This window comes from Heteronotia binoei, chromosome 5 (genome assembly GCF_032191835.1).
Source record: "Heteronotia binoei isolate CCM8104 ecotype False Entrance Well chromosome 5, APGP_CSIRO_Hbin_v1, whole genome shotgun sequence".
Lineage (NCBI taxonomy): Eukaryota > Metazoa > Chordata > Lepidosauria > Squamata > Gekkonidae > Heteronotia > Heteronotia binoei.
Window position 1 is genome coordinate 153,238,189 of NC_083227.1, and position 52,321 is coordinate 153,290,509.

A 52,321-nucleotide genomic window follows, 5' to 3' on the forward strand; every position below is an offset into this window, starting at 1 on the left:
CTGACATCAGTCTGTGGAGCTGTTTGCATAGTAGTCTTCTAAAATGACACTCTGCTTTTATTTATGACTGCAGCCAATCCAATTTCTTCAAGTTTTAAGAAAGGAAATAATTGGATATTTCTCAGAGTTGCTGTTTGATTGATTCTTTTGTTTTTTTTGGCACCAAAGATGCATTAGGACTTGGGGGATGAGGCTATGCTCCTGCAGTTTCCCCTCAATTGCTGTTTGCCAGATGGCTATTGCTGAAGGTCAAGGATGCTAGGCCCACTAGATTGAAGATGAGTTTTAGCCAATAGATAGGGGAGGGACGGTGGCTCAGTGGTAGAGCATCTGCTTGGGAAGCAGAAGGTCCCAGGTTCAATCCCCGGCATCTCCAAAAAAGGGTCCAGGCAAATAGGTGTGAAAAACCTCAGCTTGAGACCCTGGAGAGCCGCTGCCAGTCTGAGAAGACAATACTGACTTTGATGGGCCAAGTGTCTGATTCAGTATAAGGCAGCTTCATATGTTCATGTTCATAGATGTGTGTGGCCACATATGAGTCTCCAAGGGAATCAGCCCAGCCTCTATCTACAAAGGGCATTTGGGATACATTGCAGGACTCCAAGGATTGATTGTAGGAACTTGGATTATACTGCTTTCAGTAAGTGCCTTTCTTTGTAGATACAGAGATGGAAACCCTATATGAGCTGGGAGACAACCTTTCCTTGGAAAACCTTGATTGCTGCTGGGATAAAGGAGGCTCCTTTCTAAATCTCAGAATGGCGGAGGATGCTCTGTGGGCATCTTTATCCTTTATTACTGATCTTGTATCAAAATAGACTTTGATTTGACTTGACGGGAAATAATATTGAAGGACTTAAAACTTTCTTAATATGGTTCTCTCACTTTTGGTGATCTGTGTTGCAACTAGATTCAGACTTTAAACCTTTTCCTAACCTCGTCAAACAGAAAGAAACATGAAATTCTCATTTTATGGGGGAAAAAAAATTAGAGATTCATCGAATGGAAGGAAGGATGGGCTCATTAATGTGGAAGTACCTTGATTAAAGGATTGTGAATGTGATAGCCAGGTCCTGCCTGCCTGGCAGCAATGGGATCCTGGTGCTGCTCTAGGAGGCTTCTGGCATACACAAAGCTCATGGGGCATGATAACATCACCTGAAAGCACCCAGGGAGCCACAGACAGGATGCATGAGTGCTCTGGACACTCCTCTGGGGTGCCCGCGGCCCATCACCTGTGACATCATTGTGTTGCCAATGTCATGCATGACACTCAAGATTTTGGGCAAAAATGCTATGGTTTTTTACTACAAAACCATAGAGTTTGCCCAAATTCCTGAGCATTGTCATGCAACGTTGGCGACGTGATGCTGTCACTTCCAAGTTATGTCATCATGTCAGGGACATCATGCCACAACATCCCTTTTTGGAGGTGAGGTTTCCCCTGCTGGAGAGTGGCGGGTTGGTGCCCCCTAGACCAGGAGATCCTCTGGCCCGGGTGGGTGGGTCTAGCAACCCTAATTTTGAAGGAAGTGAAATAATGCTGATCTAGGCTCATGAGTTTATGGAGTTACTGGGTGGCAGAGAAGAGGCTGCAATATTCATAAGGTAAAAGGAATATGTACTCCATTTTCAAAGGACACTCATTTATTTCATTTATTTTATTTATCTACTCATTTATTTTATTTCATTTATTTTATTTATCTACTGGTGAATAGAGGACAATGGGGATACTATCTTGTGTATCTATTGGTTGGGAACTTCTCAGGAAAATTAGGGTGGTCAGTGTTGGAAATAGAAGTCTGCCCTAAATGGCTTATGGTCTGATCTAATAAACAAGTTTTTAAAGTTAGGGACAGTGCCATCCTAACCAAAGTTAAGCCCTCCTAGGTCCATTGACTTCACTCACTTGGAAGGCTGCTTAGGATTGCACTGTAAGCCTTCCATCTGTCCTCACAGGTCTCCAGCTTATAACTTCTGTTAGCATCTTTCCATGGTGGAACATATACCGACATATCATAAAAAGAAGAAAACCTAGTTACAAAAGAATTACCTTTTCCAAGGTTCTTCTGACGATTTTGATTTGATATGTCAGCCCAAAATAAGATACTGGAGTACTCCAGGTTTGGGGGGGTGTCCAAATCACCTGGTCGATGGATGTCCCATCTTTTCTTATTTCACACTTCGTAACATCAGGCTTTACTGCAAGGCAAAACTCGATCAGCATTAGTTTAAAATGCATATGTGCAGCTTTCTGAGGATCCATATTTAAGTTTGGGTTGTGATGCAAGTGCGCATTAGCTAATTGTACAGGGGAAATGATAACAGTACATTCACGAGAAATGAAAGCGTAAGAAGTTTTTCAAGTGAAACATTAGGTAAAAGAAGTTTTGATTTTGCTATAAGATATTTAAGAATCCACAGTAAGGCCTATTCCAGGGGGGCCTCTAATGAGGTGCCTGCCAATGCTGTTCCTTGCTCCCACCAAATGTTTTTAGAAACTGGGTGGAGCCAGCTGAGGGATTTTGCCCAGTATGGCTTCGGATTGCTTCAGCAGCAGCTGTCATCACAGGGCAAAGATCTTCACTCCGTGACTGAAGGTCATACATGAAAATATTTCAAACCAAGAGGTTCATTTAAAAAGTCGGTGGGCGCTTTCGCACTGACCTTACTCGGGATCGACGTCCCTCTTCACCGCGCAGCGTCTGCGCGGATTTCGCACGAATTGCTCCGCAGAACCCGGAAGGGCCGCAAAGTCCCGCGGCTTTTGCGTCGCAAATGTAAACTGGCCAAAAGCCAGTTTACATTTGCGACGCAAAAGCCGCGGGACTTTGCGGCTCTTCCGGGTTCTGCGGAGCAATTAGTGCGAAATCCGCGCAGACGCTGCGCGGTGAAGAGGGACGTCGATCCCGAGTAAGGTCAGTGCGAAAACGCCCATCCTGTTAAGCAGAACTTCTGCTTGAAATGTTACTGTTAGAGTTAAGAATAATCTCATTCCCTGATGTTTTTGTGATAGGCTCTGCCTCCCGTGGCAGTTGCTATATGAGAACTGTGTATCAGAACTCTGCGTCAGAATGATGAAAGAGCCTGCAGGCTCAAAAGGTTGGGGTCTCCTTTTCTGGGCTGCTTCGCCTCCTCCCACCCCATTCATTTCAAACACAGACTTTAACAGCTGGGCAGCATGTCATCACACAAGAGTTTCCACTGTTCCACCACTTCCTGGAAGATTGCGACCATGTAGCTAAATGCTAGTAAGGCTTGGGTGTCACAGTTGACATTTCCTCCCCTGCCAGTAGGGGCTTTTTATTTTTTAATCAGCAATAGTATAGCAATATGTCCATATAACAGTACAGACATATCAGTGCCAGGTTCTCCAAATTTCCAGCTTTCATTTTTTCTCTCTAGTTCATTCCATTGAAGAGGTATCTCTTCATATCTCTGCAAATGAATGAGCTAGAAACTATATGAGTAAAATGTGGTAAAAAATGTATATTAATCTCTATTAAATGAGCATGTAGCAGCTTTCCTGGATATAAAAATGATCCTTCAAATAACGTTACGTAATTTCTTTTGCTGAGGGATTCCCCCCAACCCTGCTAAATTGAGAAAAAGCCCCTTCAGCCTTACTCACAGATATCTTTGATGAAGAACCCAAGAGTGGCATTTTCATATATATGTTTATCAAAGACATCTAGACCAAGTTCAATTTGCTGATACTCTTCAGCAGATAGGCAGGGTTTCTCTTTCTTGCAGGAAACGGAGTATCTTCCCGGTTTAGCAAAATCTCTTATGGGCTCCTCACAAGTTACACTTCCTGAAGTGTTATCACTACACATGAGAGAAAGAGGCAGAGAGAGACAGAGAAAGAGAGAGCAAGCATGGTGAATTTCCCCCTCCAACAATTTAGCAAACTCATGCTGTTTCCACCTCAGCAGTAAGAAAACACAAAATTTTTAGTCATGAGCAGGGCTTTTTTTCTAGACAAAGTCCAGCAGGAACTCATTTGCATATTAGGTCACACACACACACACACACCCCGATGTCACCATTGTTTCACACAATGCATATTAGGCCACACCCCAATGCAAAGCCAGCTGGAGCTGCATTTCTGTGCATTCTTGCTCAAAAAAAAGCCCTGATCGTTGGCATCCAAAAAGTAGTTTTCAGAGGGGTAGTCTGTTGGATCTAAAGCAATGAAAGATCTTGTAGCATCTCAAAGACAAAGGCCTGGATTCTGTGAATGAGTTCCATGCAAGCTCAATAATCTCTGCCATGGAGCACAATGTTTTTCAATGAGCTGTTGTGTAAGCAGAAGTGCTAGAGGAAGGCTGTATAGCAGGAACCTCCAATGTGGTGTCTGGGCACGCCATTTCTGGTGTTTTCAGAAAACGGGCCTGGCCAGGTGGGGCTTTTGTTCAGCAATGGTTCTGATTAGCCACTGGGAATTTGGTTGGCTGTGCAGATTTTTTTAAACGTCACTTTCGCAGCTGTCGCCACCACAGCACGAGGATCTTCCCAGCGCCTGCACCCGCTTGTGCCTGCACACATCACTATGTGTGCGAATAACAAAAGGTACGCATATGTAAGCTGATGTCACAGTAGAAGTCTATGGTTCTAAAAGACTCTCTATCATTTCAGAAAATTCTTTTTTATTGCATCCACAGCTGTGGAAACAAGAAAAAATACCAGAGAAATGGGACTGGATTATGAAAGTTTTATCGTGGAGTGAGATGGACAAACTAACTAGAACTCTAAGAGACTATGATCTAGATATATTCAAAAAAGGAGTGGAAGAAATTTAAAGGATATATGGAGAAAGAGTGGAATGTAAAAAGACATTGGACTATTTTTTAGTATTGATGGGGAAAAAAAATTATTGAACTTTGATTAGTTACTGGTACCTTTAGTATTGAACTTAAATATATAACTTTGGGGAAGTCAAACAAGGGAGGGAGGGGGGATTGAAATATCATATGGGTTAGTACAGGAAATTTATAATTAAGTTTTGTAACCATATGTTATCAATAAATTGTTAAAACACAGAAAATTCTTTTTATTGCACAGTGGTTCTAGCTTTTCGTAGGCTGAGCAAATTCTTTTTCTCCAGTAATTTCCCCTTAAGTAATTCATAGGATCATTTCCCAGTTTACTCGTTGTCATGGAAACCTTCAGATAAGAGATTTTGAGGGAAAAAGGAAACAATGCAAGTTATCATGCATTGTTTCTCCCACAACAAACTGTTATAGTAGGGCCAGACATACATAGAAATGGACTGAGATAAAACAGTTTGTCATCAGTTTCTATAATGTGTACTGATATGGAATATAAGGACTTTAGCATTTGATTGCTACCCTCTTTACCCTGATGGTTCCCCACTCCCATCCCCAGTTTTGGTATGATGACCCACAAGTTCAAACTTACTTGGTATGGTGACCTACTTTAAAAACCCACCAAAAATAGAGCATGCACAAATCAATAAACTTGCAAAAGCATGGGGGCTACTGGTACAAGCGTCACAATGTACATTTGGGTTGGGACCCATGGGTTCGGAAATGTTGGTCTACCCTATGTGACAAAGAATGGCAGTGTGTGATAATGGTGGGTATCTCCTCCGGAAGCCTTAAGAATCAGGAAATTGCTTTGTCCAAGTTCCCCCATTTGGGTTTGGAAGAGGCAACCCCTCCACCTGAAGGAGGCCGAGTGACAAGAATGCTGTTCAGATGCTGAGAGAGACAGAGAAGGTCTCTGCTGGGTGTGGGATAAAGCACCTTGTGCAGTTCTCTCTCTCTCTGGGTTATTGATGTGGGAGTGCTTCTGTGCCTCCATTTTAGGCTTGCCAATCCCCAGGTCCCAGTGGGCCTGCTTTCCCAGGCTCCTTCCTGCTCCCAGTCAGCTGGCTGGTGGGGGGAAGCCCCGCCCCCACAGCCACCATGTGCCTTTCCACCTCCAGAGGCTTCAGACTCCACTTGGAAAGGCTTCCTCTTGGGATGGTGTGTCTGTGTCTTCAAGGCTGAATGGGGGCGGGGGGAGCAGGCAGAACAACATGGCTACTCCCAGTGGCTGTGAAAGCAGCCCAGACCCTCTGTTGGTTGCGCAATCTTTTCAGAGGTCCTTTGCATAGGAAAGGTAAACTTGAACCTTTGGTTGCTCTGTGTTACTTTGAAGAAGTTGGAAGTTCAGCAACTCGTGAGTAGAGATGCCAATCCCCAGATGGGAGCAGGCCCTCCCCCACTTCAGAGTCGTCAGAAATGAGGGAAAGAGGGAAATGCCTGCTGGGCACTTCATTATTCCCTATGGAGATTGATTTCCATAGGGTATAATGGAGAATTGATCTGTGGGTATCTGAGGGTCCGGAGAGGCTGTTTTTTGAGGTAGAGGCACCACATTTTCAGCATAGCATCTGATGACTCTCCTCAAAATGCTCTCCAAGTTTCAAAACAATTGGACCAGGGGGTCCAATTCTATGAGCCCCCAAAGAAGATGCCCTTATTCTTCATTATTTCTAATGTAGGGAAGGCATTTAAAAGGTGTGCGGTTCCTTTAAATGTGATGGCCTGAATTCCCTTTGGAGTTCAGTTGTGCTTGTCACAACTTTGCTTATGGCTCCACCCCAATGTCTCCTGGCTCCACCACCAAAGTCCCCAGATATTTCTTGAATTGGACTTGGCAACCTTACTCCATTTGTTCTCTACTTGCATAATTATAACTGTACAAGTGGGGACCAATAAGATTCATGGGGGGGGGAGTATCTCATTCTCCTTGCTGACCACTCATTGGCTAAGCTGCCTGCTTGCAGTTTCACCTCTTCTGCCTGCAGTGCATGTGATGGTGGAGACACCACTTCTCCCTCAGCTAGCTGATACAGTGGGGAGGGCAGCATTGGGTGGGGAGGGGACTGACAAACCACAGGCTGGCAAATGCCACGGGGAGACTGCTCTTCTCCGGCCACCCTCTTCTTTCTCTCCTAATGATGAGGATGGAGGAGGGGAGAACAGCAATGGCAACCCAAACGTCTCTAGTGCTCATACTTGACATTCTCTGTGTTTGCATAAATAATACTTCTCTGGTTTCAGTGGCCTTTTAATACTGTTTTTTTTTTTTTTTAAAGTTCATGATTTTTCTGCAAACCTGGGAGATCCCCTTGGCTTGCCTCGGAATCTGGCCCCATACTCTGCCTCAATCAATCCATACAAAGGTCAGGTTCAGAACTAGATAAATGTATGTACATTGGCATATTGACATTGGCCTGTACAGATCTTGAAGAAGATGAAGAAGAAGATATTGGATTTATATCCCGCCCTCAAATCCGAAGAGTCTCAGAGCGGCTCACAATCTCCTTTACCTTCCTCCCCCACAGCAGACACCCTGTGAGGTAGAAGAAGATATTGGATGTATATCCCGCCCTCCACTCCGAAGAGTCTCAGAGCGGCTCACAATCTCCTTTACTTTCCTCCCCCACAACAGACACCCTGTGAGGTAGATGAAGATATTGGATTTATATCCCGCCCTCCACTCTGAAGAGTCTCAGAGCGGCTCACAATCTCCTTTCCCTTCCTCCCCCACAACAGACACCCTGTGAGGTGGGTGGGGCTGGAGAGGGCTCTCACAGCAGCTGCCCTTTCAAGGACAACCTCTGCCAGAGCTATGGCTGACCCAAGGCCATGCTAGCAGCTGCAAGTGGAGGAGTGGGGAATCAAACCTGGTTCTCCCAGATAAGAGTCCGTGCACTTAACCACTACACAAGACTGGCTCTCAGTAGACAAACATTCTGTGAGGTGGGTGGGGCTGGAGAGGGCTCTCACAGCAGCTGCCCTTTCAAGGACAACCTCTGCCAGAGCTATGGCTGACCCAAGGCCATGCTAGCAGATGGAGGAGTGGGGAATCAAACCCGGTTCTCCCAGATAAGAGTCTGCACACTTAACCACTACACCAAACCGGCTCTCCAGTTTATACTTGAATGGGAGACTGCCAAGGAAATCCAGGGTCGATACACAGAGGCAGGCAATGGCAAACCGTTCCTTATTGCCTCGAAAACCCTATGGGGTCACCATAAGTCGTCTTGTGACTAGATGACACTTTCCTTCCCCACTGTGATTGCATGGCTGCTCCTGTTTTCATTATCTGCAATGGCTGCAAAATGTTATTTCCCACCATCAATACGGGGGTCGCTTCAATAACTTCTCTACAGATCTTCCATACATGCTGGATTCTATGCAGAATCACTGGTAACAATATATATATATAAAGAAGGGACTCACCTATTTAGACTTCTGACTGCAAACTTCAGATTCTGATTTTGGCTTTGGGGGGCTATCATCCAAGAACATGTGAAGTTCCCAGAATAATTATTTGCTGTACATTTGAAGTTGCTGTTGCTTGATCCTAGAAGAAAACAAGAGCGTTTTTCACTTTTACTTTTAAGAGTGTTTGCGTTAGAACATGGCATTAAGAGAGGTAATAAATGCTACTGCATCAAGACAATAAATCTACCTTTAGGTATCATGAGCTTTTATAGGCAATGTTCTGCTATATGAAACGCATTGTGAGCCAGTGTGCTGTTGTGATTAGAGCGTCAGACTAGCATCTGGAGATCAAGATTTGTTGGAGTAACAAAACACATTTATTCAGCCATAGTTGAACATATGAACATATGAAGCTGCCTTATACTGAATCAGACCCTTGGTCCATCAAAGTCAGTATTGTCTTCTCAGACTGGCAGCGGCTCTCCAGGGTCTCAAGCTGAGGTTTTTCACACCTATTTGCCTGGACCCTTTTTTGGAGATGCCGGGGATTGAACCTGGGACCTTCTGCTTCCCAAGCAGATGCTCTACCACTGAGCCACCGTCCCTCCCCAATGTACCACTAAATGTGGACATTCCTTCATTATTTGATTCAGATAATCAGATTTTTTTCCCCCAAAAAATACATTCTTTCCTCTCATCTCATCTTCTGATAACATGGCAATCAGGTGGCCTGAGATTAAAAAAAAAGCCTTAAAGCCTTTTTGAGGTAGAGGCGCCAAATTTTCAGTATAGCATCTAGTGCCTCTCCCCAAAATACCTCCCAAGTTTCAAAAGGATTGGACCAGGGGGTCCAATTCTATGAGCCCCAAAAGAAGGTGCCCCTATCCTTCATTATTTTCTATGGAAGGAAGGCATTTTAAAAGGTGTGCTGTCCCTTTAAATGTGATGGCCAGAACTCCCTTGGAGTTCAATTATGCTTGTCACACCCTTGCTCCTGGCTCCACCCCATGTCTCCTGGCCCCACCCCCAAAGTCTCCTGGCTCCACCCCCAAAGTCCCCAGATATTTCTTGAATTGGACTTGGCAACCCTACCCTGAATTCTACCCTTTCATATCCTTGCAGTGGTGCTAACTCTGTCTATCTACTCTAACAACATCAGCAATTTTATCAAGGGTGGGTTTTTTTTACATTTTTGCCCCATTTTTAAAGAAAGAACATTTATTTCAGATTTGTCCCACCCTCCACATTTTAAGAGTTAACATGTTATTTGCTTTTCCCCAGCGTTTTTCTCACACATGATGTATGGCAGCACATAAGAAACTATTTTTACAAAGTGACCGATTGGCCATCAGTCACATTTACATGCTGTGCATATATTCTACACAGAAAGGTCGAAACTGATGGCTGTTTATTTGCTTATTAAGGTTTATTTGGTTCTTAATGTTTATCATTTAACCATTTGCTTGATCATTCATGCTAGTCAGAAAACAACAAGTATAATAATATTTTTAAAAAATTCTTTTGTGCAGCCTGCTATTCACATGTATTTCAGTCAGTGACTATTCTCTGAATAGCAATGAAACCACATGGCCAGGATTACCTTCACTGTTGAGAATCTGATGCTTTATTCTCCCTTCTTGATTTATTTTAGCAATGTACAGAGTAGCGTAATTTAAAAGTTCATTGGTCGAACTGCTCCAACAGGTGAAATTGCCAGCATCTCGGGGCTCCTTCACTTTTATTTTCCAGCTTGCATCACGACTGCCAATCTTGTTGTCTTTCTTCCAGTAGACTGATGCGTTGTGCTTCCCAGACACATTGCAGTGGAGATGTACTTCCTCAGGTGGCGATTCAGAAGTCCACCAAGAGTCTATGATGTAGACTGAATATTGCAACAAACGAACAAACAAACGATAATAAAAAAAGAATAAGTAGATTTGGGCCAAATCAAGTAGCTTGACTTTCCAGTGTGGTATATGAAAATGTTGGCCAATTTGATCACTATTGCATCTCCACACCAATCTTGAATATAATGTCTTAAAGATTTAAAGAGGACAACAGACAATATCAGTACATGCATGTGTACCATAAGAACATAAGAGAAGCCATGTTGGATCAGGCCAGTGGCCCATCCAGTCCAACACTCCGTGTCACATAAGAACATAAGAGAAGCCATGTTGGATCAGGCCAATGGCCCATCCAGTCCAACACTCTGTGTCGCATAAGAACATAAGAGAAGCCATGTTGGATCAGGCCAATGGCCCATCCAGTCCAACACTCTGTGTCGCATAAGAACATAAGAGAAGCCATGTTGGATCAGGCCAGTGGCCCATCCAGTCCAACACTCCGTGTCACACAGTTGTCAAAAAACCAGGCACCATCAGGAGGTCCACCAGTGGGGCCAGGACACTAGAAGCCCTCCCACTGTGCCCCCCCTCCCCCAAGCACCAGGAAATGGCTCCTCTTTAGGAGTGTCCATGGCAAATGAATCAGTTTCAGGACAATTCTGGTGGCAACATGTGACACGGACTATTCAGACATATACTGGGATATCTGGATATCAAGACTGATTTAGACTAGACACAGATACACTTAATTATTTATTTTACCACACATTTTCACTTGATTTATGATATAATTTTCCATTCTACTTGGCAAGAGTATATATGGACATTTACCAAGCGGCCGCATGACATTTCTCAGTAAGTTTACTGAGTGATTCCATGCAATACGCCCCCCCCCCCCATGACAGCTTCACTAATCTCAGCAAAGCTTTCTGGAGCTGCTACCAAGCAGCTGTCTGTAGTTGAGCATTCATTCATTGTTGTGACTTCCGCTTTGTGGAATGACCTGCATGAGGAAGTCAGGAAGGTTCCCACGCTTTTCTCATCCTTCAGATTTGTTCAAAAACAATTGTTCAAAAGGCATTTTTATAAACGGAATACAGCTGAATTAAAATGGAATAGATCTAGGTGGGCAGCCGTGTTGGTCTGAAGCAGTAGAACAAAGCAGGAGTCAAGTTTCACCTTTAAGACCAACAAAGTTTTATTCCAAATGTAAGCTCACTTCATCAGACAATAGGATAGAAGCAGTCCTAAATATAGAGAAAGTGGGCAGTGAATTGGTATGCAAAATCATGGACATTTTTTAGCAGATTAAAAGAATTACAAGTTGGGGTCCAGTGATTGTTAGTTTGTGTTGACGGGGCTGAAACAACAATGAAGGCAATATAAATCGGAATAGCATCAGTCTGCTATTCCAACTTACATTGCCTTCATTGTTGTTTCAGCCCCGTCAACACAAACTAACAATCACCAGACAACAATGAAAGCAATATAAATCGGAATAGCATCAATCTGCTATTCCGACTTATATTGCCTTCGTTGTTGTTTCAGCCCAGTCAACACAAACTAACAATCACCAGACCCCAATTTGTGAGTCTTTTAATCTGCTAAAAACATTTCCATGATTTTGCATATTAATTCACTGCTCACTTTCTCTATATTTAGGTCTGCTTGCCATTCCATCCTATTATCGAATGAAGTATGCTTCTAGCACATGAAGGCTTACATTCTGAATAAAACTTTGTTGGTCTTAAAGGTGCAATTTGACTCCTGCTTTGTTAAAATGGAATCGTTCAGGAGGGTGCTTTTTTATAAAAAGAACATGATTGCAATCTATTCCAATGCATATGTCACACCCTTCCTGTTCCCTGGGCCTCAGAAAGAGAAGGGATGGGGTTTTTTTTTCAATTTCACCCTGCTTCTCCTCCTCTTAGCCATCTGGTCCCCTCTATGACTGGACTCAGTGTCTCTCTTCCTCCCTGGCCTGTCAGCAAGAGCCCCATTTTATTTCCTCACTCCACCTGTTGACCTTGCCCCCTTCTCTGGTGAATGGCCACTTCCTCTGTCCTTCCTCCATGGTCCAGTCTCTGCTGCTTGCTAACCCGGAACATTGCTGCTACCTAGTGACACCTGGGCCCCGCCGTCACCTGGGATGAGTTCCTTAGATGTTTCTGTTCCAGATGAAGTGGAGGAGGGCTCCTAGGAAGTCTGGGCATTGGGGCTATCTGGAGCTATCTGGGGTGAAACATGTGAACAGCTGCTGTAGCCACAATGGCTAATTTACAGGTACAGGGAGAATCTCAAGGTTGCCCCATGGTTGAGGGCCTGCAAAGGGTAATTTAAGAAATATCTGGGGACTTTGGGGGTGGAGCTAGGAGACATTAGGGGTGGAGCCAAGATCAAGACTGTGGCAAGCATAATTGAACTCCAAAGGGAGTTCTGGCCATCACATTTAAAGGGACGGCACACCTTTTCAATGCCTTCCTTCCATAGGAAATCATGAAGGATAGGGACACCTTCTTTTGGGGCTCATAGAATTGGACCCCCTGGTCCAATCTTTTTGAAACATGGTGGGTATTTTGAGGAGAGGCACTAGATGCTATACTGAAAATTTGGTGCTTCTACCTCAAAAAACAGCCCCCCCCCCAGAGTCCCAAATACCATTATTTTCTATGGGAATAAATCTCCATAGGGAATAATAGAGTTCCCAGCAGACATTCCCCTCCCCTCCCCCCGCTTTCTGATGACCCTAAAGCGGGGGGGGGGAGGGCTCCAAACTGGGGGATCCCCTGCCCCCACCTGGGGATTGGCAACCCTAGCAAGGGGCAGACACAACTTAACACCAGGCATCAGTCCCCATCTGGGTATCACAATAGGGTTTCCAGAGCACTAGCTGATATACGGATGTTGTCCAGGTTCTTACCTGGACATGACATTGATGCATCATGCATTGTCATTTTTGCCTCCCACTGTTTCATCTGCCAGCCTGGGTGTAAGAATGGGGGGGGGGGATTACCCACCCAAAGCAGACAAATTGTGAGCCTCAGTTTGGAAAATGTTAGCAAGAAGAGATGTTGCTGCAAGTAAAGGTATCTCAGATGTTCTTGGGTTGTTGTGTGCATAATGTTTCTCTTTTGAATGCCTGATAGAGGCAGCCGGGGCTTTTTTTTTTTTTGCATATCAGGCCACCCCCCCCCCCGATGCAGCCAGTCCTCCTGAAGCTTACAGTAGGCCCTGTACTAAGAGCCGTGTGAGCTCTTGGAGGAGTGGCTACATCAGGGGTGTGCGGCCTAATATGCAAAGGAGTTCCTGCTACAAAAAAAAGCCCTGCAGGCAACACATCTTCCAATCTCCTTTTGAGCTCGAAGGATCTACTTGGGATGAGCAGTAAATGCATTTGTTCATTCCTTGAGGTAAACAACTCCCTGCAGGAAGATACTTATAATTCCAAGCATCTCAAGTACTTAATTGTGGGATGTGTCGTGTGCAAATAAATTTGAGTCAATTACATTCCCTGCTGTGAATACCAGGACAGACACAACCTATGAGCCTTTGCAGACCATCATTTTACCATTAGTTGGCAGCTGATGTGTAATGAAATTACCTTGTAACTTAGCGGATTTAAGTAGACTGAAACTACATTTTGTACCATGTCCATACGGGCTCTCAGCCATGGGTTTATGGAATAATAAGTAGGAGGGGGTTGTTTACCCTTAATCACTTTCTTCTCTAATCCCTGCTCTCAGGTCACCCCACATATTGGCTCATTTTAAGCCTCAAAGGCTGCCTAGGATGAGGGGAGAGAGAGTGGCAAAATGGCTCAGGGGAGGAGTCACAAGAAGATATAGTAGGCACAGGATGGGTTAAGCTTCCTTTACCATCCACCGAATTCTCCTTGAAAAATGAATACTTCCCTTAACTTTGATGAGGAGAGAGTTAACAATGAAATAATTTGGTTGTCTTTACGAAAGAACGACAGAAACTGGAAGAAATGAAGCCCACCACAATGACTCATATTATCATAGAAGAAGATGGTGTGGGGAGACAGCCATCGCAGCGAGAAGCTTTTGTGCTTTCATTTCTCTCTTGAAAATCACCCGTTAACTTTGTTCCGAATACGCTTTCCTGCTGTGTATTAAATCTTAGATATTCTCTTCCTATTTGAGTGCTTGTTTTTCTTGTAGTATGACCTTTCACTGTAGGGTTGCCAAGTCCAATTCAAGAAATATCTGGGGACTTTGGGGGTGGAGCCAGGAGACTTTGGGGGTGGAGCCAGGAGACTTTGGGGGTGAAGCCAGGAGACATTAGGGGTGTAGCCAAGAGCAAGGCTGTGACAAGCATAATTGAACTCCAAAGGGAGTTCTGGCTGCCACATTTAAAGGGACAGCACACCTTTTCAATTCCTCCCTTCCATAGGAAATAATGAAGGATGGGGCACCTTCTTTTGGGGCTGATAGAATTGGACCCCCTGGTCCAATCTTTTTGAAACTTGGTGGATATTTTTGGCAGAGGCACTAGATGCTATGCTGAAAATTTGGTGCATCTATCCCAAAAAACAGCCTCCCCAGAGCCCCAGATACCCGCAGATCAATTCTCCATGATTTTCTATGGGAATAAATCTCCATAGGGAATAACAGAGTTCCCAGCAGACATTTCCCTCCCCTCCCCCCTCTTTCTGACGACCCTGAAGCGGGGGAAGGGCCTCCAAACCGGGGGATACTCTGCCCCCACCTGGGGATTGGCAACCCTATTTCACTGGGATGTTGTGTTGTGTGCATTACAGATTAAATCATTATTATCACATACATAGTGATGAAATTATATGTTGTTGAAAATCTCTCTCTCATTTTGTGCATATAATTTCTTTGATGCTTTGGCATTTGCATATTTTTTTTTCCTCACCATGTTCTGTTTTCTGGCAGAAGCAGACTGAAACGTATGAAATATGGAGACTGTGAACAGGGAAATGGATGGTTTCTGGTGTCAGCGAGAACATGAATGAGATGTTTGCAGAAGCTTTCAGGGCTCTTATGTCGATTCATAAAAAAACCCCACAATGCCCAGGTTGCCAACAATCTGATGAAAAAAATGTCCTGCCCCTTAATGGAGGTGACATTATTTATCTCCAGGCCTGATAAAAACTGGGTGCCAGTTCATTAAAAGGGCATGGCATTCCATCCCCACCCCTGCCCCAGTTGCTGACAGTCTTACCACATAGAACAGCTTAATTTTTGCCCTTAAATAAGAGCAAAACTTGCCCTGTCCTATTCCTCCAATATGCCCTCATATAGGCTTGGATCCAGGGATATAAAAGCCCAAAGTGCTTCCTGTCAATGCACAAGGTGATGGAGGCCAGTTTTCCCTACAGTGGCAGTCCCTTGTGATTACACAGAGTGCTGATGTGGAATCCCCAGGCACTGGAGGGCTATGAGAGAGGACAAGGTGTCTGCTGCAGGAAAGGGAAGATGAAACACTCCCATGCATGTATAGAAGGCCATGCTCAGCCCCTTGGATGCTGGAAATAATTGCAAACATTGAGCGACTATAATACCAATTACTTTACCATTGTCCCGTAGTTCCCTTTTTGCTTCTGAAGGAGCAGCAAAGCACAGTGCAGAAATTAGGATGAGCATCTGGAATGACATCTGTGAATGGAATTAACATTAAATATTTGTCACAGAAGGGTCAGAGTTACCGCAACTGGTAATACCTCTACTGAGCTCTGCTTAAGGTGCATAAAAACCCATAAATGGCCTTGCTTTTCCCCTTTGCTTATGTAGACAATGTTCCTTGCCTCAGTGGGTATCTTATCTGCATGCTTACTGACTGTTCATTAGATGAGGATGTTGAAGATATCGGATTTATATCCCGCCCTCCACTCCGAAGAGTCTCAGAGCGGCTCACAATCTCCTTTACCTTCCTCCCCCACAACAGACACCCTGTGAGGTGGGTGGGGCTGGAGAGGGCTCTCACAGCAGCTGCCCTTTCAAGGACAACCTCTGCCAGAGCTCTGGCTGACCCAAGGCCATGCTAGCAGGTGCAAGTGGAGGAGTGGGGGATCAAACCTGGTTCTCCCAGATAAAAGTCCGCACACTTAACCACTACACCATACCGGCTCTCCAGTAGATAGTAAAGCTGAAATTTCCTTTATCAAAAGCATCTGTGGGATAAGATTCAGAAGGTAGTGAAGTTTGCAAATGACAACACATTATTTTGAAGATAGAAAAGCTGAAGTTGACTGTGAAGTGCTTTTCTTTAAACCAATCATTTCCATCCTGATATTTGAATCCCTACAATGGCAATGGCAAACCACCTCTGAATATCTTTTGCCTTGAAAACCTATGGGGTCAACATATGTGGGTCAGAACTTGGCAAAAGCTTTACAGTCATAATCTTCATCCAACGGGATCACTTACATTCAAAAAAACATTCCAAGTCATCGACATAGGAATACATCTACCAGCTTCTTTACTAATAACTTAATGCCGACCCCCAGAACAACAGGTATCAATACTGAAGGCTGTTATTATTTCAACATTTGTAAATTCACTTTTAAAAAAATCTCATATGAACGATAAAAGTTTGAGCTGAACCAAGAAATGCGAGAAATTCAGTAGGAAGTCTACATCAAGGAAAACTTCCAGACTGTCATACTTGCTTCTTTAAGGGAAAATAATACCATAAAGATCAGGGAACACCCCAAAATCCAAATCCATCAAATTGCTTGACCTTCATTCTGTCTTGTCAAACATAGGGATGGGCATGAACTGACTACTGAACTAAAGTTCATAATTGATTTTGGCCAGTTCGTGGTATGTGAAGTGATGTTTGTGAACTGAAGAACCACCACAAATGTCCATGAATTTTGGTGCAGTTCATGGCAGGTTGTGGCATCTTATCATAGTTCATGAAGAGCAGACAGACAATAGAGATTCAAAGGTGGCTTGCCATAGGGATTCAGGCATCAGGATGGAAATTTTTTATTTAAAGAAAAGCACTTCACAGTCAGCTTCAGCTTTCTGTTCTTCATGAAATACAGCTCTTCATGAAAAATAGCTTTTTGTGGGGAGGGTTTAAATGGATCCAAGCCATTTACATGAAACAGCTGAGCGTGGACCTGCAACGCAGCTGTTTGGAAACCCTTCCTTTCTGCCCATGGGGAGTAAAAACTAGGGGTTTACATTTTACGTGGCTCACAAACCAATATGAACTGGGTTGGTTCATGAACCATCCTCCTGGGTTCATACGGGTCCATGGTTCGGTTTGCAGTTCAGCCACGAACCACAAATAATGAACCGAACTGCAAAAAATGAGGTTTGTGCCCATCCCTAGTCAGGATTTCACTTCAATTTATTAATCCCATCTAGCTCAAAGCAACATTCTGACATTAGCTGTATGTGAATTTGATGTTTTAAAAACAGCATGGTGCCATCAGAGTGTTGCTTGCAGTTGTGGTGGTATTATGTTATCAATAGCACCTACTGTCTATGTAAAACAATTCTGGAAACCAGATGGACACTTTCATTACTAAAGAAGACAAGTTCCATGAAGTAGAGCTCGAATTACTCAGTACTTCCTTCTGGGGGCGCTGACCTGGATACTCTAGGCTAGCTCAATCTCATCATATCTTGGAAGCTAAGGAGAGTTGGCCCTGGGATGCTAAGCAGGATTGACCCTGACTAGTATGGGAGACCCTGACTAGATGGGAGACCTGCAAGGAGGCGTCTGCAATAGCAAACCACCTCTAAACATCTCTTGCCTTGAAAATCCTATGGGGTTGCCATAAGTTGGCTGCAGCTTGATGGCCCTTTCCTCCACCCCCCTTCTAGGGCGTTTCGGTTCAATAGGAACAGTACCACTATAAATGGGGCTTCATCTTTCCACCATTTGAATTATTTGGAAACGATTTGCTAACCCGCCATGTCAGAAGTTTTATTGATTTAGAAATTGTATATGCCTTCTCTCCAGAGACCTGTTTGAGGCAGCTTACAAAGTAAAAATAGTACAGTAATAATACAAATAGTACAATAAGAGTAGAAAACCCACCAATGTAAAAATTTGTACTATTAAAACTAACAATAAAGCAAACTAGAGACATACAAAGAGCCTAGAAAGAATATTCGACAGCATAAAACAGTTTTCACAAAACTATGACGAGCAGGCAGGGCTGGATGGGGGGGGGGGGCAGAAGGGGGTGCTTGCCCCGAGCGCTGATGAAGGGGGGACACCAAATTGGGTATGGAGTCCATTGTATTCTATGGGACCATAAGATAGAATGACCCAAAAGGGGGTGTTGTTTTTTAATTCTGCCCCCAGCTAAAGACGGAAGCTTTCAGTATCTTAAAGATAGTAAAGTAGGCTATAGGTACACTTCAAAGGGGGCATTCTAAAGATGAAATGCAACCACTGAACAAGCCTTTTCTCTGGTTACCACTCACCTTACCTCTGCAGGCTGGGGCATACAGAGGAGGGTTTGGCAAGAGAAGCTTATCTGGTGAGCTGGACAGTATGGGAGGAAGTAGTCACTCAAATGATCCTGGAGGTGTATCTGTGTTAGTCTACTGTAGCAACATAAAACAAAATTCAAGAGGTACCGTAAACATTTAGTCCAGCATGAGCTTTCATGAATCAGAAGCGAACGAGACGTCACTTCTTTAGAGGCTACTGTTCAGGGCTTTAAAGGTACGGACGAGAATGTTAACTCGGAAACAAACAAGAGTTCATATGGCCCCCGTAAGACTGGATGGATGTTATGTTCTGCTATTGGTGGAGCTTTCGCCCAATGCAAAGAGCCTTCCTAGTGGTTCCATAATTTTGCTGTGTCAAGTGTTGTGTTCTTTCCAATGACCCACTGGGATCTTTTGTGAACAGGATGCATATACATACTTTTATACACAGTAATAAACTATGGTATCTAGCATTTGGTTATCTGGAATGCTCAGTTAACCAGCATCACCTAGACGGCAAGCTCCCCCTCCCTCCAGCTGACATATTTCCAAGTCCTCTAGCACACTGAGAGCCAGTTTGGTGTAGTGGTTAAGTGTGCGGACTCTTATCTGGGAGAACCGGGTTTGATTCCCCCTCTTCCACTTGCACCTGCTGGAATGGCCTTGGGTCAGCCATAGCTCTGGCAGAGTTTGTCCTTGAAAGGGCAGCTGCTGTGAGAGCCCTCTCCAGCCCCACCCACCTCACAGGGTGTCTGTTGTGGGGGAGGAAGGGAAAGGAGATTGTGAGCCGCTCTGAGACTCTTCGGAGTGGAGCGCGGGATATAAATCCAATATCTTCTTCTTCATCTTCATCTTCATCTTCTTCACATCCCATTCCTGCCTCTCCAGCCAGCTACATCATTCTCAGAAGCCTCCTTCCCCCTTAGCCTGACTCAAATTGTTGAGAACTTGCTCAGTCAGAGGACTTCAGGGCAGCTGGCCTTCTTGTCTGCCTGCTGCATCAGACAGTTCTATAGGAAGGGAAGGTTCCTGCTAGGCTTCGTGCTATCAGTACGGTGTACCAAAGAAGGTGCACTTTGGTCAAAGCAGTTTCCATCATGTACAGGGTTGTGGCAAAGCAATGAGCCTGAGAGTCTCTATCACATTTGATGAGCTGTTCTCTACAATAGCCAGAATTTTTTAGAAATTTGCCCGTACTATTTTGATGTATAGCACCATGATGTTTTTAAGGTTTTAATGACTGCACTTGTTTTTAGATACTGTTTTGGATTGTTAGCTGCCCTGACTCCACTCGTGGAAATGGTGAGATATAAATGTGACAAAATAAATACACAATAAATGAACAACAGTATTTAAGAAGAAGAAGATATTGGATTTATATTCCGCCCTCCACTCCAAAGAGTCTCAGAGCGGCTCACAATCTCCTTTACCTTCCTCCCCCACAACAGACGCCCTGTGAGGTAGATGAAGATATTGGATTTATATCCCTCCCTCCACTCCAAAGAGTCTCAGAGCGGCTCACAATCTCCTTTCCCTTCCTCCCCCACAACAGACGCCCTGTGAGGTAGATGAAGATATTGGATTTATATCCCTCCCTCCACTCCAAAGAGTCTCAGAGCGGCTCACAATCTCCTTTCCCTTCCTCCCCCACAACAGACACCCTGTGAGGTAGATGAAGATATTGGATTTATATCCCGCCCTCCACTCCGAAGAGTCTCAGAGCGGCTCACAATCTCCTTTCCCTTCCTCCCCCACAACAGATACCCTGTGAGGTAGATGAAGATATTGGATTTATATTCCGCCCTCCACTCCAAAGAGTCTCAGAGCGGCTCACAATCTCCTTTCCCTTCCTCCCCCACAACAGACACCCTGTGAGGTAGATGAAGATATTGGATTTCTATCCCGCCCTCCACTCCGAAGAGTCTCAGAGCGGCTCACAATCTCCTTTACCTTCCTCCCCCACAACAGACACCCTGTGAGGTGGGTGGGGCTGGAGAGGGCTCTCACAGCAGCTGCCCTTTCAGGGACAACCTCTGCCAGAGCGATGGCTGACCCAAGGCCATGCTAGCAGGTGCAAGTGGAGGAGTGGGGAATCAAACCCGGTTCTCCCAGATAAGAGTCCGCACACTTAACCACTACACCAAACTGGCTTTACTATGTTAGATGTGTGCTGCAGACCATACTTCCATAATGCTAATATGTATCCAAGCATGTTTTCAAATGAGTACTCTGCCAAAATCCTGGATATGCCAGTAGGGATGGCAGTCCCTGGGTGGTGGTGGTGGAGGGGGACCCCCCGATTTCAAAAGCTCCTGCCCACTGGTGACCAGCTGGCTGGTAGGGGGAGGTCCCACCCCAAACCCCACCCCCAACAGCAGCCATCCATGGCCACCCCACTCCTTCCCCTCCTGCAAGATTTAAAGGTTCCTCCATTATATCAGTGGGAGCATGTGGCCTGCTGATCAGTTGGAGGGCCCCTTTAAATCTTGCAGAAGGGGAGGGACAGGGCAGTCCCTGCTATCAAAAAGCATTTTAAGGGTCCCTTTAAATGCTTTTTGAGAAGTGACCCCTGCTTGCAAAATTTGCCCTTTGGAGTTCAGGCATGTGGGGTGCCAGTGCTTCCCCTTGCTGGGGCTGTAACAGAGACCTGTGGGGTGGACAGTAGCTCCTTGAGGCTTCACCTGCTGCTGTGGATGAACTTCGTTCAGAGGACTGCTTCCTGTACCCTCTGACATCTATTTTGGCTTAGAGACTGCTCCATTTAGCAAACAATCCGCTTGTTGGATACCCAGAGATCTAATTCTTTCCAGACTTGTGAATGTAAAATCTTTCCTTCAGCACTTTGCATCAATAGCACTTATACCATCTACCTCAGAGGGCCTGGGGTTGCCACTTGAATTTTTGCTATCGTATGCTGCTATAGTTCTAGTTGTAAGGACTGAATGATTGATTGGCTGAGTAAATTATTTACTTGACTCTAGGTCTGTCTTATTAAATTTGGGTTGAATCGATTGTTCTCTATGTTGATTATTGATAATTTTGACTGCTCAATTAACTGATGACTATTTGTATTGATTTGTTGATTGATTTATTAGACTCTAACTGTATTATTTAGTGATTATTAATATATTGAGTGACTGATTAGATTGATTGGTTATTGATTATTTATTGGGACTATCGGGAATATAGATTAATATTAGTAGATAGGGAATTAGTTTATTAGAGAACATTTGGTAATTTAGAAGACTTAAATAGGAGATTAGTGGATTGGTGGGCCAAAGAGGCAGACTAGGTTCTAGAGATTAGGTTATAGAGTTTGATAATTTATATGGTGACACTCTGGATTCCATCACCAGTTGTATTCCACTGATCGATCTGAGGCGAAGACCATCAGTGTTAACTCAACTGGCGAAGACCATCAGTGTTAACTGGCGAAGACCATCAGTGTTAACTCAAGGTGATAACTGGAATGCGGATTCTGATACTCCTAGGGAAGGGGAGAGTTTAGTGATGGGAACAGGTATTTAAGTAAAGGAAGGGGACTGATATGTCAGGAAGATCAGTCCCCTTCCAGCCTGCATCCCATCCCAAGGGTTGCAGACAGTGGGGCTAGGACAAGTAACTCACCTCCGACATTGGTACTGTGTAACATCAGGTCCATTAATAATAAGACCTCAGTCCTCTGGGACTTCCTGCTGGAGCAGGGCATGGACCTGGCTTTCATGACCAAGACCTGGGTGTGAGAGGGGGAGACAGTGGCTCTCTCCCAGATGGCCCCCTGGGTTCTCGGTTCTCTACCCATCACAGTTTAGTGGGTTGGGGGTGGAGTGGCATTATTCATTCAGCAGACTTATTCCTTCAGGGCACTCTCATCACCAAAGATCACCGGCATAGAGTGTTTCAGCCTTGTGTTGGAAGCTGAGGAGAGTTTGGTCATCTGACTGGTGTACTGACCACCTAATACAATGGCCAGTGTCCTGCTGACCCTGATTGAGGCCATAGCAGGCTGGGCATTGGAGCACCCTAGGCTATTGCTTTTGGGCAACTTCGACTTCCATGCTGATGATGCAACCTCCAGTGGACCTAGTGTCATCCATGGTGGCACTAGGGCTCTCCCAATCTGTAATGACTCTCCCTCACAGAGCTGCACACACACTGGATTTGATCTTCATGATGGGGGTTGCAGTGAACTGGATTACTGCTAATGCAGTGCTGTGGTTGGACCATTTAGTTCTGAAGTCCCACCTTGCCCCTATTTAGACAGCGAGTGTATTTTGGCTCGCCTGAAGAATCAAATCGACCCCATGTGGTTCCAGATGGTTTTTCGGGATCCTTTGCCCCTGAGTGGCCTATTAGATGAGCTAGTGGAGGACTGTCATAGCCGACTCTCCGTAGCCATTGATGAGATCACTCCCTGGTGCCCTCTGCACCTCCATTCAAAGCAGGCTCCATAGTACACCTTGGAGCTGTGGCTGATGAAACAGAGGCTCAGATGGTTAGAGAGATAGTGGCTGTGTGCTCATAATGAGGCAACAAGAACATCTTTATAGGTCATTTATGAGAACCTATGAGGTGGCAGTCAAGGCTGCTAAGAAAGTTCATTATATGGCCTTGATTGCATCCATGAACTTGTGTCTGGCAAAATTAGTTCAGTTTTTGACTACCCTGCCTTAGGGCAGACCAAATGCTAGGGAATTGGATATCGGCTGTGAGGCTTTTGCGAGCTTTTTTGTGGATAAAGTCCTATCACTCCACCATGACCTCCCCACCACAGTTGAGACAGTAAGCAAGCTTGAGACTTCATGCATGTCTTCCGCTCCAGTTCTGGAGCAGTTCTCTCAACTCAGTCTTGAGGAAGTTGACAGAGTTCCTACTACTGTTTGCCCAACCACGTGCAGTTTAGATCCTGCATACGTATGGGACTGCCTTTCCCCACATGTCTCCCAGACAGTACTATGATCTGGGTTTCAAAATCTTCTCTCGATCCCTGGCCCTAAAGAAACCGGGCTGGCTGCAACTAGAGCAAGAGCCTTTTTGGTTGCAGCCCCATGCTGGTGGAATGAGTTCCCTGAAGAGCTTAGGGTCCTGCAGGATCTATTACAGTTACACAGGGCCTGTAAGACGGAGCTCTTCCACCAAGCTTTTGACTGCTAAATCTGTTATTTTTGCCTGGTCAAACTGAGTTGGTATCTTTTCCGGACAAAATTGAAGTGATCACCATAGAGCCTGGTCTTTAGATTCAAACGGAGATTACCTGGAGATGGCTGTTACACTGCCATCATGAATATAGTATGAATATAGCACTTAAAGTCATTGCAATGGCTGTTTTTAAATAATTTTAATGCTGTAATTGTAACTGTGGTTTTAACTGGTATTAATGTATTCAATTTTGCCTTTTGGCTTTGTTTGCCGCCCTAAGCCTGCTTCAGTGGGGAGGGTGGGATATAAACAGAATTAATTACATAAATAAATGCAAATAATTTAAAGGGAAGGTTCCCTTCAAATGGCTCTTGACACACAGGGCAGCTTCCATATTTCTGCATGACCTCATCCCATTGAGGATATACCTACCCCCGCCATGAACACCCATGAAGTCTCCCACCGGAGAGGAGGCAGGACCTGGCAACCCTATATGCCAGTGGCATTTTGACAATACTCTTCCATAACTCGGACAATTTGGACCAGAATATCATATTGTAGGGAGAACTGATATCCGAGAGGAATTTGCAAGCATGCCTAAGGATCGATTTAGTTGTAACGGTTTGCTTATTTTTATTGTGATTTTAATTTCTTACAAAAATGTCAGGCATCAGTTCCAAAAATGGATGAAACTGAATCCATCTCAGGTACTGGTCATTTAGGTTTCTCAGTGAGTACTGATTAGGCACACTCCAGGTGCAACCGATTACCACTGTAGGGTGAGATGACATTGTCATGGGTGCTGGGGACCCTGTAGAGAAAGTTGAGCCTGCAGCAGAAACTGTGCCCCTGCCACCTGCACCAGTGCCCCTGCCTCCTGCTGGAGAAGATCCCAGCCCCCCTGCCTCGCCCTCTTGGGTGGCGCGTGTGCGTGACCGCCTCCGTCAGGACCTCAGGGATCGGAGGAGGGCGGCACGCTCACAAGCAAGACGCTCCCTGAGCCCTGAGTTTTGAGAGGATTCTGGCCCTTCTAAGAGCAAGGATGCTTGAGTTGCAACAGGATCCTGGCTGCCTCTCTGAGCCAGCAATTAGCCCAAATGGGCAACAGCCAGCAGAGGGCTATATAGCTGTAGGCTTTGGGAGGAGGCTTTGTGGAAGCAACTAGTCATCTACCTGACGTCCTAGCATCCACTTCGGCTTTTGACTTTGGACCTCCTGACCTTGGCTTGACTTCTGGACCCCCTGACTACGGCTTCTGAACCTCTGACCTACGATACCTGGACAACGATTTGGCTTTGGCACCTTGGACACTCTTGCTCACCGGTTACAGACCTTGGACTGCCCCTGGACTTCGCCTGGCCTGGCCCCAGCTCGTGACAGACATCACCTGTGCTTATGCACCGTGATGAGTCAGAGGCTGATGTAATCTCTGGCCAGGTTGCATGATTAACATGAGTATAAAGTGAGGGCAGCACGTTGCCTTATAGCCGGGTTAGGATTGTGAGTTCTGCGCAGCATGCTGTCCGTCTGTTTTGGTGAAAGCGTGCATCGACCTAAGAATTTGTATTTTGGACTACTCTCTGTAACTACTGCTATTTTACTGAACCATATGATTACCCCAGGATTGATTGAGTCTACAAATACTGGCTACTGTTACTGGTAAAATATATTTACTGTTATATACACCAGCGTTTGTCTCTATCAGCTGTGTGTGCTCTTCTATACAAGATATACATTTCCTCAGCAGCAGCATCCGACAACTGCACTCTGCTAAGTCATTAACAAAAAAAAAAACCACATTGGAAGCTTTGGTGAGGAGTTATGCAGTACAAATCTTTTATTAATCCAACAGTCACAGAGAGATTAAGAAGTTAGTGTTGAGTTAGTGTGAGCTAGCTCACAATTTCCCCCCCCCCCCCGGTATTACTTTGTCACGTGCCAATTTAGAAATTAAACTTCAAATAGCTGTGGACCAGTGAGCTTGAGCAATACTTCTTTGCTGACATACATACATAGGAAAAAGAAATATCTTAATGGAAAAAAGAACTGCTAGAATGAAGATATAGTATGTCAAGTGGGTGAATTCAGAATATAGTTCATTTGGTGACCTAGTTGTTCCTCCAAGCCTTTCTGACTCTAGTATTGTGGGAGATAAGAAGAGGAGAAGGAAGAGGAGACTGGATTTATACCCTGCCTTTCACTTGGGGGTCTCAGAGCAGCTTACACTCTCCTTTCCCTTCTCCTCCCCACAACGGACACCCTGTGAGGTAGGTGAGGCTGAGAGAGCTCTTTTGAGAACAGCTCTTGAGAGAAACAGCTCTGAGAGAACTGCGACTGACCCAAGATCACTCTGCAGGTGCATCTGAAGGAGTGGGAAACAAACCCAGTTCTCCCAGGTTAGAGTCCACACTTCTAACCACTACACTCAACCGGCTAACCCAGAGGGAGTTGACAACCCAGTTTTCTTTTGCATTCTGTTTAAACAATAGGTTATTTTCTTCAATCATTGGAACATTTTAACTGAGTAGATAGAAGTTAACTTGCTCCCTTTATCCTCCTTCCAATAATTTCTGAGGAGAATTTATGGGCTAAGCAGCTGGTTTGGGTATGATTACTTGACTTACTTTATTTTATTTATATCCCGCCCTCCCTGCCGAAGCAGGCTCAGGGCGGCTCACAACATAAAATCACAACAAACAATTAAAATTCTACAATTACAAACATTTAAAATCCCAAATTTAAAATTAAAACAATCCAAAAAGAGTCGTGCTAGTATCCTTCAAGATAGTTCCAATGGCTTCAGTATTTCTTAAGTTTTCCCTAGAGTAGCCACGGCTCAATGTCACTTAAATGCCAATCGGAAGAGTGTGGTCTTACAGGCCTTGTGGAATTGGGCAAGGTCCTGCAAGGCCCTCACTTCCTCCGGCAGTTGGTTCCACCAGTAGGGGGCTGCTATCGAGAAGACTCTGAGCGTTTTCGCACTTACCTTAATCGGCAGCGACGTCCCTCTTCACCGCGCAGCGTCTGCACGGATTTCTCACTAATTGCTCCGCAGAACCCGGAAGAGCCGCAAAGTCCTGCGGCTTCTGCGTCGCAAATGTAAACTGGTTTTTGGCGGTTTACATTTGCGACGCAAAAGCCGCGGGACTTTGCGGCTCTTCCAGGTTCTGCGGAGCAATTAGTGTGAAATCCGTGCAGACGCTGCGCGGTGAAGAGGGACGTCGCTCCGGCTTGTAGCAACCTGGCCGCTGTAGCCCCTGTAGCAACCTGGCCGCTGCGTTCTGCACTAGCTGAAGTTTCTGGATTTGAGACAGGGGCAGTCCCAAGTAGAGGGCATTACAGTAGTCCAATCTCGAGGTGACCATTGCATAGATCACAGTTGCCAGGTCGCTGCAGTCCAGGAAGGGGACCAACTGCCTCACCCGCCTGAGATGGAAAAAGGCGGATTTAGCAGTGGCTGCTATCTGGGCCTCCATTGTCAAGGCAGGCTCCAGCAGCACCCCCAAGCTTCTGACCTTGTGCACCATTGTCAGTGGTGCACCATCAAAAGCTGGTAGGGGGATTTCCCTGCCAAGGCCACCGTGACTCAAGCAAAGGACCTCTGTCTTCGTTGGATTCAGCTTCAATCGACTCAACCTAAGCCATCCTGCCGCAGCTTGCAGTGCGAGGTCCAAATTTTCTGGAACACAGCCAGAACAGCCGTCCATCAGCAGATAGCGCTGGGTGTCATATGAACATGAACATATGAAGCTGCCTTATACTGAATCAGACCTTTGGTCAGAGGCATCACTAGGGTGGGTTGCACCCTGGGGCCAAGTGCGTGGGTTTCACCCTGGGGCCAAGTGTGCCGGAGGGAAGCGACCTGAAAAAAGAGCTCGGCCAAATGGCGCTCTTTAAACTCTGCTTGCCTTAAAAGTGAAATCCGGGCTGTTTGTACCTTCTGGGCTCAGATGTCACCGCCTCCCTCCTTCCCCTGCCACCTCTCCCCGCCTCTGCACATTTGCCCTGCTTCATAAGCCGGCCCTCGGCTGCCCGCCTCGCACTCCACTTTGCGGGGAACCACATTCTCTCTGAGCGGCGGCCGCCACAGCACCGCCTCGCCTTAGGTGCCTCTCGGCGCGAGCCCCCCAAACCCGAGGAGGGCTCTTTTCAGAGACTTTCACCTGCCTGTGGAGAGCTGCGCTTTCCTCTTCCCTCCCGGCCTTCTCTCGCTTCTCCCAACCTTGTCCACGGTCGCCACTGCCTTGAAAGAGCCTCCCCACGTCTCCCGCCGATAAAGACCGTTTTCCTCCGCTGTGATTGCTTGCCGCCTGCCGCCTTCAAAGAGCCCTAGGGGGGCCAATGAGAATGCTCTGGGGGAGGGCCAATGGCCCCCTTGGCCCCGCCCTAGTGACGCCGCTGCCTTTGGTCCATCAAAGTCAGTATTGTCTTCTTAGACTGGCAGTGTCATCAGCATACTGATGGCAACCCGGGCCATACCTCTGGGCTATCTGGGCAAGGGGGCGCATATTGATTACTCAAACAGCACTCCTTGCTATCATATGGTATCTTCCCATGTGGACTGTGCCTCCTTTAACTCAGCAATAATTTGAATAGGTTTGTTTTTTTACTTTTTATTTCCTCCTTTTTGGTATCGTCTTTCCTGTGCTGCTTGACAATTCTTGGCCTTATTGGGCTATTCATCCAGAACCAGGCTTGAAAGCTCCCGAGGAGTACTTCTGACCTCATCAGCCACCTGCACAGAAGTCGCAGATACTCTCTGTATTTCTGGAAGCTATTTCCTCATATGCAGAAGTTTACCTGTCCACAGTTCCCATTTTGGGTAACTTTAAAAATATCATTCCTACCAGACTGTAAATTGGGAGCTTTCTATATTTCAAGGATTAAATCTTCAGAAATATGGTTCACATTTCCCAATCCTTTCCTCACTCCAGTTGAAGTTACAAAATATATATGGAGGGGCAGCTGCCAACAACGGTGTGATACAGGAAAATCCAGATGTGATCTCTCTAGGTATTGTGGCGATTCCCAGAGTGGGCCACAGTGTCTTCTGGGTTTTTTTCAGAAGTGATGTCATGCCATAGTTAACAATGTTCCCCCTATTTGGTGACTGGCATGCCAGTGGGAAACTTCTGCTGGGGATGGGAGATCTCCCACCCTCAGCAAGCATGTGGTAACCCTAGCTAATACATATCAAAGGGTATTAAGTCAACAATTTATATTCTGTTATCAAAATCTTGTACTGTTTTTGTTATCTTGTTACTGCTTTTGGAGAGCCAGTTTGGTGTAGTGGTGAAGTGTGCGGACTCTTATCTGGGAGAAACGGGTTTGATTCCCCACTCCTCCACTTGCACCTGCTAGCATGGCCTTGGGTCAGCCATAGCTCTGGCAGAGGTTGTCCTTGAAAGGGCAGCTGCTGTAAGAGCCCTCTGCAGCCCCACCAACCTCACAGGGTGTCTGTTGTGGGGGAGGAAGGTAAAGGAGATTGTGAGCCGCTCTGAGACTCTTCGGAGTGGGGGGCGGGATATAAATCCAATATCTTCATCTACCTCACAGGGTGTCTGTGGTGGGGGAGGAAGGTAAAGGAGATTGTGAGCTGCTCTGAGACTCTTCAGAGTGGAGGGCGGGATATAAATCCAATATCTTCATCTACCTCAAAGGATGTCTGTTGCGGGGGAGGAAGGGAAAGGAGATTGTGAGCCGCTCTGAGACTCTTCGGAGTGGAGGGCGGGATATAAATCCAATATCTTCATCTAGCTCACAGGGTGTCTGTAGTGGGGGAGGAAGGGAAAGGAGATTGTGAGCTGCTCTGAGACTCTTCAGAGTGGATGATACCCAGGAAGACACCCCTGTACTTATTCCCAAGCCATGCACCCCTGGAATGTGATATTGCAATGTAACCCTAGAATATTAATTGGATACAGCAATGCCCATTTGAATTGGAATGGTCTTTCTTGCACATAAGGGAGACAAATCCAGTTCCTTCTTGACCCAAAGCAGGTCTGTAATGTGATTCTGGTGCACAAGCCAGAACAACATGATGCCAGCTAAAAGGTTGAGAAGAGTCCATCTTTCTGCTCCTGGGAATGAAAAAGTTTCAGGCTCAGGGAGACTGGTGGGCAGTGCCATAAAAATTCCTTCACTTTTGGCAACCTTTAAAAGTCCTGTTATCAAAGCATAAGGAAATAAGAATGACCCAGGAAACCTCCAACAAAAATAAATGGCTTGTATCTGGTAATCCTCAGGACAAGATGGCAAAAGCACGAGGTTAGAGGCCAAGCACTCCTTTTGTTGTGAATGTGTGGCATAACCTGTAAACTGATCTCACAATTCTGACTTTTAACAAAGTTTCTATTTTTCTTTAATCAATTGCTAAGGCCATCAAAGTCAGCCAGTCCCCTGACCACTTGATGGATGCCCATCCATGTTTGACACTAAGAGAGAAATCTATCACTTTGGGGGAGCTTCAAAGGAACCAGTTTTGGGAAAAACAAGGCCATAAAGTCATTTGGCCAGTGTAATTAAAATGCCTATGTTGGGGTATGGATCTATGATACGAATGGTCTCTGATTGGATATTACACATATGACACCCCGACTTTCCATTGGTGTGACACTCTGCCCCCTCATTGGGTAGTGGAATTGAGTGATGTGACGTAATTTACCCTAGAAAACAGACAACCCAACCTGTCAGGTTAGGAAAAAGCACAGGAAAAAGGGCAGCGCAGCGAGAAGCGTGGGAAGAAAGGGAAAAAGGGAATCCCTTCATCCTCTCCTTCCTCCACCCCCTTCCTACCCTCACCCCCCCTTCCTCTCAAGAGAAATCTCCCTCCAGAATCCTTGCATTTCCTCTGACTGAGTCTACCCTGCAAAGATCTAGGTATTGTATCACCCTCCCCCATCCTGCTTATTCAGCTAACCTCTTGTATTCCTCTTGTATGCTTGAAATTGTTTGATTGGGATGTAACTATTTGAAACCTATGCTATAATAAAATCCATTATTAACCAAAGGATTTTCAGTGGTCTATCTCCGTAGACAAAGACATAGATCCCATACACCTCACCTCTCGTAGGCCTACCATTTTGAGCTAAGAAATATTAATATTCCCCAATAAAAAGTTGTTTGAGGTGTAACATGGAGGGCGGGATATAAATCCAATATCATCATCATCATCATGTTCCCTGTTGTAAATGATTGTAATTATTGCTTAAAAAATAAATAATACATTATCTCTTAGTCATTGAAATTATAGAATATATGTCTTGCGTGTTTTATGATGTGCATTATATACACCTGCACACCTGCATGGACAGACTTGCGTAATACACACATGACACTCCTGTGAGGGTCTCTGGAGAAGAGGGAAGTCAAATTATATTGAATCAAACTGAAAAGAAGTTGTTGTATGCGCTTAAGCACAATTGTAGGTCATTCCTTCCTGCCAAAGGCTGAGCATCTTTCAGAGGCTATATAAACTTTATCAAATTTTCCTGGCTTTTAGATTGAGATTACTAGTTAATATGTCCTATGTCTGTTTTAGCCATGTTAATTGGCCACTTTACACATATTCTTCGCTCATTGTTACATGCCCTGCCATTTTACAGGAAAATAAAACACAGAACATACAAGATAGACATGGTAGTGATAAAGATCTGTTCTGGTACCTGAGAATAATATGTATAGGAAGATTAAAACAAAAATATTATTACTTATACATATTAATGGCAGTCAAAGCACTATGAACTTTAGTTTTAGTAATCTTTCTATCTCAGAAGCAACGTCAAAAATAACTTTTTGAAGCCCCCCTCCGGTCATCCGATCTTTCAGTATGTGGAGCAGATTTAGCCTGTACATAAAAGCTGTTCCTCAGTATCCAATAATGTAGCTCTATTATATAGCTGCTGATACAATACCCTTAACAGTATAATCCTAAACTTAGACTGGAGTAACTGTGTTTAGAATTGGACTGTAAATTTCCTTGATAGTTTAAATCACAAAGTTTTGAGAATATTACTAACCATCATAGTACCAAACATTCATTAAATGTTTTGAACACTTTCATCCACCGTCTTAGCTTTAATAGTATTAGTCAGATATAGCAGCATTACTTTGAATGGACGTGTTGCTGTGTCTTTGTAATCAAAGGCTTTCTTACCTTCCCTGGTTGGTTGTGATCTGCTCTGGTTGCTGAGAATGTGGCTGTTATAAATCTGATCGCTGTTAACTGTTGGTTGCTTTTATATGCTTAAGTTCTGAAACCAAAGAGATACTTGACTTAACCACAGTGCCATAGAATTTCAACACAGAGAGCAAGTTCCCCCTTTTTTAAAAAACAAGCCATAAAATTTAAATACAAAAGAAACCACTCAGTAAAGGTTTGGGAGTTCCAAGTAATTTCTGAAGAGGAAATTGGATCAATAGATTGACATATATGCGATGCAATAGGAATTTCCTTTCCTACTTCATTCTCTTGCAAGCCACACACATACCATACAAAGCAAGAGGCTATACATGTTAAGATGACCTCACTGGGAAGCCAGAATACATTGTGCATAATAAAAAGGGAAAACAGTGAATCTGTTGCTGTGCAATAGATAATTAAGGAATTGTCTGATTCAGAACAGAAGCAGGAGGAAATAAAACTAAAAAGACTTAACAGCATGCAATTTGAAAACATGTTGCAATAATGTACAATGTATATTATCAACTATTTGATTTATTCAATTGATAAACTGCCCTCCCTCAGAGGGGTCAGGGCGATGCAGGATTTCTAATCCCCAGGTGGGGGCAGGGGATCCCCCAGTTTGGAGGCCTTCCCCCACTTCAGGGTCATCGGAAAGTGTGTGTGGGGGGGTGTTGAGGGAAACGTCTACTGGGGACTCCATTATTCCCTGTGGGGATTGATTCCCATAGGGTATAATGGAGCATTGATCTGCAGGTATCTGGGGCTCTGGGAGGGCTGTGTTTTTGAGGTAGAGACACCAAATTGGCAGCATAACATCACATGCCTCTCCTCAAAAGACACTCCAAGTTTCAAAAGGATTGGACCAGGGGGTCCAATTCTATGAGCCCCAAAAGAAGGTGCTCCTATCCTTCATTATTTCCAATGGAGGGAAGGCATTTAAAAGGTGTGCGGTCCCTTTAAATGTGATGGCCAGATCTCCCTTGGGAGTTCAATTGTGCTTGTCACAATCTTGCTTCTAGCTCCACCCACAAAGTTCCCAGATATTTCTTGAATTGGACCTGGCAACCCTAGGGCAATGTACAACATATAATGGTATCTGAGTAATATAACAATAGATTTAAGATGTAGGTAGGTAGGTAGGTAAGTTTCTTAGCTGCCTTTTCAAAATCCTGCTCAAGGTGGCTGAAAATTCAGTTCAGTTCAGTTCAGACCTTTATTGGCATAAGAGCAATAATGATTCACAATCAACAGTAGGTACAAAGGCCTGGGCTGAAAATTAAAACATTACATTAAAATCAATCCATTTGGACATCCTAAAAACTATTCATCAAACAAATGCAGATGATTAAAAGGATAAGCCTTCGAATTAAAAGCCTGGCTAAAGAGATGGGTCACAGGCTGTAACCTAAAGGAAAGTAACATAGGCACCAGGCAGACTTCAAGGGGAATGGTGTCCCAGAGGCCAGAATCTACCACAGAAAATTCCCTGTCTCTAATTGTCACTGACCTCTGAAGGCAGCAGCTTAAAGAGTGGGGCTTGAGAGACAGATCTTGTGGGCTGGATACTATGGGAAGAGACAATTTTTCAGGTATTCTGACCCCTAACTATTTAAGACCTTAGAGCTAAGAACAGGTAAGAATTAGATATATGTAGATACATTAAGTAAGAATTAATATATGTAGATACATTAAGTTGGGTCTTTAAAAAACTCAATGGAGTGAGTTTATGGAAAGGATTTTTTTTCCAGTTTTCCTTTTATACTTCAGTAATCTTTATATTAGGAGCCCCGTGGCACAGAGTGATATGCTGCAGTACTGCAGTCCAAGCTCTGCTCATGACCTGAGTTCTATCCTGGTAGAAGCTGGGTTCAGGTAGCCGGCTCCAGGTAAGAATTAGATATATGTAGATACATTAAGTTGGGTCTTTAAGAAACTCAATGGAGTGAGTTTATGGAAAGGATTTTTTTTCCAGTTTTCCTTTTATACTTCAGTAATCTTTATATTAGGAGCCCCGTGGCACAGAGTGCTATGCTGCAGTACTGCAGTCCAAGCTCTGCTCATGACCTGAGTTCTATCCTGGTAGAAGCTGGGTTCAGGTAGCCGGCTCCAGGTTGACTCCGCCTTCCATCCTTCCGAGGTTGGTAAAATGAGGACCCAGCTTTGCTGGGGATAAAGGGTAGATGACTGGGGAAGGCAATGATAAACCACCCTGTAAAAAGTCTGCTGTGAAAATGTTGTGATGCAACATCACCCCAGAGTCGGAAACGACTGGTGCTTGCAGAGGCAACTACCTTTACCTCTTTTTAAAAATAAATCTTTATATTGCTCCCCCCCCCTTCCCTATTGAAAAGTAACTCTGGAAAGCAATTGAACTGACGTCCTCCCTCTCAACCTGTTCTCTTCCCGGAGAGAAAAAAAAAACTTTTAAAAGTTTTGAAGATTTTGCTCATTTCAAATATCCGAAGGGAAAAAATGCACTTAAAAAGAAGAAGAAAATGCACTTCTTCTCAGGGACCAACAGTGCAGTTCTGCTTCTTTTTACATTAATGATTGTGCATATCTTTTAATGATTCCATAGTGCTTTCCTCCTACTGAATCAATGCCAAAAGCATTGTACATTTTCAGAGGAAGTGCTTCCATTTCAAATCATCACGTGTCGGCATCAAATAAGAGGCAGTTTTCTCATCAGTCTATATGTCACATAAAAATCCTGATAATGAAATATGTATTGTTGACTTCTGGAGCATTGTAGCATCATAAAACCTTATATCATGCTGGCAATGCAGGGAAATTATTTCCTAATGGAAAGGTTCAGGACCTGAATGAAGGAGTTTCCATATCCTAGCTGGGCTGCCGAAGTCAAACATCTGGTCCTTTAAACATTCATATTGATAGAAAACAAAATTGAATCTACCCTGCAAAGATTTTTCTACTCGTCTCTCCAGCTGTATCAGACCCCTCCCCCCCCCTATTCTACAGGTGAATTACCCTAAGATAGGGGAAACTATGGTCTGCTGTCCTTAGCTTTGATAAGATGAGGATGTGAACAAAAAGAACAACAGGATTTTTTTTTACATGTGAAACTCTGGATTTTTTTTTTTACATGTGAAAACAACTCATTTAATTTCCTCATTAAAGGAAAGATGAACAAGTGAGAAGCAGAAGTTAGCCATGAAAGAAGTAATAAGGTACACTAGTGAACGGACAGTTGCCACTCACTTTCTTTGGTCCTGAAAGAATGACAACATTAACCCACAAATCTATAATGTCGTGCTCCTTCTAGTATCTCCATAATGTTCCTATGCTACAGTGCCTACATGTTACTTGTCATAATGAATTGATTTTGGCAGGGATTGTCCAGACTAGAGCTTTAACCAGAAACATAATCCTTTTCGTAGGACATGTTATGAGCAATAGCAAAACCAAGATTCATCTAATAGAGAAGATGACTTTGAGATAGGTAGTTTTTTGTGTTCTTAGAACATAAGAGAAGCCATGTTGGATCAGGCCAATGGCCCATCCAGTCCAACGCTCTGAGTCACATAAGAACATAAGAGAAGCCATGTTGGATCAGGCCAATGGCCCATCCAGTCCAACACTCTGTGTCACATAAGAGAAGCCATGTTGGATCAGGCCAATGGCCCATCCAGTCCAACGCTCTGAGTCACATAAGAACATAAGAGAAGCCATGTTGGATCAGGCCAATGGCCCATCCAGTCCAACGCTCTGAGTCACATAAGAACATAAGAGAAGCCATGTTGGATCAGGCCAATGGCCCATCCAGTCCAACGCTCTGAGTCACATAAGAACATAAGAGAAGCCATGTTGGATCAGGCCAATGGCCCATCCAGTCCAATGCTCTGAGTCACATAAGAACATAAGAGAAGCCATGTTGGATCAGACCAATGGCCCATCCAGTCCAACACTCTGTGTCACACAGTGGCCAAAAAAATTATATATATATATATATATATATATATATATATATATATATATATATATATATATATATATATATATATATATATATATATATATACACACACACACACACACACACATATATATACACACACACACACACACACACACACACATATATATATATATATATATACACACACACACAGTGGCTAATAGCCACTGATGGACCTCTGCTCCATATTTTTATCTAAACCCCTCTTGAAGCTGGCTATGCTTGTGGCCGCCACCACCTCCTGTGGCAGTGAATTCCACATGTTAATCACCCTTTGGGTGAAGAAGTACTTCCTTTTATCCATTTTAACCTGTCTGCTCAGCAATTTCATCGAATGCCCATGAGTTCTTGTATTGTGAGAAAGGGAGAAAAGTACTTCTTTCTCTACTTTCTCCATTCCATGCATTATCTTGTAAACCTCTATCATGTCACCCCGCAGTCGACATTTCTCCAAGCTAAAGAGCCCCAAGCCTTTCAACCTTTCTTCATAGGGAAAGTGTTCCAGCCCTTTAATCATTCTAGTTGCCCTTTTCTGGACTTTCTCCAATGCTATAATATCCTTTTTGAGGTGCGGCGACCAGAACTGCACACACTACTCCAAATGAGACCGCACCATCGATTTATACAGGGGCATTATGATACTGGCTGATTTGTTTTCAATTCCCTTCCTAATAATTCCCAGCATGGTGTTGGCCTTTTTTATTGCAAACGCACACTGTCTTGACATATCACTTGACACTGTCCCATTTCACTCACTGTCACTTTGCAATCCCTTTCAGTGACAAATGTGTAACAGTGCAATCTTAAGAATACTTTCCTGGATGTAAGCTGAGGGCAGCAGCTGCAATCAGAAATGCAGGAATTCACAGTAGGATTTCAAGTAGACCTGCACCATTAATATAGTTATCTGATTCTTGCTACATTCCTTCATTTTGTCACTGAAAGGGATTGCAAAGTGACAGTGAGTGAAATGGGACATACAACAATTTGTGGTTCTTTATCTCACATATACACATGTGTACATAATATTGCATCTTTGTGTTTGTGTGTCCGTAAAGTACCGTCAAATTTCAGCTTACTTGCAGTGATGCCACAGGGTTTTCAAGGCAAATTGTGAAGCAGAGGCGGTTTTTCATAGACTTCCTCTGCAGTTTTCCTTGAGAGCCAGTTTGGTGTAGTGGTTAAGTGTGCGGACTCTTATCTGGGAGAACTGGGTTTGATTCCCCACTCCTCCACTTGCACCTGCTAGCATGGCCTTGAGTCAGCCATAGCTCTGGCAGAGGTTGTCCTTGAAAGGGCAGCTGCTGTAAGAGCCCTCTCCAGCCCCACCCACCTCACAGGGTGTCTGTTGTGGGGGAGGAAGGGAAAGGAGATTGTGAGCCGCTCTGAGACTCTTTGGAGTGGAGGGTGGGATATAAATCCAATATCTTCTTGTGTGGACTCTTATCTGGGAGAACCGAGTTTGATTCCCCACTCCTCCACTTGCACCTGCTAGCATGGCCTTGGGACAGCCATAGCTCTGCTGTGAGAGCCCTCTCCAGCCCCACCCACCTCACAGGGTGTCTGTTGTGGTGGTGGGGGGGAGGTAAAGGAGATTGTGAGCCGCTCTGAGACTCTTTGGAGTGGAGGGCAGAATATAAATCCAATATCTTCTTCTTCTTCTTCTTGATGGTCTCTCATCCAAGTACCAATCCTATTTAACTTCCAAAATCTGGTGAAATTGGGCTATACTAGAGCATTTCATAACCCATGCTATCTTTACTACTTTAAAATACAACAAGAAGGTTAATATTTATACATAGCTTATCTCCCAAATTTTCTCTCAGGCCATATAAAGAAATATAGGCTTGTCTGTGCACATGGAACTTCCTACATTCTTAGATCATTTGTTTTAACCCATACTATGGATTTTTATTTTTATTTTTTACATAAAATAGCTCATTAAAGTTTTCATGTGACAGGCTGTTTTTCCATTATGATATCATAAATTTTTATGGGGAAATTTAGAGCACAACAGATGAAGCATCCATTTATCCTGCTTCCTCATGACATCAACAGAGTAAAATCATAACTGAGTTTTAATTTCAGTGCCATTACCAATTCTTGCACAAAACTAGCAGATTCTTCCCTGGTCCTCTCATGATAAAGAAAATTATTAGAATATTTACCGGGAGATTATCTTAACAGTTTCCCTAAGGTTCTTAACTGTGTTAATTATTACTATTATTACCATTCTAGAAATGCCAGAGTGATTAGTGAGAACATTCACTATGTAACTGGAAATTTCTGCCTATAGGGTAAAGAGAAATATTTTTACTAGGAAAAAAAAATATTCAACATTTATTAAACGGCAACAGCTGTGATTGTTGCTGTACAAAACACAAGGATGGCATGGTCCTTCATGGAGGGCACGTCAGCTGAATGCTTTATTTATTTAGGAGATTTATATTTCACTCTGCCCCATGAACGGCCTCAGGGTAGATTACAACATAAATTGACAATTAAAACAAGAGCATTAAAACCAGTAAAACAATCATTAAAACAATTAACCTCATAATTACAAACAGGAGACAAGAATAGTACACAGAATTCCAGCTGGCAGATGAATCGAATAATATCATATCATGGCTGCGCTATTGATAGGGTTGCCAATCCCCAGGTAAGGGCAGGGGATCCCCCGGTTTGGAGGCCCTTCCCCCGCTTTGGGGTCGTCAGAAAGCAGGGGGTGGGGGGAGGGGAGGGAAGTGTCTGCTGGGAACTCTGCTACTCCCTATAGAGATTTATTCCCATATAAAATCATGGAGAATTGTTCTGTGGGTATCTGGGGCTCTGGGGGAGGGGGCTGTTTTTTGGGGTAGAGGCACCAAATTTTCAGTATAGCATCTTGTGCCTCTCCCCAAAATACCCCCCAAGTTTCAAAAATATTGGACCAAGGGGTCCAATTCTATGAGCCCCCAAAGAAGGTGCCCCTATCCTTCATTATTTCCTATGGAAGGAAGGCATTGAAAAGGTGTGCTGTCCTTTTATATGTGATGGCCAGAACTCCCTTCGGAGTTCAATGATGCTTGTCACAGCCTTGATCTTGGCTCCAGCCCTAATGTCTCCTGGCTCCACCCCCAAAGTCTCCTGGCTCCACCCCCAAAGTCCCCAGATATTTCTTGAATTGGACTTGGCAACCCTAGCTGTTGATAGACACTTCAGCACACTTCAGTGTACTTCCATATATGTTAGCACATGTGGCAAGGGAGGCCAATTTGATTTAGTTTGAATGTCTGCTGCCTCAGGTGAAGGCCTAGCGGAATAGGTCCATTTTACAAACCCTGTGAAATGGTAGCGGATCTGGCAGTTCTCTAACCTCTGAAGGTTAGAGAGTTCCACCAGGCCAGGGCTAGGGCCAAAAAAGCCCTGGCCCAAATCAAGGGCAAACAGACGCCCTTAGGGCTGGGGAGAGCCAGTAGATGTTGGTTTTCTGAGCACAGAGCCCTTTGGGGCACATACGGGGAGAGATGATCCCTCACATATGTCAGTCTCAGGCCATGCAGGGCTTTAAATGTCAATACCAGAACCCTGAAGCAAATGCAGTACTCAATAGGCAGTTGGTGCAAATGGCATAGCTCTGGTTGGATACACACCCACACAGGCAATGTCATCAACAGGTGTGCCACTGCATTTTGTACCTGTTGGAGTTTTCAGATTAGCCCCAAGTGCAAGCCTGCGTAGAGCGAGTTACAGGCCGTTTTCCCACTAGCGTTTGCTCCGGCGTAGCGCCCCATTTACCTCCGGATCTTCTCTTGGATTTCGCACATGTTGCTCCGGCGCTGCGCTTTGCTCCGGCGCTTCAGGGATTTTACGCCGGAGTATGTTTTTCAGCAAGTTGCCGGAGTTTCCGAAAACCTCCGGATCCACTCCGGATCCACTCAGCGGAGTTTCCTGTGCGAAATCCATCCACGCCGGATCGACTGCTTTGGGGGCGTCACCCTCTCCCTTTCCGTCCTCCCACCCCATCCACCCGCTTGGCCAATCATCAGCATTTCGCGGCGCTTCCCCAAAGTGCCGGCACGGCCATTTTTTTTTTTAAACTTCACAGTTTTGCGTAATAGCGATATTTCGAAATTAACAAATAGAAAAAAAAACCCCTCCTGGAATAGCCTCAATTGGCACTTCAATTGGTTTCGTTAGAATTTTTTTTTATTATTATTATTGACTTTAGTTGCGTTATTCCGCTGTTGCGTTATCTCGATAATGCGAAAACGACCATTGCTGGGGGGGGGGGAATGTAGTGCCGGTGCGGGCCAGAGCGTCCATGTGTGTGTGTTTTAAGAAGGGAATGCCTCCCTCAGCTGTGCCACCAGGATTTCTGGACCTGCACAAAATCGCCATGTATAAAATGGGAAGTTGGAGTCCTGCATTCTTCTCCCTGGCTACATTCCGCTCGGTTAGAAAGTAGACGCGACCGAGCTCCTCACACGCGCCACAGAAGGGGAAGGAGAGAATGGAGTGGGGGGGGGGAGCTCTGGCAGCAGGAATCAGTCAGGTCCCCGTTGCAAGCGCCAGCCGGGGAGGGGAAAGAGAGCGGAGGAAATTTGGGGGGGGGGGATCTAGTGCTTCAGAATTTGGGGGGGGGGGAATCTAGTGCTAGGATTCTCCACTGTGAATGCTTCCGTTAATACATAAAGGGCTGTGGAGGATTCTACAGCTGCAGCCAATCCATAAGCAGCAGCAGCACACGTGATGCGGTTTGTCCAAGAAATGAAGGGGAGGCAGCAGCTCGATGTTACGTTAGTACGTTAGTACGTCATTACGCAACCAGACTTGCGCTTTAAAAAAAAATGATTGACAGGGCATCGGACTCAAGCCGATGCCAGTGGGAAAACGATTTGAGCCGGGGCTTCAGGGAAGGCGACTCCGCAAAGAGTCACTAGTGGGAAAACGAGAAAAATGCTCTGGACATAATTGCGCCGCGGAAAAAGGGGAGCAAACGCTAAGTGCGAAAACGGCCACAGTAATTCAATCTGGAAGTGACCATGGCAAGGGTCACTGTAGCTAAGTCCTGAGGAGAGAAGTAGGGTGCCAGCTGCCTATTCTGCTGAAGGTGATAAAAGGCTGACTTGGCAACAGCAGTGATCTGGGCCTCCATAGAAAGTAAGGCATCCAGGATCACTCCCAGCCTTCTAGGCTGGCACAAGAAGTGTGTCATCCAGGTCTGGTAGCCTGATATCCCATGCTACTTCACCTCAACTCAGGTACAGGACCTCTGCCTTCATTGGATTAAGTTTCAGTTGATTCTGTTGCAACCATCTGTCCATGGTCCCCCCAAATCTTAGCCAAATAGAAGAAGAAGAAGATATTGGATTTATATCCCGCCCTCCACTCCGAAGAGTCTCAGAGCGGCTCACAATCTCCTTTACCTTCCTCCCCCACAACAGACACCCTGTGAGGTAGATGAAGATATTGGATTTATATCCCGCCCTCCACTCTGAAGAGTCTCAGAGTGGCTCACAATCTCCTTTCCCTCCCCCCCCCCCACAACAGACACCCTGTGAGGTAGATGAAGATATTGGATTTATATCCCGCCCTCCACTCCGAAGAGTCTCAGAGCGGCTCACAATCTCCTTTCCCTTCCTCCCCCACAACAGACACCCTGTGAGGTGGGTGGGGCTGGAGAGGGCTCTCACAGCAGCTGCCCTTTCAAGGACAACCTCTGCCAGAGCTACGGCTGACCCAAGGCCATGCTAGCAGGTGCAAGTGGAGGAGTGGGGAATCAAACCCGGTTCTCCCAGTTAAGAGTCCGTACACTTAACCACTACGCCAAACTGGCTCTCCAGAGTGGAGAGTGGAGTGGAGTGGAGTCTGGACAACCATCCATCAACAGAGTGGAGTCTGGACAACCATCCATCAACAGATAGAGTTGGGTGTCTTTTGCATACTGGTGACAACCCAGCCCAAGCCCCTAGGCTAACTGGGTAAGGGGGCACATGTAGATGTTAAACCTCATTGGTGAGAGAATTGCCCCCTGCAGCCCACCACATTCAAGTGGGTCTTGCAAGGAGACCTGGTCACCAAGCACCACCCAACCATGGAGAAAGGAAGAGAACCACTGTAGGGCAATCCCCTGAACTCCTACATCAGCAAGGTGGTGGGCCATAATATTGCAGTTGACCATGTTAAACACTGCTGTCAGATCTAGAAGCAACAGCAGCACTAACCCACCTTGATTCAGCTGCCTTTGGAGGTCATCTGTGAGGATGTGTGATGCAGTCTCCGTCCCGTGGCCTGGTCAGAAGCCAGACTGGAATGGTTCAAAGACAGATGCATCCGCCAGGAAAACCTGGAGCTCTTCAGCTGCCACCTTCTCAACCACCTTGCCCAGGAATGAAAGGTTGGACACAGGGCAGTAATTGGCTAGGACCATGGGGTTCAGTGTTGGCTTTTTCAAAAATAGACGAATCACTACCTCCTTCAGGCCCTCCAGGAAGGTCTCAGAAGAGAAGGACAAGTTGACAATTTTGCATAGATGGTCCTGAATGCCATCCCCACATGCTTTAATCAGACACGATGGACATGGGTCTAGGAGACAAGTGTTTGGCTTCACAGCTGACAGGATCCTGTCAACATCTTCCCGAGAGAGTTGGCTGAAGGGGTCCAAATTCGAACCTGTGGACAGATAAGGGCAGGGCTTTTTGTGAGCAGGAATGCACAGGAACACAGTTCCAGCTGGCTTGGTGTCATGGGGTATGGCCTAATATGGAAATTAGTTCCTGCTGGGCTTTTTTTACAAAATAGCTCTGGATAAATGGCTTCCAGTTCCCTTATCATGGCTGGGAGGTCCTGATGGAGAGACACGACTTTATCTGAGAAACAGGTCACAAAAGCCTCACAGCCGATGTCCAATCCCCTAGCATTTTGCTTGCCTGATGACTGTGTAGTTAAAGATTTAATTGTTCTAAATAATTGGGCCAGATGCAGCTTTGCAGATGCAGTGGAGGCTGCATAGAACTTGCTGAAGTATGCTGCCAGACACACTCTAGTCTCAGCTGCCATTTCATCTTCCTCAGCTCCAAAGTATACCACAGAGCTGCTTTGGTGCAGGAACTGAGAGGATACTGGAGGCAGGATGTCTTCAATGGCTGCGGAAATTCATGAATGCCAGTCCTCCACCAGCACATCTAACAACCTGCCAGGGGGCATTGGATCCCACAGAGCTTCCTGAAGTCATTCAGGGTTCATTTGGCTCCAAGGGCGAGCATTAATAACTCGCTGCCTAAACAGCAAGGTTTTGCATATGTGGCAAAGTGGTCTGACCATGGAACTGCATCCACAGCTACTAGATCCACATGTATCCCTTCCTTAAAAATCAGATCCTTCATATGTCCAGCCTGATGTGGGGGGTGGGCTGATATAAACTGAGAGAGTCCCAGTGCCTCCATGGATGACATTAGAACCTCAGTCTGAGAAGATACTGCATCATCAACATGGACATTGAAATCCCCCAGGACCAACACCCTGGGGTAGTCCAATGCTTAGGCAGATACAGCATCTACCAGGGCAGTCAGGGAATCTGGTGGTGCATTAGGCAGTTGGTACACCACCCAGATAGCCAAACTCTCGTCAGCCTCCCACATCAAGCCAACACATTCAATGTTGGAGATTCTTGGAGCAGGGAGTGCCCTAAAGGGAAAAGGTTATCAGATGAGCAATGCAACACCCCCCCCACCCGCCCAGTTGTCTGAGACTAATGGATGACTGAGAACCTGGGTGGGACCAGCTGGTTCAGGATGACAGTTTTGCTTTTCTGCACCCAGGTCTCAATCGCACATGCCAGGTCTGTCTCCTGCTCCACAAGATATTCTTGCAGGACAGAGGTCTTATTGATAGACCTGGAATTAAACAACACCAGTGTCCAAGAAGGGTAAACATTCCTAGTTTACCAGGGCTCTTTTTCTATCAGGAGCGCCTCTGCATATTAGACCACATCCCCCCTGATATAGCCAATCCTCCAAGAGCATAGAGAGCTCTTTGTACAGGGCCTACTGTAAGCTCCAGGATTGGCTACATCAGGGGTGTGTGTTTTTTTTTTTTGCTAGAAAAAGAGCCCTGCCCACAACCAGCCTTACTTGGGATGGGATGCAGGTGGGAAGAATCATGGGACATAGGTGGGTAGAATCATAAAGTTGGAAGGGGCCATGCAGACCATCTAGTCCGATCCCTTGCTCAATGGCAGGATCAGTCTCCAGCATCACTGGCAAGTGTTCATCCAGCTGCTGCTAAAAGATTGCCAGTTTGGGGGAGCTCACCACCTTCCCTTGGTAGCTGATTCCACTGTTGAACAACTCTTACTATAAAAAGGTTTTCCTAATATCCAATTGATATCTTCCCATCCTTAATTTAAACCCATTATTATGAGTCCTTTCCTCTGCTGCCAACTGGAACAGCTCCCTCCCCCCCCTCTAAGTGACAGCCCTTCAAATACTCATAGAGAGCCATCATATCCCCCCTCAACCTCCAGACTGAACATTCCCAAGTCCCTCAGCTTTTCCTCATCAAGCTTGTTCTCCAGGCCCTTGAGCATCCTTGTCACTCTCCTCTGCACCTGCTCTATTCTGTCCACATCCTTCTTGAAGTGAGGCCTTCAGAACTGCACACAATACTCCGGGTGTGGTCTGACCATTGCAGTGTACAGTGGAACTATGACATCTTGTGATCTGGAAGTTATGCCTCCGTTGATACAGCCCAAGATGTTGGTGCATTACACTGGCTGCTCAGAGTTAACTTATGGTTAACCGTATTCCAAGATCTTGTTCACACAGAGTGCTACCCGGAAGAATATCCCCCACCCGGTATGTGTGTTTTTCATTTTTGTTACTGAGATGCAAAACTCTGCACTTATCCTTGTTAAATTGCATCTTCTGCCCAGGTTTCCAGCATGTTCAGATCTCATTGAGTTCTAACTCGATCTTTTGGTGTATTCACTGCTCCTCCGAATTTGGTACAATCTGCAAATTTAATGAGTAGCCCCTCCACATTCCTATGGCACCGCACTGGACACCTCCCTCCATTCAGATGTAATACCATTGACAACTTGAATGTAGTTCTCTAACCAGTTCCCTGTCCGCCTAACTATTCTAGAGTCCCGTTCACAGTCCTCTAGTTTGCCCATCAGAACACCATGGGGAACTCTGTCAAAAACTTTACTGATATCCAGATAAACAACGTCAACAGCGTTCTGTTGATTCAGTAAGGTTGTCGCTCGATTAAAGAAGGAAATGAGGTTGGTCTGGCAAGACCCGCTAGGGACAAATCTGTGCTGACTTCCCCAGATCACCATGTTGTCCTTTAAATGCTTGCATATTGATCCCCTTAAACTTTGTTCCAGTATCTTCCCTGGGGCAGAGGTCAGACTGACTGGCCTGCAGTTTCCTGGGACATCCCTCCTCCCTCTTTTTGAAAACTTGATATGACGTGCCCTCCTCCAGTCTTGTGGCACATCTCCCATCCTCAAAGAGGACACCGCCTGTGCTTTTTCCCTTTCAGCTTCCTCCCGAGAGTCTCATAGTCAGCATTAATGCTTTTGATAGTGTTCCCGGCTGTGTTGTTTGTTCCCACATGGACCATCAAAAATGGGAAGTGCTCTGCGGGTTTGATGAGTTCTGGGATCCTCTCTGTAATATCTTTAATTTTTGCCCCTGGCGGGCAACGCACCTCTGCTGTCTTGAATTCCCTCCTGCAGCCCCTTTAAACCATGCTGCATGACATACCTCACAACATTAATATCCCACTTTAATATCCCACTTTAATATTCAGCTAAAATTTCATAAGCAGGACAGTAAGCTGTTTTGTAACTTTGTATTTCAGCAGCTAATGGCAAATAAACCAATGGTAACATTTCCCAGTTCCACACTTGCAGAGTTGCTTTCCATAAAATTTACTGCAACAGCAGAACTTGCCAAGAGAAGAACAGTAACTAACTATAGACCTTCCAAAAGAAGAGAGACAATCAGTATAAAAGAACTAATTTATAGACAGGGGAAGCATAACAACAGGCAAGGAGAAAGCCAGAGGAACATCCGTTTGATTGTGAGTATATGTATATTACCACTCCCCCTAGAGTTTAAATGGACATTGCACCATATGTCAACATATACATTATGACATATGACATTATGTAGTCACTTTGCCATGCTGTCTAAGCTTAGCCAAAAAAGATAAAGAGAGCAAATGGCTCTCCCACTCTATTTTGTTCCCTTCACTTCAGCGTGAGTCATCACAGTAAAATGGGGAAGTTGCTCTCTCCATTTACGGTCTGCAAATAAAAACAGAGTTTCTTTGCCCAGTGCATATTTGAGAAGTTACAGTGACAGGAGTATATTTTAATGGGAGCACATAGGACCCAGAAATAATAATGTGGATGATGACCCAAATTCTGCTTATGTACATCTCTCTCTCTCTCTCTCTGAGGTAGCTATAGAACATCCAACATTCTTGGGCAGTGGTCCTCATCCCATGGTACACATAGCACTAGTGGGAAGCAGAAGCAGACCAGGTGGGATGCAGGATTTTTGTAACAATTACTAAGAATTCACTTTCCTTCAATCCCCATGTCCACTTACAAGTGTGTGTGTGTGTGTGTGGGGGAGAATCCTGCAACTCCAGTTCCATAAAAATTGGCTCTTGAGACGCATACTAGAACAATGAAGAGAGAGACTGAAAAGGATACATCTATTAATCATAAGCCTCAGCGGGTGAAGGGGGGGGGGAAGAGAAAGACATATTCAGGCTACTTTGAATGTCCTGGATCGCATCCCCACCTCTTTACACCAGAGTAGACATTATATAATTATATATAAGCAGAGAGAAGCAGAGAGAAGGGTCCTCCAAAGAGTGACGAGAAGAGCACAAAAGATTTGCGGATGTTCTCTCCCCTCATTGGTGGATCTGTATAATATGGGATGTAAAAGGAAGATACAAATGATCCTAAGGGACCCTTCACATCTGGGCCATTTGCTATTTGAGATCTTACCGTCAGGTAGACGATATAGAGTGTTGAAGGCTAGGACAAACAGATTTAAGGACAGTTTCTATCCAAGTGCTGTGGTTAGGTTAAATACAGGGTTATGAAGGATTATCTGTTTTAGATGTATTTAAATGGTTTAAATGGTTTTAATGGTTTTATGAATGTTTATCTGTTTTAGATGTATTTAAATTGTTTAAATGGTTTTAATGGTTTAAATTGTTTTAGATGTATTTAAATGGTATGAATATGAATATGTGTGTTTGATGTGTTGGTATGTTTGTGGAAGAGCACCTCATTTTGTTGCTCTCTTTTTGTGGAGAACAATGACAATAAATTTATCTATCTATATTTTTTGGACTGAATGATTTAAGAGCAACCGTTTCCACTGGTCTCAGAGAAGGGATAATGCAAGCAGGAATAAGTGTATTAAATAAAAGTTAGCTTACAAGACAGAGAGATTGGCACTTCAGGGGACCGCCTTTAAAAAAGGTGAGATAAAAAGTACTGAGCAGAGAAATATGTTAAATCACAAACACATCAGCAGTGCAATGATTTGGCATGCTCAGCCTCCCCAGGGAGGTGTGCCTGGCCCCCTCTCTTTCAAACTTCAGGAGGCAGCTGAAGATAGTTTTATTTAGAACTGTATTTTACTAATTGGGGGAGGGATGGTGGCTCAGTGGTAGAGCATCTGCTTGAGAAGCAGAAGGTCCCAGGTTCAATCCCCGGCATCTCCAAAAAAGGGTCCAGGCAAATAGGTGTGAAAAATCTCAGCTTGAGACCCGGAAGAGCCACTGCCAGTCTGAGTAGACAATACTGACTTTGATGGACCAAGGGTCTGATTCAGTATAAGGCAGCTTCATATGTTCATATATGTTCAATTTAGTTTTTTCCCCAATTGGCAGCCCTGAGATTTTTAAATCACCATCTTTCATGTTTTTATAACTATTATTTTATTCAGGGCTTTTTTTGTAGAAAAAGCTCAGCAGGAACTCATTTGCATATTAGGCCATACTCCCTGACATCACCATGATTCCACACAGGCTTTTTTTGGTAGAAAAAGCCCAACAGGAACTCATTTGCGTATTAGGCCACACCCCCTAACACCAAGACAGCCGGAACTGCGTTCCTGTGCATTCCTGCTAAAAAAAAAAGCCCTGATTTTATGTATATTGTAAATTGCCTTGAGTGCCGCAGGGTAGAATGGTGGTTAATAAATGTTTTAAATAAATAATCTAGAAGAAATAAATAAACTAGAAGGATATGAAATGGGCTCTGTTGGAAAAAAAAAATCAGGTTACCTGAGTGGTTACACATAAATTTCTCAAAAGAACCAGCAGCAGGTACAAGAGGAAGTTTAAGGATATGAAAACATTATGGGAAGACCACCACTGCTGGTTTTTGTGTTACTCTCCCCAACTTTTATATCCCTCAACTATGCCTTTTGATCTTCTTTTCTCTCCCATTTCCAAGCCTTTTCTATAATCTTTGCTTCTCCTCCCACTGAATCATGCATTTTAATTAGGCTTGCCAATCCCCAGGTCCCAGCGGGAGTTCTTCCGCTTTCCCAGGCTCCTTCCCGCCCCCAGTCAGCTGGGCGGTGGGGGAAGCCCCGCCCCCAGAGGACGATGTGCATTTCCACCTCAGGAGGCTTCAGTCTCTGATTGAAAGGTTTCCTCTTGGGATGGGGTGTCTGTGTTACTTGGAAGAAGTTGGCAGCAACTCATGAGTAGAAAGGCCAATCCCTCACTTCAGAGTCACCAGAAAGGAGGGGGGGGGGAAACGTCTGCTGGGCGCTTCATTATTCCCTGTGTGGAGATCGATTCTCATAGGGTATAATGGGGAATTGATCTGGAGGTTTGGGGGGTTCTGGGGGAGATTTTTTTGAGGTAGGGGCACCAAATTTTCAGTGTAATATCTAGTGCCTCTCCCCAAAGTACCCTCCAAGTTTCAAAATGATTGGACCAGGGGGTCCAATTCTATGAGCCCCCAAAAAAGGTGCCCCTATCCTTCATTATTTCCTATGGAAGGAAGACATTTAAAAAGTGTGCCATCCCTTTAAATGTGATGGCCAGAACTCCCTTGGAGTTCAATTATGCTTGTCACACCCTTGTTCCTGGCTCCGCCCCCAATGTCTCCTGGCTCCACCCCCAAAGTCCCCAGATATTTCTTGAATTGGATTTGGCAAGCCTAATCTTAAATCCCCCATTTCCTGATTGCTTTTTATGTTCAGCCGTTCCTTTTCTGCCTCATCCCCACCCTCACCATGTATTTCATTTCATAGTAGACAGGCAGTGATTCCTGTGCATTCCGGGTTGTAGTCTTTAATCAATGGTTGCCGTGTGAATCCTTTGCATGTGATTTGCACAGGAGGAATCCCATCTCGCCTTCCCCTGTGTTGCTTTCAGTTGGTTTTATTTATTAGATTTCTTGGCCACTGCCCAGTGGGTCTTGCTCTTTTAATATAAGCCTGCAAGCTCCTGTTGAAGTACTGGTGGGGGCAGGATTTTGAACTTTGGGGGAAAGCAAATATGCGTGGGGCTTTCCCTCCCTCCCTCCCTCCTTCCTTCCTTCCTTCCTTCCTTCCTTCCTTCCTTCCTTCCTTCCTTCCTTCCTTCCTTCCTTCCTTCCTTCCTTCCTTCCTTCCTTCCTTCCTTCCTTCCTTCCTCCCTCCCTCCCTTCCTTCCTCCCTTCCTCCCTCCCTCCCTCCCTTCCTCCCTCCCTCCCTTCCTTCCTTCCTTCCTTCCTTCCTTCCTCCCTCCCTCCCTCCCTCCCCTCCTTCCTTCCTTTCTTCCTTCCTTCCTTCCTTCCTCCCTCCCTCCCTCTCTTCCTTCCTTCCTTCCTTCCTTCCTTCTTTCCTTCCTCCCTCCCTCCCTCCCCTCCTTCCTTCCTTCCTTCCTTCCTTCCTTCCTTCCTTCCTTCCTTCCTCCCTCCCTCCCTCCCCTCCTTCCTTCCTTTCTTCCTTCCTTCCTTCCTTCCTTCCTCCCTCCCTCTCTTCCTTCCTTCCTTCCTTCCTTCCTTCCTTCCTTCCTTCCTTCCTTCCTTCCTTCCTTCCTTCCTTCCTTCTTTCCTTCCTCCCTCCCTCCCTCCCTCCCCTCCTTCCTTCCTTCCTTCCTTCCTTCCTTCCTTCCTTCCTTCCTTCCTTCCTTCCTCCCTCCCTCCCTCCCCTCCTTCCTTCCTTCCTTCCTTCCTTCCTTCCTTCCTTCCTTCCTTCCTTCCTTCCTTCCTTCCTTCCTTCCTTCCCCTCACCCTTGCCCTTTCTTTCCATTTCTTCCCCTTTCTTCATTTTTTAAAGTTTTCTATGTTTGTAAAATGAAACTTTATTATTTATTTATTTTTTTTAAAAAAAGAAAAATTAGGCTCACTCACACCTTTTATGCTCATAATTTTTTTTTTTGGCTCATGAAGTAGAATTTTTGCTCACAGCAGTTGGCAGCTTGGAATACAGCTTGTGAGGTAGGTGGGGCTGAGAGAGTTCTCGCCGACTGTGACTGGTTCGAGGTCACCCAGCAGCAGGCTTCATGTGTAGTACTGGGGGATCAAACCCAGTTCTTCAGATTAGAGTTCACCACTCTTAACCACTATACCACAACGATATGCATTTGGGACTCATAAAACTACCATTCCATGTGTGAGATAAGATTCTTGGCTCGTTTCCCAATCATCACAAGGACCTTGTAATGTGTAGCTGGAGTGTGCGATTCAAGACAGAAGTTTTCAATCTAACTTTAATTTGTCATTAGGTCCAAATGAAGACCCTTTTTTCTCCCCCATCCCTTCGATCCCATACCCTTATTGGTTATTCCTTACATATGTAATTTGTATGACATTACTGGATAAAGAACACTATGCTGTGCTTCTTTTTTATAGGCCATTGAATTGATTGTTACTAGAGTTGATAAGAGTTGTTTTAATTCTAAATTGTTATTGTTTTATCCTAATTGCTTGTTATCAGGTTATCATTGTTGTTATTGGCCCTGAGCCTTGTTATACAGGGAAGGGTGGGTTATAAATCTAATTAATAATAATAAAAAAAGGAAGGTGCCCTTGCTTTGTGTGTTTCTTTTCCAGTAAAAATACATTTTAATGGTAATTTATTTCTGGTTAAGTATCATAGGTACTGAGAAATAAACAGACCTTTTGCCCCCCCAGTTGGAATGAAGAGGCAGCCACAGTGTGTTGGGTATAAAAAACTGGGCCACTTTATTAAAAGAACTTATCAACCTATAACTGGCAGGGATGAGGCTTAGAAGGACAAGCCCTGGGGTCACCCCCTGACCCCGCCTTGTCCAAAGGGCGAGCCACCCTGCCCCCAGCACAAGCCCGCCGTATTCGGGTTGTTGCTGAGCGGCCCGGCCCCCAAGCCATTCTCCACCTGGGCTAGCATCAATCCCCCATGGAAAGATCCGCCCAGGTGAGGCTCTCCGTGATCTGCATTCCCCGCACTGAGCCGTGTAGCCCATCTGCGGTTCATACAGACCACCCGCACACCTGGTGCTAAGCCATAGGTGCTCCCCTGAAAACACTGTGGCCAAAACATCCTCCAGCCTGCGACCGAACCAAAACTCCTACTAACAAACCCTAACACTACAAGGCAGTACAAGGTAGGCAAAAAACAACTCCACATGGGCCAATTCTGTGAAGATGAAAAAATTCCTACCTGGCCCCTAATAAGGCGACTGGTTGAAACCTGTACTGCCAAAAGGGGAGGGCGGGCGGGCAGAGAGCCCAAAACAAACTGCGTAGCTCTGGGTGGGGCCGGGGCTTATATAGCCCTGACGCCGCACCCAGAGAAAGCACCCGGATGCGCCGGGGCTGACGCTCTTCCGCTCCCTCCTTCCGGGGGGGGGCAAAGACGGCCCCAAAGCCTGAACGCTGGCAATGCCGGCTTGGCTGGGAAGGGGCCGGGCCATTTGTTAACAAGTAGAACAAACTGAGAGTCAGATTGAAGACTTCTGTTTTCTGTCTCGGTATGCACTGCAGCATGTGAGTAGCACGGAGGGGCTTTGCAGGTCGGCCAGCAGATCAGGTTTCTGCCTTTTGCAAATGAACTCTGGTTTGCAGGCCCAAAGGCACAGAGAGGAGTGTGGACGTGGAATGATAAGACCGGACCACCAGATTATTTTCAAGAAATAAATGGCCACAGCTTTGTTGAATACACTGTAGGAACACTGGCACAGCATGGGGAAGGATCTCGCATTGGGTGACCCACCTGCCACTCAGTGAACCCCACACCTGAGCCCACCTACTGGGGGCAAACTCCACATGGGTGCTGGCTGCTGCATGGTTCCCTTACTATCTGGTGGTGAAAGCACTGCCAACAGCCCCTGAGCTGGGCATGCCATTGAATGGGCTCCACCCCTAGACCCCATAAGGGAGTCCCCAGAATACGGGATGAGAACATGCAGGCACTGTTGCCCCTGCCAAAAGAATCCCTCCCAATGCCCAAATGGCACAAAGCTATGGGGATGAAAATATA

General features: G+C 45.1%; 1 protein-coding gene and 1 non-coding gene across 2 annotated transcripts; one reads left to right on the top strand and one right to left on the bottom strand.

Annotated features, from left to right (window-relative positions):
* Window positions 1-3,623: 3,623 nt before the first annotated feature.
* On the bottom strand, window positions 3,624-13,038 carry IL12B (interleukin 12B). Its single transcript, XM_060238860.1, has 4 exons — window positions 13,011-13,038; window positions 9,844-10,125; window positions 8,259-8,382; window positions 3,624-3,828 (listed from the first exon to the last, which is right to left on the bottom strand). The coding sequence occupies exons 1-4, from the start codon at window positions 13,036-13,038 to the stop codon at window positions 3,624-3,626; spliced, it is 639 nt and encodes a 212-aa protein (XP_060094843.1).
* Window positions 13,039-47,504: 34,466 nt separating this feature from the next.
* On the top strand, window positions 47,505-47,579 carry TRNAL-GAG (transfer RNA leucine (anticodon GAG)). Its single transcript has one exon. It is a non-coding gene; the product is annotated as a tRNA-Leu (tRNA).
* Window positions 47,580-52,321: the final 4,742 nt, after the last annotated feature.

What these genes read in the sequence shown, in the direction of transcription:
- IL12B (XM_060238860.1), bottom strand. Translation starts at nt 13,038, where the DNA reads ATGCATGATGCATCAATGTCATGTCCAG. An exon ending in TCAGATTCTCAACAGTGAAG is followed by an intron (nt 8,383 to 9,843) that starts GTAATCCTGGCC and finishes GTTTTCTTCTAG; the next exon opens with GATCAAGCAACAGCAACTTC. An exon ending in GCAGTCAGAAGTCTAAATAG is followed by an intron (nt 3,829 to 8,258) that starts GTGAGTCCCTTC and finishes TCTCATGTGTAG; the next exon opens with TGATAACACTTCAGGAAGTG.